This window comes from Eurosta solidaginis, chromosome 5 (genome assembly GCF_040869045.1).
Source record: "Eurosta solidaginis isolate ZX-2024a chromosome 5, ASM4086904v1, whole genome shotgun sequence".
Taxonomy (NCBI): domain Eukaryota; kingdom Metazoa; phylum Arthropoda; class Insecta; order Diptera; family Tephritidae; genus Eurosta; species Eurosta solidaginis.
The window spans coordinates 213,890,383-213,962,471 of NC_090323.1; positions in this window are offsets into that span (position 1 = coordinate 213,890,383).

Sequence of the window (72,089 nt, forward strand, 5' to 3'; positions counted from 1 at the left end):
AATAAAATTGGGCAGGTACGCAAATTTTTGCTGTAGTAGAAAATATTTCTAGTAAAAATGGACGGGATCTGTTAAAGACCACGGCAACTTAGATATAAAACAAATTTAAAAGGGTCGTAGACTAGAATAATTAGCTATAACTTAGCAAAAAATAGTTTTGAATCAATGATATTTCATTTATCGAATTTTACTGTAAGAGGAAATGGGGAGAAATTTTTCTTTTAAACAGGCGGTGCCACGTGTTATGTAGAAAAGTAATTTATCTGAAATTAAATGTACAATTGAAGTTCACGCTGAGTTTAAAATGTTCGGTTACACCCGAACTAAGACACCTTTACTTGTTTTATTCTCATCCATTCCCTAATACAGATGCACAGTTTTCCCTATCCCGCTTCTTTCTAGGCATTGCTTATACTCTAACAGAATTTCTGGATATTGTGCTGTGCGGGATTTTTGTCGTAATTGCTGCTTGTATTTTTTATTCTGCTTTGCTTACGGCTACTGCTTTTCATTGAAGATTACTACAGTAGTCTGTCAGCTTAAAAGATATGTTAATTTCAGCACACTTTACCACAGATCCTACTCCTTCGTAGATCTTCTACGAGAACTTGCTCTCTAGAGTGTTTCCAAATTTTTTTTTGCTAAGGATTTCGCTTGTGGGATCACCCCTCCTAGCGTAGACCGATTCTTGACTTATACCTCCTTGTAAACTAGACCATATCTTTATACAGTGTCTACCTACTTGTGTTTGGTGTACGCATGTTGCATGCACAGGCTTCGAGCTGAAATTGTGCTAGGCTCATGCGCCTATAGTTTTTGGGATACATATTGTTACGAGTTTTTTGCATTTAGTTATTATTTTGCAGCTTCTTTAACATTATAATCAAGTATTAATTATGGAAAAATGTTCGTTATTTACAGCTCTACGGCTGTGGCAGCCTACTTCACAATAACAACACACTCGTACTTCACTAACAGCGTGTTAAAATCAAACTGATTTATTTTTCCTTAGTTTGCGCTGCTTTTATGCTCTCGGTTACCTCCTTTCGGTCACTGGCGAGTATAATAAAGCCCAGGTAGAAGTGATACGTGACGTAGTTATTGGAAAGGTCATTGTTTCATACAAAAGTGTTTTGGAACGTTGATGTAAGCATAACGGGAATATACTTCTTAGTTGACCAAGACCGACATGCAAAGAAAGTATGCGATATAAGTATAATATAACTTTGGACAAGATAATAGGCTCAGCAATAGAAGAGGGCAAGTGAAAGAGAGTCAACAGATACATCCAAGATCCGAGGCCAGTAAATCGGCCAAAGTGTTATGGAAAGTTTTATAGAAGCAAACCAAAGTCGAATATACATAACTGCAAGGAAAACACTGGCATTTATAAAAGCATCTCAAATAACGAAAGAACTTTTCCGAAAGAGTACAAGGATAATTCCGAGCCAGGATTCACTACTGTTGTGAAACATTAAATCGACTCTGATGACAAAGATCAAGCGTTGTAAGATGAGAAGCAGGTACGAAAAGGACGCAAATTTGGAAGGTTTTCTCGAGGAGATTTGATATTACTATACAACGCATAACCGAACTACAATTATTTATTTAAGAGAATGCTTTACTTATAGATCGTCAACAGATCTATATTTGTTAGTTTAGCTATAAAGAAACGCTTCGAAGGTTTTGGGGAGTAATTACGATTTGAAGTTCCTTTGCCGAATATAGATCCTGAACATTCGGGTAAGAAGCACTATTATGGTTTAAGCCAGACAATATCGGATTTATTTTGACCACATTGGACCTTTTAACCCATCCCGCATCAACTTTCTAGTTTAGGAATTAAGTGATTACGATATTGTGGTAGACAATACCTCGGCTGCTAAAGAAACATAATTCGCCACTGGTAGGAGAAGTATACAAATGGCTTGGAGAAGTCATAAATTGCGCGGGATACTCTTGAAAGGGTTGCTATACACAACTCCTAGAATCATTTGTATATTTTAGTCGCCTCTCATGCCAGGATGTATACTTTAAGCGTTTTGTTTTGTCTATTTTCCGACAGTGTGGATAACTGATTTATATTGGAACGATTTTCCGTCATGCCTTGTCAAATTTGGTTCGAATACACTGATGATGGCACAACGCGGAAACCAGTTTGGCTCGAAACCCAATTTGATAAGGAATGACAGAAAATCGTTCCAGTATAAATCAATGGCATAGTCTTCTAGCCCACTTGATCCCTAGAGTCATCCCTGTACGCTTTGCTTTCCGCAACCTTTGCCAGCTTAAATATTTCTTTTAACTCTCTTTTAAGAATACTCAGATAGAGCCGCAAGTAGCAAGGCTTTGCTTTTCCGCTGAATCTTCATAAAGGGTAGGTTCTATTATACTCAATTTTGAGCTTCTTCCATAGGAAGTCATTCTCCAGTTCGTCAACATTTTGTTTGTACATGTTAAACTACGCCTCATTTCATATACAAAAGAGGTCGGAAATTTTAAATTCATTTACAAATAAAATATTTTTTTCCCTTTATGCAGTTTACGCTACAACATTATACTCATTTGCTTAGTTTTGCCTCATTTAAAATTTTCAGCAAAACGTTAAGTCCTTGCTTTGGCGGACTCTTTTTGCCACCCACAACACACTCTAAAAACTGTTATAATGCAGTGGCACTTAAGTGCAACGATTAAGATTAAAATGCAAACCAGCGGAGACGATCTGCTGTTTCTGCGGGGAATAAGAAAATGTCAAGTTATACCGTCACATAAAAAATAAAATAAATGTAAGGCGCGAAAACCTTCGAAGATATCTAGGGCCGAGCTTCTCTTCCAATTTGCGTCGTACTCCTCTTGATTTTCCCTACAAATTGGCCGAACGGGACCTACATGTTTTATGCTGACTCCGAGCGGCATCTGCAAGGTAGATGTGTTTTCACTGAGCAGAAATACACCCGGAGCGCTTGCCAAACACTGCCGAAGGGCGAGCCCGCTTAGATAAATTGTCTTTTTTAATTGAAAAACATTATTTCTAAAATTTTGATGTTGCTTTGCCCGGGGTGTGAACCCAGGGCATACGGTGTGGTAGGCGGAGCACGCTACCATCACACCAGGGTGGCCGCAAATAGCTAGATATTTAAAAGTCCTTTCAGTGAACATTAAAATGTAAACGTGCACGCCCAGCTAGATTTACGCGCAACTACAAAATATTCAAAAAAATAATATATATATATATATATAATAAAATAAAAAGCAAAGATCGCAAAAATATTTAGTTCTGACTATAATAAGTAGATGTCTGATAGAGATGAAGAGCATGGAAACTATACGAATCTGTAGCAGGTCAGTTGTTTTGTGCGTATGTCGGCGTAGTTCGTTCGCTTGTAGTACCGTTATTGCTTGTTCCTGTTGTTTTGCCTTTGATGCTTTTTCCTGCCAAGATTTGCCATTTAGATTTGTTTGACAGAAAGTGAACGTGATGGCTTAAAACATTGTGCAAGCTGCTTATGTAAATGAGATGGAAAGCAATGGCGACGCTCTTTACGTGAAATCTAGTGTAGTCTGAAATGAGCTAAACTTTAAGCTGCAAAGAAGTTAAGTGAAATGAGAGTAGTTAAAAACAAAGTATTTTGCATAAAATATTAAATCCAACAAAAAAGTGTGTATTAGGTGTTTTAAGAGCTTTAAGACACTCTAAGAAAAATTGATGCTATGAGATATTTCAGTCCTTTGAATGGATTTCGGTTAGTTTTGTAGTATAGAGGGTGGTGCCACGTCGACTTAACAAAATTTTACCACATTTCTGTTTCCACACTTCTGAATTTTAATTTCCTGAACTTGAATTCTAATTTTCCGAACTTTAATTGTAATTTTTTGAACTTCAATTGGAATTTCTGAACTTGAATTGTAACATTCTGAATTTGAATTGTAAACTTCTAAACTTGAATTAGAAAATATGAACTTGAATTGTAAATTTCCGAACTTGAATTGTAAATTTCCGAACTTGAATTGTGAATTTCTGAATTTAAATTGGAAATTCTGAACTAGGATTTTAATTTTCTGAACTTAAACTGGAAAGGTGTAGTCAAAATCAACCAACAGCTCCAGCAATTTGTCTATCCTCAGTAATAAATTGCCGTATTTTCTCCATATTTCGAAATTTTGATATCGATTTTTTTTTTAATTGATTTTTAGTAGGAGAGCTGGTAAGCATTTTTGAGCAGGTATTTGAGGCACAAAGAAAATTATGTACAACGCTTTTTAATGGTATCGAAGTATAGAAATGCAGAACTGGCTAAGGGGTGGCGGGGCTGAGACTGCCCTTGAATTTAAAAAATAAATTTATTTTTGTATGCTAAAAATGTTTTTGAGGCACTTTGAAAATTAAATATTAAAACATAATATTTGAAAAATTTAAAAAGAAATAAGCCAGATTATTAGGTAGGGTCTGAAACTTTGCCAGGTCATTGCAAAATATTTTGTTCAATTGAAAACATTTTTTGAGGCACTTTGAACATTATAAAAAGAAATAAGCCAGATTATTAGGTTGGGTCTAAAACTTTGCTAGGTCAGTGCAAAATAATTTTTTTTTTTAATTGAAACAAGTATGGATGGGACTGTATTCGGCTGTCCCGAAAACTTCATACCCTTCATGATAATGAAATGGTATATTAATTTGGTCACGAATTCCACAATGGTAAGTCCTTAAAGGAAAAAAGGTAGAAGTACCATTAAGTATACCGAAATAATCAGGATGAAGAGCTGAGTTGATTTAGCCATGTCCGTCTGTTCGTCTGTCTGTTTGTATGCAAACTAATCCCTCAGTTTTTGAGGTATCTTGATGAAATTTAGTGAGCGGGTGTATTCAGGTGTACGATTAGACATTTGTCGGAACCGGCCGGATCGGACCACTATAGCATATATCCTCCATACAACCGATTTTTCAGAAAAAGATATTTTTTGTCATATCTTCCTCAGTTTATCAGATTGAAACTTTAAACTTCACCATAATTACGTATATAGCATATACTGTTTTCTGAAAAATCATAGAAATCGGTGGTATATATAATATATATCTCATACAACAGATTTTTCAGATAAAAAACTTTTCTCAATTTCTGCACCATTTTAACAGATAGAGCCTCAAATTTCACCAAATGCTTACGTATATAGCACATATTTTTGTCTGAAAAATCATAGAGATCGATAGTATATATATTATATACCCCATATAAACTGTCATTTTTGCCCCTTTTTTCGGCTAGAAGCATCAAATTTTATCAAAAACTTACGCTTACCTCACATATTGTTGAAATAAGTGGTTCGCTGTCATAGCTTTTACATGCAGACCACAAAAAACGTGAAACTTTGCATCCTCACACAAACTACCTACCTATTTTTTTATTTTATATTTATCTTAAAAATCGCTGAAGTATGTACAACTGTTCACTATATATTTCTTATCTCATATACCCGATTATTTGGATATTACGAATGGGATATTAGTATTGTTCAGCCCCATTCATAAAAGGTATGAATTTTTCAGCACAGCCGAGGACAGTCCCGTCCATACTTGTTTCAATTAAATAAAAATATTTTGCACTGACCTGGCAAAGTTTTAGACCCAATCTAATAATGTGGCTTATTTGTTTTTATAATGTTCAAATACTAAATTTTAACATATCTAGTTTTCAAAGTGCCTTAAAAACATTTTTTCAATTAAAGAAAATATTTTGCAATGACCTGGCAAAATTTTAGATCCACCTAATAATCTGGCTTATTTCTTTTTATATTTTTCAAATATTATATTTTAACATATTTAATTTTCAAAGTGATTCAAAAACATTTCTCGCATACAAAAATAAATTTTTTTGTTAAATTCAAGGGCAGTCTCAGCACCGCCACCCCTTAGCCAGTACTGCATTTCTATACTTAGATACCATTAAAAAGCGTTGAACATAATTTTCATTGTACCTCAAATACCTGCTCAAAAATGCTTACCAGCTCTTAGACTATTTGTTTTTCCCATAAAATGAATGAGTAATACAAACGAAAACTTCATGCCAAATTTCACAGTCATATCTTAAACGACCTAGAATATATAGCCTGGAGACTTTCTAATTTCCTTCTTCCTAGTGTAGGCAGTGCCGCGTCCATTTTCCAAAATTGTACAGTTTATATTCTTAATATAAATTCAATCCACTTGTCAAGTTGCATCATACTATTCACCAAAAAATGCTACAACTGACGGGAAATTTAAAATCTGTAGTAAACTCTAAACAAAAACCGCGTCCATGAACTGATATCCAGATGCTTAGATTATGGCGGGAACACCTCTAAATGATCTTAATTGGAGAGAGGGTTTAAATGCCGGAACTATTCAAATTCAAATTAGAGGAGTTGGTAAGTTGTATGCATCAACTTCTTTTAAAGATAGGGTCGAACGTTTGCATGCTCGACGATTGGAATCCAGTAGCGTTTCTTTTCTTAAAAAAAAAGTTACCCTCTTGTTGCATATGAATTTCTTACTTCTGAACTATGCTACCAGAAGCCCTGCAAAGGCAAATCTTTGTAATATAAAGGTTTCTCCTTTTATATTCAGTGGTAAATATTTTGTGAAAATATCACACAAATTAACGAGATATATAAAGAAGAACCAAGAGGCAAAAATTATTTTCAGAAAAAAAAAAACCGCTAACACGCTAAACGATATCTTCACCCAGTTTACAAGAAATAAAATAAAAATAAAAAATAAATGAAAGGCGCGATAACCTCCGAAGAGATCTAAGGCCGAGCTTCTCTTCCAATTTGCGTCGTGCTGCTCTTGATTTTTCCCTACAAATTGGCCGGACGGGACCTACATGTTTTATGCCGACTCCGAACGGCATCTGCAAGCCAGATGAGTTTTCACTGAGAGCTTTTCATGGCAGAAATACAATCGGAGCGCTTGCCAGACACTGCCGAGGGGCGACCCCGCTTAGAAAAATTTTCTTCTAATAGAAAAATCTTATTTCTAAAATTTTGATGTTGCTTTGCCCGGGAGTTGAACCCGGGGCATACGGTGTGATAGGCGGAGCACGCTACCATCACACCACGGTGGCCGCCAAGAAATAGGATTCTACAAACTGCGCCAACTGTCGCGCAATATGCATCAGTATCGCATAGAAGATCCTTTCAAAGGTATTGTGCGAAATATTGAATCGCGGAGTGAATCGGATCGTTGAACACTACCAGTATGGCTTCATACCTGGTAAATCTACCATAGATTAGATTTTCAGAATTGGAAAACAAAATAGGCGAACACACATCACTCCTTTGTGGATTGTGAAGCCGACTTCGGCAGCACGAAAAGAAACTGCCTATAATTCGCTATGCTTGGTTTCCCTGCAAAGCTTATACGGCTGTGTAAAGTGACGTTGAAGAACATCATCAGCTCAGTCAGAATTAAAAAATACCTCTGCAAGCCGTTCGGAATTAAACGAGTTTTCAGATAATGTGCTTCCCAATTGAGCGACTTCTCCAATTTGGTGCTGGAGAAAATGAAATAAGATGCAGAATTTAATCGCTCTGGAACAATATTCTATAAAAGCGTGCAACTAATGGCGTTTGTTGACGACGTTGATATCATCGGCCTGAATACCTGCGCCGTAAGTTTCGCTTACTGCGAACCAAAAATAAAAAAAAATTAATCGGAAAAGATGGGTGTGATGGTTAAAGAGGACAAAGAGTACCTGCTGTCATCAAGCAAAGAGTCAGCTCATCAGCTTTAAAATCCGGCGAAGAATCATTCATGCCAATAAATGCTACTTTGGAATAGGTAGGAAATTGAAAAGTAAAGTCTTCTCTCGGCAAATGAAAAATAGTAAGGAAGGCTAAGTTTCGGGTGTAACCGAACATTACATACTCAGCTGAGAGCTTTGGAGACAAAATAAGGGAAAATCACCATGTTGATAAATTAACCTAGCGTAACCCTGCAATGTGTTTGTATGACATGGGAATCAAATCGAAGGTATTAAAGAGTACTTTAAAAGGGAGTGGGCCATAGTTCTATAGGTGGACGCCATTTCGGGATATAGCCATAAAGGTGGGCCAGATGTGACTCTAGAAAGCGTTTGTACGATATGGGTATCAAATGAAAGATGTTAATGAGTATTTTAAAAGGGAGTCGGCCTTAGTTCAATAAGTGGACGCTTTTTCCAGACAAGGCCATAAAGGTGGACCAGGGATGAGTCTAGAATGCGTTTGTACGATATGGTTTTTAAATTAAAGGTATTAATGAAGGTTTTAAATGGGAGTGGCCCTTAGTTGTATATGTGAAGGCGTTTTCGAGATATCGATGAAAATGTGGACCAGTGTGACCCAGAATATCATCTGTCGGGTACCCCTAATTTATTTATAAATGTAATACCACGAACAGTATTCCTGCCGAAATGCCAAGGGCTTTTGATTTTGCCATGCAAAACTTTTTTCATTTTGTTCTACTTATTATGGCAGTTGTCACACCTATTTTACAAAGTTTTTTCTAAACTTAAATTTTGTGTCAAGAAACCAATGCAATTATCATGTTTCATCTATTTTTTCCTATTTGGTATAGAATTATAGCATTTTTTTAATTTTTCGTAATTTTCGATATCGAAAAAGTGGACGTGGTCATAGTCGAATTTCGACTATTTTTTATACCAATACAAAGTGAGTTCAGATAAGTACGTGAACTAAGTTTAATAAAGATATATCGTTTTTGCTCAAGTTATCGTGTTAACGGCCGAGCGGAAGGACAGACGGTTGACTGTGTATAAAAACTGGGCGGGGCTTCAACCGATTTCTCCCATTTTCACAGAAAACACTTATCGTCGTAGGGTTTATTACCATACTAAATTTCACAAGGAATGGTAAATTTTTGTTCGAATTATGGCTTTAAAAGTATTCTAGACAAATTAAATGAAAGAGGCGGCAGCCACGCCCATTTTGAAATTTTCGTGTATTTTTGTATTTGATATGATCATAACTGGAGTTGAATGTTGACATAACTTACTTATATACTGTAAAGATATTAAATTTTTTGTTAAAATTTTACTTAAAAAAAATTTTTGTAAAAGTGTTCGTTATCCGATTTTGCTAATTTTTATTTAGCTCACATATAGAAATAAGTGTAACTTTTCTGCCAATTTTCATCGTGATATCTTCAATGACTGCCAAATCACAGCTTGCAAAACTTTTAAATTACCTTCTTTTAAAAGTGGGCGGCGCCACGCCCATTGTCCAAACTTTTAATAATCTTCTATTTTCATCAAAATTGAACCCACTTACCAAGTTTTATCGCTTTATCTATCTTTGGTAATGAATTATCACACTTTTTGATTTTTCGAAATTTTCGATATCGAAAAAGTGGGCGTGGTTCTAGCCCGATTTCGATCATTTTAAATAGCGATCTGAGACGGGTGCCCAGGAACCTCCATACTAAATTTCATCAAGATACCTAAAAATTTACTTAAGTTATCGTGTTAACGGGCAGACGGACGGACATGGCTCAATCAAATTTTTTTTCGATATTGATTATTTTGATATATGGAAGTCCATATCTATCTCGATTCCTTTATACCTGTACAACCAATCGTTATCCAATCAAAGTTAATATACTCTGTGTGCAAAGCACGCTGAGTATAAAAATACCTCACCATTGACTTATCGTTCCGTCCTGCTGTACCGAAGAAGGGTTATTGGTTTGCTGTACGAGCTTAAGGCAGATATCAACATAGACGCGCGAATTAAAATACAGCAGCTACGCTTCAAGGTCATGTTATAAGAATGAAATATGATACTTCGGCCAAAAAGTTTCTTATAGTAACCCGAGCATGGAATTTGAGGAAGAGTATGGCTCCCAATCCGCTGGAAAGGAAAGGTGGTGATCGATTTAAATTATTTTGGTGCGATCAATTAGCTACTGTTAATCCAACTAATAAGCGCCTTGTTGGTCGGCCATAATGATTTGAACGGTTAAGTGCTTATTCGGTATGTAAGTAAGAAATATGATACTCCCCGGAATTCCGTAAACTCGTCAGCTATAAGTTTTGCTTATAATTTTTGTGCTGCAGGGTATGGAAACGTGACATGACTTTAAAACCAGTTATTGGAATTCTTACTAGTTTTTTTTATTTTTTATATAATATAACTCCATACTGGTTAGTTTTCAACACCAATCTAATTTTTTTGCCTACATACATAAAATACTTAAATAAATAATATTAATTTAAATAATTTTTTTTATGTAAATACCGTGCAATTGTAAATACATAGAGATGGGAAAGGGGTAAATACGCAAATCATAAATACCTGATAAATGGGCAAATACCCAAATATTTACCCAAAAGAAGGGTAAACATAATCTTGTGCCAAATATGGGAAACAAACACACAAATTCAATCCAAAATGTACCCGATTTCTAATATATTGGTGGGTAGTTATCCATTGCGCTATCTGTTGAATTTGTTTTAATCTGTAATCCAGCGTTTTTAATAAATATTTACCCGATTATGCATACCGTTGCCCAAATTTTAGTTAACCCAGAAAAAAATTTTAGGTCAAAAAAGAGTCAGAAAAAATATCTAAATTGGAGCGTTTGCAGTCGCTATGAGCTCATTTGGGAGGCCGAAACCAATGTATGTATTTCCCTCTTGCTATGTCGTCCTATATGATCCTATTAACGTATATCATTGGAGCCTAAGTAACAGTCCGACGTGAGTCTTAAAAGCGCTTTAAAACAGCTATTTATTAGGCATCATTAGCGCTTATTGGGGCATATATCGTTCAACACACTAGGACAGAGCGCGGCAGTTTTCCCGTCACATTAAAAATGTCGAGAAGCGTCGTTGACCTGAAAAATGTCGATGATTATATAGAGAAAAAGAATAGTAAAGGTAACAATAATGTACATTTGTAATTCAGTTTGTATGAAAATGAAAAATTTTCTTAACAAAATATCAATATTTGTTCCAAACTCGCTTTGAAAAACATAAATATTTGATAAATGATAATTCTTATACCCAGCTGTACTTGTACACGGGCTGCTATAACTTTGATTGCATAACGGCTTATCTGGACCCAGAATATATTGGTATTGAAAATGAGCGAAATCAGATGATAACCACGCCAACTTTTTATATATATAACATTTTGGAAAACACAAATAACCTGATTATTTAGTAAATAATACACCTAGAATATTGAAAATCGACGTGTGTGCTGATATAGAAACTCTTGATAAAAATTTGAAAACATTTTTTAGAATGGGCGTGGCACCGCCCACTTGCGATAAAATAAATTTTACAAATATTTTTAATCATAAATCAAAAATCGTTAAACCTATCGTAACAAAATTCGGCAGAGATATTGCTTTGCTATAAGGAATGCTTTGAAGAAAAATTAACGAAATCGGTTAAGGACCACGCCCACTTTTATACAAAAAATTTTTTAAAAGGGTCGTGGATGAATAAAATAAGCTATATATTTGCGAAAAAGAGCTTTATATCAATGGTATTTCATTTCCCAAGTTGATTTATAGCAATAAATAGGAAAAACTTCAAATTTAAAAAAACGGGCGTGGCACCGCCCCTTTTTTGACTAAGCAATACTCTATGTTTCGGGAGCTATAATTCGAAGAAAAAAATAGTTCAGAATAGAACCACATGTATATGTATTATTGCGCAGCCCTGAAGCCCTATTAAGCACACAAAACAAACAACAACAGCATTTCAAGTATACAGCTGGGTATGAATGTTCGTTTTCACCCGAACTTAGACTTCCTTACTTGTTTCATGCTAGGTTAGGAGCTTTTAGGCCGTTAGATAAAAGACAAAAATAAAATTCCTTTTATCCTCCTACGCATTTCGACGTTTTTCTGATTTCTAACTTTCCCACTTATTTTGGACTCGTTTCGTATACTTAAATTATAAGCGTCATGAGCATGTTCGAGGGATAGCTTTGTTTGCGTAAACATGTGTACCCTGTAAACATTCTCTAGGCGCTTACAGTTCTGGAGTTCAATATGGCACCGAAGTATGTGAAAAATATCAGCCTGCTGAAAAATATTGTCACTGAAGAGTCTTTTATGTCTCCATTTTGATGAGATTATGAAAAAATGAAAAATATTAAAATTAGTAAATTAGGCAGCTGCGGAATTAAAACTCAGACATTTTTCTGCGACAATTTATTCTTAAAAAAATTTAATTCAACTAATACTAATTTCATTTCCATCTTATCCCAATGGGAGTTTTATCAAAAAAACTTTCTTCCCTACGTTTTCTGCTACGGAGATATATGTATGTCTAAAATTCTTCCTAAAAGCCCGGAAGTAGTGCCAATAAAGCAGCATATGAGTCAAAATTAGCAGTATATGAGCCTAATAAGGCTCATAAATGATATTAAAAGGAGGTCTGTATAAGATTTATGTTAGATTCAAAATATGAGCGTGCTAGAAGTCATATAGCAATCACTTCAGGCTCCTAAATGAGTTCATAAATGAAAATTTTTTAATTTCAAATGACGTATAAATATAATTTCTGAATTGTAATTCCAAGCAGCCTCGATTCAAACGTTTTTTTTTAAATATCCAAAATAAGATAAATAAAATGAATATTCCGGGTATTTACCATTTTTATGGGTAAATACCCGGAATACTCATTTTATTTATCTTTGAAATTAAAAAATTTTCATTTTGATTTTAAACAAAGAACCCAGCAAACACTTGGAATGAAAAATCAGTCTGAAAGGAGTTCAAACTTTGAATCGTTTGCACTCGTTATGAACTCATTTAGGAGCCTGAAGTGATTGCTATATGACTTCTAGCACAAAATGGTAAATACCCGGTACAATCCCATCTCTATATATACATGTATATACATTTTCACTAAAGCAAGTGCATATATTAAAAATATGAAACCGTCATTCATGCATTTATTGGCATCTGATAGGAAATACAACAAACACCAAGGCATCTGGCGTGTAAAGTCAGGAAGCGGCGGTTGAGCCAAATGTGCTATTGCATGGTTTGTTACACATTTCGGAAATAGTCGGAAAATACGAAAATTTGCAACCATATGTCAGTACAGGTGCATCGTGCAGATTCATAACAACCAGACCTTCCATGTTTACTGTATATATGTACGTATGAATATGTTTGTGTTTATATGAATATTTTTACAATTTCCATAATGCCCTTTCGCTGCCAAGTGCAGGCATGCAACAATTATGGTCAGTTGTTGTTATTTTTGTAATCCTATCTGCATATATTTGTAAATTTTTTCTAGTTTTATGTAAATTTTACGTAGTAATTTTCAGGCATTTTGCCAGGTTTTTTGCATACTTACATTTTAATCGGAATATTGCGCTATTTCTCTTCTTCTTACGGTACAATACTCTCTATAGTGCTAGTCAAGCTCGAGAATTATTTTTTTAGATAATAAAATATTTACAAATATCATTGGGTTTATTTTTAATTAGACGAGAGGTTATGTTTGTCGCGACTTATTTGAACCGGCGGCAGCTTTATTTATTGTATTTATTTCAATATATATCAGTAGAACAAGATTCTTTAATCGTTTATAGTACAACAGCATTCATAAAAAAATTCACATTGAAATAAAGCTTGTGATTAATAAAAATTAAAAAGAGATATTAAGAGTTAGCGTTAAAATAATGAATAGTAATAAAATAAAATTTTAAACTACAAGTGCGGGTTTCAACAAAAAGAGAGAGCTGGCCATTACTCTATGTTCCTGGAGTAAGGCTACTGAAATACGTGAAAAGCGTTTGTTTAAAGTTGCTTTTGTTTAACTTATTCCTTACACTTGACGGAATGGAGTTCCAAAGGCGAATAGTGTTGACTCAAAAACGTCTTGGTGATGTTACCGAGTTAAATTGTGGAACAATTAAGTCACTTAGACGAGCTAAGCTACACTGAAAGGAATGGTGCTAGTAAAATCAACAAATCGGTTCTGTTGTTCTTGGCTTAACGGAAATTCGGTGAAATTGATCGAATTATGGTTAATTCGACCGAGTTCTTTGTCAAGCGAACAAATTAGTTTAGTAATTTCAACAGAAGAGAAATTGTCGCTCTTAAGTTACAAAATTTGGTAAAATTTACACATTCCTAATCAATCTAACTGATTTTTCTGTTAACACAACTGATCTTAAAGGTCATTTCAAAGGCGATCAACTGTCAATACATGAGCAAATGAGCAAAACAGAGAATTTTACGCTCACTGCGCTCTCTACTTTCTGCTTATGACGATGGTGCCACTTGTTAAAAAAAAACATCAAAATAAGAAAACAATCAAATCGAAAAACACACAAAATGGGAAAACAATAAAAGCTAGTTTTTCAGTTATCAATATAAAATGCAAAAACCCTTTTTTGAATTCACTGTGCAAAAAATTATGAGATACCGGGACACCTATTTATCGGGTATAGCCTTGCAACTTCTCGTCCAAGCAAAATGCAAAATTGCGCCCTCTTTTTGCCAAAGTTTTGCTTGTACGAACAGGATTTTTCCAAAGAAAATAACATTTTCAAGTTTTTATGAATTTTTACTCACGCGAACGAATCTAATAAAAAAATAACCTTTAATGTTGATATTTTCGACAAAATAAAAGTTTGAGTTGTTTTAGGATGGTTTCAGCTTATAGTGTTACGAAAATTAAACTTGCCGAATTACATGTAAAGTTACTTCAGTCGTGAGTTACCTTCCTACGATTTGAATCTTTACTTTTCTATAACTTACAAGTTCTCTTTTTAAAATGTTACGTCAAACATTCATACTACAAGTTTTGTTCGATACAATCAAGTGTGGCAACTACATGCAAGGGAATAAATTGGGAATGAGATGAGCTGCAACAGTTTTGTGACTACTATTTTCATTTCTATATTTATATGTATGTATATGTAAGAAGCATGTGTATTTAGGTATTCACATATTTATATGGCGGCCGCCGTGGTGTGATGGTATCGTGCTCCGCCCACCATACCGAAGACCCTGGGTTCACAACCCCGGGAAAAGCCACATCAAAATTTTAAAACCAAGCTTTTTCAATTAGAAGACAAACTTTCTAACCGGAGTCGCCCCTCAACAGTGTTCGGCAAGCACTGCGAGTGTATTTCTGCCATGAAATGCTCTTAGTGAAAACTCATATGCCTTGCAGATGCATTTCGGAGTGAGCATAAAATAAGTAAGTTGCGTCCCGCCAATTTGTAAGAAAAATTAAATAGGAGCACGATGCAAATTGAAAGAGAAGTTCGGCCTAAAATCTCTTCGGAGTTTATCGTGCCTTACATTTATTTATTTGTATGGCAACATAGGTACTTTCATACAAAGCTGTCGCAAAAACTTTATTCTTCATTCGACTACTAAAACGGTCAATTACGAATCAACGATTTGTGCGCAGTTAATACAACATCTTGTTGTGATGAATAAAATTTGACAGAAAATTCGGTTGAATTGACCCGTATTTCGGTTGATTTTATCAGTCTTTTTCTTTCAGTGTAGTAAAACTTAATTTTGTATGTAAATAGTTCGGCGTAGCCGACATCATGAGTTTAAATAAAAATATGCAATTTCTTGCCTTGAAATAATCTAAGATGCCACAACGAAGGAGACGGTGTCTCCAGGGGAAATATGACCAAACCTGGGCAGACCATATACATAATGCGTGATGTTTTTAAAGAGAACTTCAACCTTATGCGTGGAGTTAGAATCCAGCTTACTATATATCAGCTCAGAATACGTTATTATAGACAGAATTAGTTGCAAAGCAAGTTGATACTTTGTGCTAGTAGGGGTACATAAGATAGACTGCCGTCGATTGCGTAGGGTTTGATACACCTTGCTGACAACCGAATTTACATAATCTTTCCACGAAAGCTTAGAATAAAAAAATTAAATCCTTGGTTCTTGATTTTCATCAAAAACTTGGAGGTTCACATTATTTATTTGTGCTTATCACCATTTAGTAACAAACCGTTTTCAGTCGCCCATTTGTATATCATTGACAAGTCATCATTGATGTGACAGCAAGAGCGGTCAATTTGCTTAAACGAGTCATATGAATAGAGTTGGATATCATCCGCATACGCATGAAGTCTCGCATGTTGATATACTCCAAAAATAGCACTAAGAAAGAGGCTGAAAATCAGAGGGCCAAGAATGGTTCCTTGGGATACTTCCGTAGTCAGCTCTTTCAGTTGTGACATCTCGGAACCAATTCGAACACGATGATATCTAAATGCTAAGTAGCTATTCATTAAGCTCAGAGCATGGTTACCATATCCAAAGTGAAATTTCAGCTTGTTGTATAATAATGACTGACCGAATCAAATGCCTTGGAAAAATCAAGCAGACAACAACGTCAAATGATTATCGTCAAAAGGATTTCTCAGAACGTCCAAAATCTTACGCATTACAGTTGCACAGCTATGATTTTTTCTAAAGCCTGACTGGAAGGGACAAGCAGATTATTCTATTAATATGTCTAGACATTTGATCTTGCCCTATTGTTTCAAAAACTTTCGATAGGGTTGGCAGGACATTAATCGGACGAAAATCCGACGAAGAACTGGCACCATTTGTTTTAGCTACAGGTAAAATAGTTGCCACTTTCCACAGAATAGGAAAGCAAGAGGTGATACTGGCATTATTGATGATGTGGGTATGTACGATGTTTTTTTTGTTTTTGACGATAAAGAATTCCGACTTGCAATCGTGAAAAAGGAAGGGAAACTCGGCGACAGGCAGAAAGGTTCAAGCCCGGGCCAAAAACCTGTAAATCGAAAACGGAAACGTGTTAAACAATGTCGAGGGCGCTTAGATTTCGTTAATTTTTCTTCAAAGCATTCCTTATAGTAAAGGCAGCCTCTCCGCCGAATTTTGTTACGATTGGTTTAACGATTTCTCATTTATGATTGATAATATTTGTAAAATTGATTTTATCACAAGTGGGCAGCGCCACGCCCATTTTAAAATATTTTTTAAAAATTTTTATCAAGAATATCAATGTTCACACCTCAAATTTCAACATTCAAGGTGCATTATTTACTAAATAATCAGTTTTTTTGAGTTTTCCAAAATGTTATATATATAAAAAGTGGGTGTGATTATCATCTGATGTTGCTCATTTTCAATATCAATATATTATGGGTCCAGATAAGCTCGTTTACCATATTTGGTGAAGCTATCTCAATATTTACTCAAGTTATCGAGTTATGGGACAGACGGACGGACAGAAAAATCTCCATAAAATTTTTTTCGATACAGATGATTTTGATATATGGAAGTCTATCTTCCTTTATACCTGTACAACCAATTGTTATCCAATCAAAGTGCAAGTACAGCTGGGTACAAAAACAATTATATAAAGCAATATGAGCATGTCTCGCTACTTAAATGCAGTAAAATATTTCGTTTGGTTGGGAGACAGGATTAATACAAACCACATTTTCTTGTTTTAAATGCTTTGGATACGCTCGAAATTGAAAAAGCCAGTCCCCTCTTGGCAAACGAAATTCGTGCTCTAGAATTGACCTGTCGCAAATATCCCCCTATATGGCGCGCATCAGATGAGGCGATTCTGGAAGTGTTCGAGAGAAAAGTTCTTCGAAAATTTGATGGATCTCCATACCTTGGAAATGGTGAGTTGCAAAAAAGATTTTATTATGAGCTTTACATAGACTAGAAATCATCCCAGACTGTAAGCTATTATGGAAGCTCAACGTGGAGGGAGGGTGAAGAATGCCTCGACGGCACTTTATGCATCTAAAATAATACGTGGGATTTACCGCTTTCTCATTGTAAACCCTATTATGTACTATGGTATTTTTGTTTGGTGGAAAGCCACGCAAAATAGAACATACCTAAAAAAATTAGAGGGGCATGCAGGCTATCAATGACACCAACCCCGACGGCTGCACGGGCGTTAACAACTGTAATGAGGTTCAGTGCCTCGGGGCAGCTTGAGCCCAGACCATAAGCCACAGTGCCATGAATTACATTAGGAACAGATTACCTGATTCCCTATCTGCGTTTCGAGGGAGACTTTAAAAGCTACAATAGATGTGGATGATTAGCGCAAGGGTGCTCAAGTAGCGGACGGGGCGATACATGTGTACACAGATGGCTTCAAAGCAATGGAAATAGTAAGGTCTACGGTATATTGTGCTGATCTGGACATAAACAGATCCTACGAGCTGCAAGATCACTGTAGCGTTTTTCAAGGGAAAGTATAAGCCACAACCAAAGCAAAAGAAATATTGGAAGATAATAGCATAAACGGCAGTCGTGTTTCCTTTTATATTGACAGCCAACCAGCAATTGGGCAACCATCTCGCATAGCACAGCATCTAAAAGTGTGTTGGAGAGTAAGCAATCCTTGCAAAGAATCAGGGAGGAGAAAAGTGTACATCTTATTGGGTCCCAGAGTATATGGGAATAGATGCGAATGAAAAAGCAAATGAGCTTGCTTAAATTGGGCATTCCTTGAAGCTTGCGCCGTAGGCGTCCTAAATTTATTGGGCGAGATTATGAGAAGAAGAATCAGCAAGTGGCATAACTCCTGGAAAGCTTCTAATATTTTCCAAGAGTACGGAGTTATTTTATATCATAGGTCCTGGTTTTTGATAGGGTTTTCAGTTTGGTCGTTAAATAAACTTCTGGCACTGGTCCTCTTGAACTGGCCAGTTCAACGTAAACTTTACGCAATCAACAACATGGAAGCTGTCTTCAATTCGCTAGATGGATCAAGTGAGAAATTGCTTAAATTTCCTTGGTGTTACCAATTGACGTCAATTAAGCTAGCGCAGAAACGAATGGCGTGCCTCATTGGACGGCCATAACCATTTCAACTGTGAAGCATCAATTAAGTAAATAGGTAAGTAACCAATGACCCTAATCAGGCATATTTTGGCAGGAAACAAATAATAAAGTCTCTTGCTGTTTTTATCTTTTCGGTTGTAATCGGATGTTTTTCATCTAACGAAGAGCTCTGAAAGATCCATTGTTGATAACGCTTGCAATGTTCTGGCTTTAGTTTTCTTGGAAGGCTTGTATGAGAAGTGCGTACATAAACTTTGTCAAATATGTATATACACATGTATGCATATTAAGCTGGGTTGATTTGCATAGACGAAAGTTAACCCATATAGCGCCATCGATTTTTGGATTGGTTTTGGGCTCAGGAAAAAAAGTTCAACTAAGCATACCCAAAAAAATAATTTTCGAGCCTGCAAAATTTGAGTTTTTTGACTTTTTTTCTTTCATTTTTAAGATTTTTTTTCATGACCTACTTAAAAAAATTTCATTTGATTTTAAAATTTTCATGTATAACCTGTCCGACTCAAAATTGTCCGCTAAAAACTTTGGCGATAACAGTTTTTTCAAAAAAAAAAATATTTTTTGGGTTTTGAGGAGTGATTTTTTTAAGCATTTCTTCAGAAACGTGCAAAAGCGGTGCCTATGAAAACGAATTTGTCTCATAGTTCCTTTCCCACTTAAAATTATGCGATAAAAACGTTGGCATTAACAGTCTTTAAAAAAATTTTTTTTTTTTGTTTTTTGGGACTTGTTTTGGTCGAAATCGATTTCTTTCATTTTCAAGATTCCAAATCATTTTGTATGTATATGTTTCCGTTAGACCCACCAATAAGTATACCAAAATGATCAGGAGACGAGCTGAGTTGATTTAACCATGTCCGTCTGTTCGTGTTTTAAAAAAAATTTTTTTTGCGATCTTGACGATTTTTTCAGACAACTATGCCCAATACGTAAAAAAAATAAATTTGATGTTGCTAACTGTTAAAATGAGGCAGAAATGAGTATACATGAAAATTCTAACATCAAATGAAAATTTTTTAAGTAGGTCATGAAAAAAACCTTAAAAGTCAAAGAAAAAAAGTCAAAAAACTCAAATTTTGCAGGCTCGAAAATTATTTTTTTGGGTATGCTTAGTGGAACTTTTTTTCCTGAGCCCAAAACCTATCGAAAAGTCAATGGCGCGATATAGGTTAATAAATCGGCCAAGCTTAATGCATATAAACCTGTTCTTAAATATTTCTACCTACTGCTCTGAAGAAGATATAATTGTCGAGGGTCATCATATTTTTATAAAATGCCAAAAACAAACTTCCAGAGTATTTTCTTTGCATTCTTTATCTAAAAAAATTGGCATTGGTTATTCAGATATAAATTGAGTTTCTCATAATTTCATAAGTTTTTGTTATTTAAATTGAGGATTTAATAAGTAAGGAGATCTAAGTTCCGGTAAAACTGCACATAAAATAAAAGTTTTGCGTCTGGGTAAAATACTGTGACCCTAATTTCAATTTTTGCCAGTAATTTTGTCAACATGATTAATCTTATTACTTTAAACTTGCATTTCTTGTATATTTGTATAGCCGAAACATCTCGGGAACGGCTCAACCGATTTAAATTAAATTTGACATAGAGATAATTTATCACCTTCTAAGACTTTCTACCTAGGTGTTTCCACTGATAATGTTTCACAAGGTTGCCACCTATTCGAAATTAAAATAAAAAAAACTAAACGTATTTCACTCCGCATTACAATAGCGAAATTTTTGAGTAGGGTTGCCATTTAGGGTTGCCACCTATTCGAAATTTAACAAAAATTGCATAAGATATGACGATATGGGTATCAAACGAGAAGTATTTCACTCCGCATTACAATAGGGACATTTTTTAGTAGGGTTTAGATTTAGGGTAGCCACCTATTCGAAATTAAAAAAAATTACATGATATATGCCGATATGGGTATCAAACGAAAGGTATTTCACTCCGCATTACAATAGGGACATTTTTGAGTAGGGCTGCCATTTAGTGTTGGGGTAGTTAGACGAATAAGTACTCTACTTACTCATAATCTATTAAAGCTTTAAAGGAAAACATTAAAGTTAAAAATCTTTGTAAAAAAATCTTACACATGATTCGGCTTAATTTCACACACGCTAATAAAATTGAAATGCAAGATCAATGCAAATTCTAGCAAAATATATTTAAATGCATATTTTTGGCAAATATGAAATGAATAATTGCAATTTCTCACAGATTACTATTAGAAAGACTTGTCACCATAGCAAAAAGATATCTCACCATGGTAATTTGCTACCGTTGAACACTAGAGGCATATGCTCAATTTGAAAACGACATCTAACCATTTAAGTATTTACCAGCATATGGCGCTTAGGGAAGTAAGTTGACATTTAATTAAACTAACTGATAGTTGTCATAACTGATAGTTGTCATTCGTGAAATTTACAAGTTTTTTGAATGTAATAAAATTGTGTGACTTTCATAGTGCATAACAAAAAAAAATTTTAAATTAATAATTCGGCGCATGACGATACTCGACCAAAATAACTCTGTTCTCGATTTCACTAGTTGTCGTAACAATCCCTTATACTATAGGCTGGAATCACCTATTTAAAATTTTTCGTTCCAGTTCATTTTGTGGTTAGTGTTTGATATGTTTCTGAAATCTGTTTTTAAGGAAATCAAATATTGGTAAGTAAAAATATATAATATATTTACATATTAAAAAGCAGAGTTTGATTAATAATGACATGTAGAACAAAGTATGTTATGCGGAATAGGCGAAGATTGCCGAGCAAAGCTCGTTCGGCCCAAGTACTGAATACTTAATGTTAGACACCAATATAGCCTAAGAAAAATATTTTCTAGAACAACAGGTTAAACATGGATGGCTTAGTTGAAATACGTGAACTCTAGAAGAAAGAGGGGCACAGGAGACTCCAACTCACTACAAACTTTCCTCCTTTTATATCTGCTGGACACTGCAAGAAAACTGATGGAGAGCATCCTAAAGCAAGGCTCAGGAGAGCAAGAGCGGATGAGAGAGGACTGCCTCATCCACAGAATGGCTTCTGAAGAGGTCACCCAGACAGTAAGCTCAGTTTATCTTCTCTTGTAGGATGCAAAACTCTGGACGAATGCAATGAAACAATGAAATACTGGAAGAATCGGGTCGCCCTTATCTCAATTCAGTGTAGAGGGGCGCTGGTATAGCTTCGCTTACCGCACGGTCTCGGCTGAACATGTCCTGGTTGTGTGGGAACCATAACAATATATGCAGAGTAAGCAAAACAGTAATCGATAGCTGATCTGGACCCAGTAGAGCTGCTGTTAAAGGCGAGAGAAAACTTGATTCGACGCTATCAAGAACAATGAAGCAACAGCACCATAGGCAAGTGACCAGGGAAATAATTTCTAAGCTGAATCCATGGTTGAAACGGTATTAGGGAAAGTTCGAATTTTACCTGACCTAATTTTACGCCGGACGTGGTTACTTCTGCAAACACCTCCTCGAAATGGGTGAGGTTGCAAACCAGAACTGCCTGTATTTACTGGTATAAATTGGACGATGTACGCCACGCCTTCTTCGAATGCGAGTACTTCGCCGAAAAGCGAAGGAGAGTAGAACGGATTTATGGCGAACTATCCCTGGGCGGCCACCGTGGTGTGATGGTAGCGTGCTCCGCCTATCATACCGTGTACCTTGGGTTCGCACCCCGGGCAAAGCAACATCAAAATTTTAGAAATAAGGTTTTCAATTAGAAGAAAATTTTCTAAGCGGGGTCGCGACTCGGCAGTGTTTGGCAAGCGCTCCGTGAGTATTTCTGCATTGAAAAGCTGTCAGTGAAAACTCATCTGCTTTGCAGATGCCGTTCGGAATCGGCATAAAACATGTAGGTCCCGTCCGGCCAATTTGGCAAATTGGAAGAGAAGCTCAGCCTTAGACCTCTTCGGAGGTTATCGCGCCTTACATTTTTTTTTATCCCTGGGAAATGCTATCAATAACAAGACCAGCCGAAGCAAAAATCCCATCTATCGTTCAGCACATATGTAAGGCATATAATTATATATAACAAACGAGAAAATATGTATATGACTAGCCCAGAAGCGTGAGAGTGGCCACAGAGCTAACGTAACTCGCACCGGTACCCGATAAATGCGATCCCAGGTACTTGGAATTGCGCGGGCCGTGGAAAATAAGTTTAAGTGGGTAGTCGTTCATGTAAGAAGGGAGTCCAAGACTCGGAGTGTCTTGCAGCGAGGCTTAAATAACACGGTCAGTGCATAAAGCAATTCTTCCTTCCATGAAACTAGAAAAAATTAGTATTTTGTTATGGTTTGTAATTTTAAGTTACGTAATATATTAAGTTATAATATGTTGTGTTTTGTCATGGTGTGGTAAGTTATGTTACGTTATGTTACTTTATGTTATGCTAAGTTATGTAATGTATGTTATGTTACTTTACGTTATGTAATATATGTTATGTTACTGCATGTTATGCTATGTTGTGTTATGTAATGTAAATATTTTTAGTTAACCGTATCGATCCCAGGTTTATTCTCTTATGAAAGCTATTCACTGCATGCTTAGCGCAACTGAGTATAAAATAAAGATGGAAGTATATATGTTCTTGTTGGCTCATAAATTTAAGTGTTGAAGAATTGTTTTCACTCACAGATCAGACACTTTTGGATACTGTTATCGTTATTTAAGCTTTAAAAAAGTTAGTACTGGACTTTTCTTTAATAATAATTTTGTAAAGATTTTTTTTTATTATATGCAGTTGCCGTTGTTGTCCACTAAGAATGTGAAACTTTTTGATTGCTTGACCCATTAGCATAAACAGTGAACATATTTGTAGATAGGCAAGAAAACAAATTTAAAATTTTCTTCAGCAGTCAACAAACAAAAACGATGGATTCATGCGTTTATTAACCCAACCTATGGATGAGGGTAGATTGTAAAATTGTTAGGGAGCTGAAGCGGAGTATAAGAAAGTGAAAACTTATTTGCATGAAATTACCAGTCTAATTTGTTGCAAAGTTTCTTGTCACGAAAGGCGGCGGTTGGGAAAGGAATTTGTTTTAAGTAAACAAAATATTTAAAATGGCCAATAAAACAAATATATTTAAAGTCTAATATAAACATTTATTATATCGAAGGGCAGAAAGTTGTTTCCGCCATCAAAAATCAATACCAAGTTGTTTAAATTTTGATGACCTGTTGAACCTTAAACAACGAGTATATTTTCCATTGAATGAATATTGTAATAAATGTTAAAAATTAGTTATTAACTTGCGTCTTCGGGTTCATTCAAAAGCGTTTCAACGAAGCTTTATGTTCTATAAAAAAAGTAAATAACTTTTAATTTTTTTTACTATTTAAGCTTTCAAGCGAATTTTGTTGCGTATAGCAAATTTAGCAAGTGCTGATTCTACCTAAAAATTGACAAGCAGCTACAAATGCAAAGGATATGCAACTACTTTTCAAATCGATGCACCTAACACATCGGGGCGCTTTGTGGGCAAGAGCGTTATCATTAACATGGCCGAGAGAACAAGAAATAGGCGTCTTGTTCGCTGAACCATATCGTCCTCCCCGGACTGTATTAAGTGCTTTGTATGTGACAGCTCTTTCCCGCATATGAGTCCGGTCTCCGTAGCGTGTGTTAAAATATAGGCACGTCTAGGAAAATAATGTTTTTAAGTTAACTAGATGTTACTTTACAAGCTTTTGTTTTACTATCGGTTTATTACTTCCAGACTTCGATTTGTTATGGCTTGTCGTTGTTTTCTTACTAGCATATTAACGGCTTGATATAGAAGAATGTGTTATCAAATGCATATTGAAATTTTAAATATATTCTTGTCATACCAAACCCATGAGTCGTCGTTAACAAATCGATAACATTCCGATAAAAATTGATAATACTCCCGTATGAATTCGATTACTTTTCGGTAAAAAATCAATACAATTTTCATAACAAAATCGATAAATTTTCAATAACTCTCCGATAACAAATTGGTAACGCTACAATAACAAACCTATGAGATCCCGAAAACTAAATATATCCTCTTGATAACATATCGAAAGTCTTTGGGTAAACAACCGATCATTTTTTATAACAAAACGAAAATATATTATTAGCGAAATCGATTACTTTTCGATAAGATCCCAATAAAAATTAAAAAAAAAATCTCCGATGAAAAATCTAAAAGGTCCAATAACAAATTAATATTCTTTTAACAAAATGTCAATAATTAATTATATATATAATAATTTAATTTTTTTAATTGGTTTTATTTTATTTATTTTTATTTATTTATTGAATAACTATTACTATTTGCCGGTGTTCAGCTCATTAATTCTTAAAAAATCTGAAGTAAAATTGAACACACCATAGACATACAAACATATAAAAAAAATTCTAATAAAAATTATTGTTATAGGCCTTGGGCTCTAATTCGAACATGGAATCCTTTACCAATAGCCAGCTGTAAACAAAAACAATAATTTTATTTTTATTTATTAAATTTGTCTGATTTTATTATATTTTATTTTAATTACATTTATTTTATAATATTTTATTTTAATAAATTTTTTCATTCTATTCTATTTTATTTCATTTCATTTTGTTTGATTTTATTTTATTTTACTTTATTTTACTCTTTTTTATTATAATATATTTTATTTCATTTTATTTAACTTTCTTTATTTTATTTATTTTATTTTATTTTATTTTATTTTATTTTATTTTATTTTATTTTTATTATACTCAGTTGAGCAGAGCTCACAGAGTATATTAAGTTTGATGGGATAACGGTTGGTTGTACAGGTATAAAGGAATCGAGATAGATATAGACTTCCATATTTCAAAATCATCAGGATCGAAAAAAAATTTGATTGGACCATGTCCGTCCGACGTCCGCCCGTTAACACGATAACTTGAGTAAATTTTGACGTATCTTGATGAAATTTGGTATGTAGGTTCCAGAGCACTCATCTTCGATCGCTATTCAAAATGAAAGATATACTATAACCACGCGCACTTTTTCGATATCGAAAATTTCGAAAAACCGAAAAAGTGCAATAATTCATTACCAAAGAGAGATAAAGCGATGAAACTAGGTAGGTGAGTTGAGCTTATGACGAAGAGTAGAAAATTAGTAAAATTTTGGACAATGGGCGTGGCACCGCCTACTTTTAAAAGAAGGTAATTTAAAATTTTGCAAGCTGTAATTTGGCAGTCTTTGAAGATATCATGATGAAATTATCAGGAACGTTACTGCCATTACTACGTGTAAGCTTAATAAAAATTAGCAAAATCGGAGAAGGACCACGCAAACTTAAAAAAAAAATTTGTTTTAAAGTAAAATTTTAACAAAAAATTTAATATCTTTACAGTATATAAGTAAACTATATCAACATTCAACTCCAGTAATGATATGGTGCAACAAAATACAAAAATAAAAGAAAATTTCAAAATGGGCGTGGCTCCGCCCTTTTTCATTAAATTTGTCTAGGATACTTTTAATGCCATAAGTCGAACAAAAATTTAGCAATCCTTTTGAACTTTGGTAGGGGCATAGATTTTATGACGCTAACAGTTTTCTGTGAAAATTGGCGAAATCGGTTGAAGCCACTCCCAGTTTTTATACACAGTCGTCCCTCTGTCCTTCCGCATGGCCGTTAACATGATAATTTGAGCAAAAATCGATATATCTTTACTGGACTTAGTTCGCGAACTTATCTGAATTCACTTTATCTTGGTATAAAAAATGAACGAAATCCGACTATGACCACGCCCACTTTTTCGATATCGAAAATTAAGAAAAATGAAAAAATGCCATAATTCTATACCAAATACGAAAAAAGGGATGAAACATTGTAAGATAATTGGATTGATTTATTGACGTGAAATATAACTTTAGAAAAAACTTTGTAAAATGGTTGTGACACCTATCATATTAAGTAGAAGAAAATGAAAATATTCTGCAGGGCGATATAAAAAACCCTTGAAATCTTGGCAGGTATTACATATATAAATAAATTAGCGGTATCCAACAGACGATGTTCTGGGTCACCCTGGTCCATATTTTGGTCGATATCTGGAAAACGCCTTCACATATACAACTACCAACACTCCCTTTTAAAACTCTCATTATTACATTTAGTTTGATACCAATATCGTACAAACACATTCTAGATTCACCCCGGGTCCACCTTTATGGTGATATCTCGAAAAGGCGTCCATCTATAGAACTAAGCCCCACGCCCTTTTAAAATACTCATTAGCACCATACATTTGATACCCATATCGTACAAACAAAGTCTAGAGTCACCCTTAGTCCACCTTTATGGCGATATCTCGAAACGGCGTCCACCTATGGAACTAAGGATTACTGCCTTTTAAAATGCTCATTAGCACCTTTTATTTGATACCCATATTGGGCAAACAAATTCTGGAGTCAATCCTGATCCACCTTTATGGCGATATCCCTAAATGGCGTGCACCTATAGAACTATAGCCCACTCCCTCATAAAATACTTTTTAATGCCTTTCATTTGATACACATGTCATACAAACACATTCCAGGGTTTCTCCCGGTTCATTTTCCTACATGGTTTCTTTTCCCTTATGTTGTCGCCATAGCTCTCTACTGGGTATGTAATGTTCAGTTACACCCGAACTTAACATTCCTTTCTTATTTTTATTTTTATTTTATTTTTTTATTCTTTATTACTTCTTTATATTTTTATTTTGCTCTTTTTTATTTAATTTAATTTATTTTATCTTTTTTTTATTCTATTCTATTTTATTTCATTTCAATTTATTTTGCTTTATTTTATTTCGTTTTACTTTATTTTACTCATTTTTATTTTATTTTATTTTATTTTAGATTATTTCATTTTATTTTATTTAAATCATTTCATGTTATTTTATTTTATTTTATTTTATTTTATTATATTTTATTATATTTTATTATATTTTATTCTATTTTATTTCATTTTATTTTATTTTACTTTATTTCATTTTATTTTAGTTTATTTTATGTATTTTTATTTTATTTTGTTTTATTTTAGTTTATTTCATTTTATTTTATTTCACTTTATATTGATGTATTTTAATAATAAACACATTCAGTCTTCATATGTAAGGTCTTTATTGACCAGCCAGTTAAAATTTACGTTGTATGTATATTCAAGGGTATTACAACCAGCAAAAAATCCTTAAAAACTCAACATAAACCTGAATACTCAACTACGTGCCTTGCGTTTGTAAACGGTATTTATATTGCTTATGCTTACTTATGTTTGCCATAACATCTGTTGCTCTTTATTTCAAATAAAATAGCAATGAATACATCCCTTCGTGTACTTGCATGTATGCAAATTGTGTATATGCTTAGAGATTTGAATTTATATGTAGTTGATATGTTAACCTTGAATTGCTGTGTGATTTCGCTGATGTATATTGTTCCCACATTACGCTACAGTATAGTGACTACATTTACGCTCACAGCCTTTATTGCTCCATATGGCATATCAAGACCACACACTTAGCCTACGCTCTCATATTCTCTAGTACTCTATACAATATACAAATACCCTATATTATGCCTGGTATTTAATTCTACACATATCCCCTATATACTTATAACAAAGATATGCTTATGTTTACGCTTCCTCTCAACGCTAACGATGACGCTTCCACTCAGCGCTTACGTTTTACGCTTTCAATCAAGAGAACCCATACCGTGAGCAAAGATATTTACACATCAAAGGTATTACAAAATTCAAAACGGTAACTAAAGAGCTATCAAATTAAAGGTATTAATGAGTATTTTAAAAGGGAGTAATCCTTAGTTCCATAGGTGGACGCCGTTTCAAGATATCGCCACAAAGGTGGACCAGGGGTGACCCTAGAATTTGTTTGTACAATATGGGCATCAAACGAATGGTGTTAATGAGTATTTTAAAAGGGAGTGGGCCTTAGTTCTATAGGTGGATGCCGTTTCGAAATATCGCCATAAAGGTGGACCAGGGGTGACTCTAGAATGTGTTTGTACGAAATGGGTATCAAATTAAAGGTATTAATGAGGGTTTTAAAAGGGAGTGGTGGTTGTTGTATAGGTGGTCGCATTTTCGAGATATCGCCATAGTGGTGAACCAGGGGTGACCCTAGAATTTGTTTGTACAATATGGGTATCAAAAGAAAGGTGTTAATGAGTCTTTTAAAAGGGAGTAATCCTTAGTTCCATAGGTGGACGTCGTTTCGAGATATCGCCATAAAGGTGGACCAGGGGTGACCCTAGAATTTGTTTGTACAATATGGGTATCAAAAGAAAGGTGTTAATGATTATTTTAAAAGGGAGTAATCCTTAGTTCCATTGGTGGACGCCTTTTCGAGATATCGCCATAAAGGTGGACCAGGGGTGACTCTAGAATGTGTTTGTACGTTATTGGTATCAAATTAAAGGTATTAATGAGAGTTTTAAAAGGTAGTGGTGGTAGTTGTATATGTGAAGTCATTTTCCAGATATCGACCAAAATGTGGACCAGGGTGACCCAGAACATCATCTGTTGGATAACGCTAATTTATTTATATATGTAATACCTGCCAAGATTTTAAGGGTTTTTTATTTCGCCCTGCAGAACTTTTTCATTTTCTTCTACTTAATATGGTAGGTGTCACAACCATTTTATAAAGTTTTTTCTAAAATTATATTTCGCGTCAATAAAACAATCCAATTACCTTACCATGTTTCAGCCCTTTATTCGCATTTGGTATAGAATTATGGCATTTTTTCATTTTTCGTAATTTTCGATATCGAAAAAGTGGGCGTGGTCATAGTCGGATTTCGTTCATTTTTCATACAAAGATAAAGTGAGTTCAAGTAAGCACGTGAACTAAGTTCATTAAAGATATGTCGATTTTTGCTCAAGTTATCGTGTTAACGGCCATGCGGAAGGACAGACGGACGACTGTGTATAAAAACTGGGCGTGGCATAAACCGATTTTGCCCATTTTCACAGAAAATAGTTAGTGTCATAAAATCTATGCCCTTACCAAATTTCAAAAGGATTGGTTAATTTTTGTTCGACCAATGGCGTTAAAAGTATCCTAGACAAATTAAATGAAAAAGGGCAGAGACACGCCCGTTTTGAAATTTTCTTTTATTTTTGTATTTTGTTGCACCATATTATTACTGGAGATGAATGTTGACATAATTTACTTATATACTGTAAAGATATTAATTTTTTTGTTAAAATTTTACTTTAAAAAATTTTTTTTTTAAAAGTGGGCGTGGTCCTTCTCCGATTTTGCTAATTTTTATTAAGCGTACATACAGTAATAGGAGTAACGTTTCTGCCAAATTCCATCATGATATCTTCAACGACTGCCAAATTACAGCTTGCAAAAATTTTAAATTACCTTCTTTTAAAAGTGGGCGGTGCCACGCCCATTGTCCAAAATTTTACTAATTTTCTATTCCGCGTCATAAGTTCAACTCATCTACCAAGTTTCGTCGCTTTAGCTGTCTTTTGTAATGAAATATCGCACTTTTTCGGTTTTTCGAAATTTTCGATATCGAAAAAGTGGGCGTGGTTATAGTCCGATATCGTTCATTTTAAATAGCGATCTGGGATGAGTGCTCAGGAACCTACATACCAAATTTCATCAAGATACCTCAAAATTTACTCAAGTTATCGTGTTAGCGGACGGACGGACGGACGGACGGACATGGCTCAATCAAATTTTTTTTCGATCCTGATTATTTTGATATATGGACGTCTATATCTATCTCGATTCCTTTATATATGTACAACCAACCGTTATGCAATCAAACTTAAGATCGGTAATCGTCGCACAAGGTTTCACGTTTCTTGTTGTCTACATAAAAAATAGCTATGACCATGACTCACTTATCTGAGCATTATATGACGTAGACGTAAGTATTCGATGATATTTGAAGCTTCTATTTGATAAATTGAAAAAGATATGACAAAAAACCTCTTTTCGCTTGTTGGGGGATATACGAAATTATAGTCCGATCCAATCGGTTCCGCCAAATGTCTAATCGGAGGTCAAAAATACCAGCTCACCATATTTCATCAAGATATCTCAAAAATAGAGGGACTCGTTTGCGTTCAGACAATCGGAATAGTTATTGGTGAGTCAATCTCTTCTCCTTTAAGGTCTTTCGAGATTTGTGACAAACTTAATATACCATTTCATAAATTTTGTCATTAGAATGGGAAACTAGTATCAAAAGCAGAAAGAAACAATAAAGGGAGAAGACAACGAAGTGGAAAAACGTAGTCGCAAGGCTAATTTTGTAAAAGATGAAGACAAAAAATAAGAACTAAAATTGTTGGGAAATGCTGTAGTTTGTACTTTGTAAAAATTGGAAAGTTAGCGTTTAAGAACTGTGAAGGATCTCTTTATAACATTCGGGACCATACGAGTTTTCAGGGAAGATCAATTAACTTTAATTGCTGTTTAAGACTACTAAAAAAGATCTAATGATATACGAGCTGTATCTTGTCATAAATACAACGAGCTTTGGCAGACCTTTGTTTTTTTTTTTTAATTTTTTGCCTTTAGAATTGTAATGACTAGTTTTGATGATAACTTAAATTTATCCGCATGACCTTGCAATTTGTGATCATTATTTTCGTTATAAGGACTTGATGCAATGAAACATTTTTTTAGATCTTTTGTGCTTGAACTTTCAGTCTTCTATTTTTTTTTATTTATTTAAATACATCTGCAAGCTTTTTACTCCATAGCACGATTGGAAATTTATCTGCCTTGCTATAGCGACACATTTGCCGAAATAAAGCGACACATTGGTGTATCCAAAATATCTAACACACTATGATGATATGGTAGAATAAAGAGTCCCAGATAGTCCCCCCCAGTCACAATTCGTTGGTCCTTTTATACTAATGAATTTGGCTTATATTCTCGTTGCTTTGAGTATAAATAATTTGTCCTGCCTTTGCCCTAGGCTGTCAACCCCGAGTTTTCTGTATAGTTTTGCTTCCAGTTGACTAATGGTTTCGCTAGTTTGCATGAAGTATTATCTCATTTGTAGCGATTTCTTAGTTCGGCCCATAAATATTAGCTCCTGCTTTTAAGGAAGCGTATGTGTTTATTGGCTTCATAACAGTATTATTTGCCCAGTATACCATTTTGAGAGATAGCCCACATGTCTTTCCAAAGTGTTGAGTGCAGTGGAGAAGGCTTTAGGTGCTTTGTTCACAATAGCATCTAGATTAGCATTCCGCGTGAGGGTTCTGTCCGGTGTAGTTCCTTGGTATTTTACTTTCAATGAAAATCTGATTTTGCTGCCACCTAAGGATGGTTCTGGCAAGGTTAGTACTCTTCTTCTGGTAAAAGGCACTAAGACAATTTTGTTAGGATTGATAGACCACGCTTTGGTATCACATTAATTTTCTATGATGCGCAGGGTTTGTTGCATATAATTATATATTGTTTACTCGTACATCGCTAGGTGCAGATTACTAAGCCATCCGAATACATTTTTGTATTAAATTTATTGGATTAAAGTAACTGAAGAGGGTCGTCAATGACTACTTAGGGTCCACAAGAGAGAATAGAATAAACCCCTATAAGGGCTACCCTTATTGGCTACAATTGACGCGGTTGTCTTTCCCAGCCCAAGCCACAGTGAATGATCATTGGGCTTGTATCATTGCCAATCATAGCTGGTCTCGAGCTTGTTGGTTCTAAAGTTTTTAGCATCAAATTATAATTCTTACTAAAGATTTATCGAGCAACTCTTATATTCAACAAAGCTCAGTGATACAAATTTAGCAACGCAAACGCACCCACACGTTGACATGCCCGACAACCACAATATGTTTGTTGTTATAGTCGATATTCAGCAACTGTAAGCTACACAAGTTCCCTTCCTGCTTGCAGAAAATTTCCAAAAGTAGCAAATTTTAGAAAATGTTTACAAAACTTCGTCAAGTGTATCTTACGTGCCCTTATGCTATAATAACTAAGTCTGTGTTACACAAACGTGTGTATATGGATATGTGCACGTATTAACATAATCATGTGGCAAATATATATATAGTTGCGTTGCAACAAAGTTAAGCAGCAACGAGAACAACAATTGTAGGTATGATCTGCGCTTTGGGCTGATTGCTCTTATAACAAACCTCATCTCCCCATTTGCTTTTAGTTACGATTTAATTATAAACATTTATTCCTAAACAGTGGCAACAGTTACCAGGTTTTTAGTTGTTTACTGTCAGCCTTCTGTGACTCGCAATCAAATTTTGTTTGGTTTGTAAATCATTTTGTTTTTACTTTCTTATGGGGTGCAATTTAGTTTTGATTTGATGCTATCTTACATTCATATGAAATCTTGAACTCTTGTGCGTGTGTGCGTGCGAGTTTCTGTGTGTGGTTTTAGTTAAAAAATACGTGTTATTTGTATGTATGCGTGCTTTTCCATGGATTAATTTCTTAGGAGTATTAGTTGAATGAACTGTGATAAAAACAAAAAAAAAAAAAAAACACATGCATGCAAATGAGAAACAAATATTTCACTAGTGATAGTTTTAGTTATTCTAGTTGTGTATTTGAGATAAAAAATGGATATTGGGTTCTATGAAAAAAAAAGTCCACCGCGAAAAAGCTTTAAAATAAATATATAAATCGATCTTCCTGAAATTTTTTAGACAAAGGTTTGTAAAAGTAGAAATCGAAGTCAATGTTGGAGTTTGGAGTTGAGTCTCTGGGCCCTCTGACCCTCAACTCTTGTAACTGCTGGAATATATTTATTAATTCGGTTTAATGATTAAAGTAAATTTCTAAGCTGGCAAAAGTTGCGGCATACCAAGTGTGCTTGAAAGAATAAAGAGATCTGTTGGGGCTACATAAACGTGAAATCATTATTTTAAAGAGTATTTCATGGAAAAATTTCTATGCGGAGTATTATATGCGTGCCATTGGAACGAAAAGACTGAGGAAAGTCCCATCTAAGTGATAAAAGGGACGAGGGGGAAGTGTTACACAGTTCACTAATGTCCCTTGGGGCGCAACTTAGAACAAGTTTCGAATCTGGAGATGATGCGGAAGAATTGTATAACAATGTCTACACTCCAAATACGGAGCGAGTAGTACCAGGATTCGTGTCGAATACAAAAATAAATCGCTGGCTCCCGACGGCATGATCACTACTATGTGGCAGATGGTAGGTTGAATGAGAGCAAATAGTTTAAAATAATCTTTGAGGGTTACATAAGACTGAACCACATCCCGCATTCTAGGAGAACGGCTAGAGAAATATTCATTCCCAAAGCAGGAAGAACCAGTCATTTTAACCCGAAAGACTACAGGCCTACGCATTTTCATTACGTGAGGTCGTCATTAATAAAGAGGACGCACTGGAATAGCAGCAGTATGCTCTAAGTGTTTTCTGAACATTGCAAGGACTTTCAGCAATGTCTTGAGACAAGAAATCATCGAAAGTCTCAACTCCATTGAAAAACCGACCTTAATAAATTGGATCGACTCTATGTTAAGCTGCACTAAGGCTCACCTATCAATGGTCATTGGAGGCTTGACAGGGCACTATCTCAACGGTATCCATGCGGTACGTCTCAATATACTGGAAACTCCATCCTGACGCAGCTGTATGGTGATGATGGATGATGAGGTGGAATCATCAAATCACTTTATGCTTGATTTCCAAGCTTTTGCCAGAATTAGGCGATTGTACTTCGGTCGCGACTCACTTGGATCTCCAGAGGATTTATTCAATGCTGAGATCTGTATAATTCGGAACTTTATTGTTGCTACCCAACGATTCTCTATGTAGCTATATCTACGTCACCGTTATTTTATTGTATGTGGTATCACAACGGAACTTCATGTTGTCCAAGTGAGCATCTCTTATCAGGGTAGCTACAACCTGACCTAACCTAATCTATGTTAAGTTGCAGAATGGGGTCTAGGCCACAAAATCTGGCCACCAACTAATCGCTTAGGTGGTTCGACAGAGATCGAGTCAAATTCAAGGCGAACGTAGATAAGTTTCAGTTATCATAAGCACGATATGTTCATTAAAAACTAGCTCTCTGATGGCGCAAGTACTTCGGGATGTACATACATGCTTGGGCAACTTGAGGCAGGTTAACCGCCAAAGACGAAAAAACCGCTCTAATATTAGACATAAATATAATGTTCCTTAATGGACTAAGGCTAGATTAAGAGGGGTTACCCCACAATTATATATGAAATTACCTCATCGTAAAAATTCCATGTGAAAGAGAGAGGTACAACAAGTCTCCGTTGCACTACATAGGTTTACTGGGATGCACGGGGGACCTATCACCCAAATATTATCATTCGGCAATAACTGTCAAGCATAAACATTTACAATGGGGTCCAGGTTTGGTAGAAAGTCACACAAAAAAGGACGTTTACCAAAAACCTTGCGTGGGTATGCAAATTATGAATGATTAACAGGGCATTCTGCACATGTCACCAGCTGAACTAATGATCGACAAATAGCGCTTGCAACAGGCACAGAGTTAAAGGCTACGGGGCAGCTTGATTGCATTAAGTAAAGGGCGCATGGACTACATGGTCCTCTGTCTGAGTTTCGAAAAACATCTTGCTCAATAGAGCCGCAGATTTTACGCAATTGTGCAAAACCAGCATATTTTCACGTCTACTATTCATGTCAGTATTGGTGGTTCACAATTAACGGAAGGGGTCGTATCTGCTGTTTACTGTTTTAATTCAGAAAAAAGTAGACCCCACAAGCTGGCAGAGCAATGCAAGGACTTTGAGGCGGAAATTTAAACCGTGAAAAAGCTGCAAAAATCATTGAGGAAACGTGTTTACGTTGCAGTCGGGACTGTTTACATATTGATAGTCAGGCCAAGTTCAAAGCAATAACCTCACACAGGATTTCAGCAATCCTGGAATGCAAAGAAGCATTGGAGGGTTTTCGCTCAGGCCTGACCACATCTATTCTGCATTTTCACTTGTCCGGTAAGATGTAGGATAACGTGTTACTTAATGTGAAACGATTACCATGAATAAATATTGTCATTAAATCTTAAATGACTTAAACTGGAAAAACGAAGAAAAGATAAAAAGGTTAAGAGGAAAGGACAGAAAGAGAGAATGTTTGAAATCAACAGTGGTATTAACCCTTAGATAATGCAACGGGGGTATAGTTGACACTAGTAATATTTTAAAATCATATCAGAAACTTTCAAGTGTAATTTACTTAATTCTTTTTTTAGTCAAGTTATAAACTGCTTGTCAAAAAGGAAGTAAGAAATAAGCGGAGATTGCCCTAATTGGTTTTAAGTGTATGAAGCTGTTCGGAGTCTGCATAAAATATGTAGGTCCCGTCCGGCCAATTTGTAAGGAAAATCAAGAGGAGCACGAAGCAAATTGGAAGATAAGCTCGGCCTTCGATCTCTTCGGAGGTTATCGCGCCTTACATCTATTTTTTTTTTACGTAAGCATTTGGTGAAATTTGATACTTCTAGCTGTTAAAACGGCGCAGAAATTGCGCAAAGTTTCTTATCTGAACAATCGGTTGTATGAGATATATACTATATATTCCACCGCTCTCTATGATTTTTTCAGACAACGTTATATGTTGCATTCGTTAGCATTTGGTGAAATTTGAAGCTTCTAGCTGTTTCTTATCTGAACAATCGGTTGATCTCATCTATTTTTTCAGACAGCAATATGTACAATATATGAAAACATACTGTGAAGATTGAAGCCTTCAATATGCTATAGTGGCCCGATTCGGCCAGTTCCGGCAAATGTCTAATCGGACACCAAAATATACCCGCTCGCCAAATTTTATCACGATATCTCAAAAACTGAGGGACTAGTTTGCATACAAACTGTCAGACAGACAGACGGACATGGCTAAATCAACTCAGCTCTTCATTCTGATCATTTCGGTATACTTATTTGTGGTTATATCTCTGCTCCTTTAAGGACTAACAATTTTGAGATTCATGACAAAATTAATACAACATCTGATTTTTATAAAAGGTATAAGAAATGAAGTACCAAAGTTTACGTATGTTTGATGCCATGGCGTATGACTAATATTGTACAATTTTTAGGTAGAGGCCACAGTGATTGCTAAAAGCTTTGCTAGCGGCGTGAAGAAATACGCAAATAGTGGCAAATTGTGATATTGCAGTGGTAGTAGTGGCCAAGAAACTGGTCCTGCTTCAAGCATTATGTAATGACGACGTAGGAAGTATAAAGAAATGGCTGACCAATAAGGGACTGGAGTTGGCTAGGGCTGGAGTTGGCTAGCCAAAAGAAGGAAGTGGTATTAGTAAGCTCCAAACGATCGGCGAACGAGTTAGTCTTAACTGTCGGGGATCATCAAATCACTTCAAAGTATTCTCTAAAATACTTAGGAGTGCACGTTGACTCTAAGTTAACTTTCAAAGAGCACTTCGGGACGGTGGGAGAGAAAGTTACCAAAGTTAATGGAGCACTTATGCGAATAATGCCTAACATTGGTGGTCTGAGCGAAGCTATACGTCAGCTATTGTCCACAGTAACCAGCTCAATAATACTATACGCAGCATTAGTGTGGTACGGATTTAAACGGACCCATCCAAAAGATATATTAGCAGCGTACCGACTTGCAGCTTCAAGAATAGCAAGTGCTTATCGGATGGTGTCCGACGACGCGATCCTGGTTCTAACCCGGAAAATCCCAGTGGACTTACTGGCAAGCGAAATGGCTGATCTGTATAACACTAATATCGAGCGACCATCTGAAGAAGCCAAGAAAAGAGCAAGGACACAACAATAGCTAAGTGGCAAGAACGGTTGGACGCCTCGAGTAAAGGGCGTTGGACATTCACGCTAGGTTGAAACATAGCTCAATGGAATGAACGGATGCACGGCGAACTGAGCTACCATCTCACGGAGACACTGAGTGGACATGGCTGTTTCAAAGAGTATTTATGGAAGCGTAGGATAGAGGAAGACCCTGTTTGTCTAATGTGTACCAGGGATTTAGAAAACGCAGAACACGTCATGTTCGGTTGCCCCCGTTTCCACGAGGAAAGACTCGCCTTGCATAGAGTTTTTGGGGTGGAACCTACCATGAGAAATTTAATATCACAAATGTGCAACAGGAAAGAATGCTGGACTACAGTGAGCATTTATAGTCATGACACGCCTGACGGATGCTGAGAGGGAGCGCAGAGAATTGCGCAGGCGAAGCAGTGGGGATTAAATCGACACTCAGAGCAAATAGCGGAAACCTGGACGCAGGGACAATAGTAGGATCTTGAAAAATGAGATATATGGAACGCTGCCCTGAAGTAATGCGAAAGTGGTACCTGGGTGGGCGACGGTTCCAATAGTGGGGCTCTTCTTTAGCCTACGGACACACGGTTGTTGCGACGGCAGCAATTATGGTACATTAGGCATTTATCAGTCCTCCCGCAAAAAAAAAAGAAAATAGAGGCGTGAAGAGATAGTAGCTTTTATATATACTTCAAGCTTGAACCTTTGATGTATTTTTGTGCAGTTTTATACACCGTATTTAGAGTTAGAATTAAAAAGATTTAGTTCATTTTGAATAGTTACTCAATTGAGTATGCGGTTTTGTTAAAAACAAAGGAAAGATTATTATTCCATTTCACATTGAATTTTGTATAAAATACGAACCGTAAAAAAAATATTCCAAATCACGTAAGTGTTAAAGTAGATAAGAAGCTACTATAGAAGAAATTATAGTTTATTGTTGTTGTAATTGATAGTCAATTAATCATTGACAACTGCTACTAAAATGTGAACATGAACCAACTGTTTGAATTACTGAAAGCTCAGAGGACCATTGTATAGGCAAGTAAAATAAAAATGTCTTGCACGTTTGGTGAAGGAATTGATGGAGTAGAAGAAATCATTTGTTTTTAGAGAGCAAAAAAAATAAATAAAACAATTGATCAGAGACACAACATGCTGCCGTATGTGTCTGCAAAATCAATTTGAAAATACCTTAAAAAAAGATATGAAGAGCTGAAACTGGAATACAAGTACAATATGCTGGCAAAGTTTGGTAACATTAATTTTAGCGATTGATATAATGAAACAAAAAGACTTTGTAGATGAGTGGGAGGAAGTCACCACAAATATACCCATTCGCTTTGGAAACAAATTTTTTCATCAGTCGAAAAGCATCGGCTATTTTGAGAAATAAGAGAAAGGTATAATTTCAAATTCTTCATGTTGGGATTATCAGTGTGCTCCATTTAATTTATTTTTATATTTTTTATACCTTTCATGAAAATGAAATAGTATTAAGTTTGTCACGAATCTCAAAATTTCAAGTCCTTAAGGGAGAAGAGATAGACCCACTAATAAGTATACCGAAATGCTCAAGAAATAAAGAGTATTGCAGCTCAAAGTAACTAGTGTAGTTAAAATTGTTAAAATTGTTATATGTTAACTGCACGAAAAACTAAATCACAGAGTATTCGACATATTTCCATCAAGTAAGGCCGACGTACCGCCTATGCGCTCTCCAGGTTTAACCCGGTAGTTTCCATAACTTTTTTGTCATGTATTTAGTTGGAAAGAAGTCTTCTTATAGATTTTGACATCCTTAACACGAAAATGATGTCCATTTTTTAATTCACTGTTACACTTTTCCGGAAAATCCGGAAAACTAGCGTTACCATACGGTAATCCTGCGTCGCCTAGGGCACAGGTTTTTGATGAAAGAAAAAACTATTTTGGACATGGTTTTTTAAATTTTAGCTCACAAATAATAGACGCTTTTGAATATTTTTATTAAACCTTAAATAAGCAAAGAATAAGTTTATAAAAATATAATAGAAAAACGTTTTCTGAACTAAAATATAGATGGTTAATATCATGGTTTGGTATCGTAACTTGCAAAACATTTCACACATGCATTTCAAACATGCAGTTTGTCCGTTCACTTTGGATCTTTCACCGGAACAACGGCTATAATTCGATGGTACTACAATATGTCCGCTCTGATCAAAACGAAGAATGTGTTCCACTCGTCCTGGTTGTAGGGCATATCTGTGGGATGACATCGGATCATCTAATTGAGACATTGTCGGTTGCTCTTTCCGATAAAGCTGCCAAACATTTTTAATACATGCATCTAACAGCCAGGTAAAAATGCTTGACCATGACTTCTTTGCGGTGCCATATTGACCAAGATTTGATCGAATCCGTCTACTCCCCACATTATTTGTTGACGTTACATTTATTTGGCTCCACTTACCTTCGAATAACGATGTGCCGTTGATTTCGGATTTTCACCGAAGCTGGTAGATAACATGCACAGAACATTGTTATCTTTCAATTTCACCAAACATGTGTCAGTGCTTTTCATCTCTATTGATTGCGAGTAACCTCATTCCATTGACTTGAAATTTTTTTATGCACCAGTGAACAGCTCCCTGAAATTCTATTTTCACGAACTGTTCCCATTGAATCCACATGAATTGAGATAAGCCAAGGGCAGACAAGCGAAACGCTGTCCATTCGCCATTACTACTACACAGCCGCCTTTTAGCTGAGTGGGGCATACGTTATCACGGATTCCAGCAGGATCATCTTCAGCATCATCTTCGCATCTGATCTAGTATTTGTTGCAACGATAAACCTCTGAAAGTTGTAGTATTTAAAAAATTCTGCAGATTGTATCAGATGAACTTACAAAAAGGCACAGAAAAAGCCATTGAAACGCTTAGAAAACTGTACACTACCAATGGAAATACCATGAGATACGAAAAAAAACCTGTACCCTAGCCGACCCACGGTTACCATATGGTAACGTCTTAACTAAAATGTAAAAAAGAACTAGAAATTAAATAATTTCAGCAAAAATTTACTTAAATTAAATAACTTATTTCTTTAGTTACCTACTTTTATAGTTTTTATTTAAATGTTCTTAAACATTATTACGATTATCGCGTACTTACAGACGTGCTATATTGAAAAACGGGAATTTTCAACTTTTCTTTCCATCATTTAAATTTGACGTACGATAGCTTCACTATATGAACCCAGACTAACCAGAACTTTGTTTTTAGGAAATTCACGGATATTCTGTGTATAATACCGTTATTTATTTGTAGTTTTGTTGTGCAGCGCAGCGCTAGTAATGGAAGAAATGTTTCCAATATGCATATTGGCAAATGAAGCAGCAATTATTTCTTAGAAGGAAAATAAACCCGCCCGTGTACGAGCACACAAAATCGGTAACTGAGATGAAACAACTCGACGAAAAGTCGTATAACACGTCTTTTTTTAAAGTCCAAGGACTAATAACTTCAGTTGCAGATTGCAAAGCATATTTCGAAAAAATTACACTCCCGAAAGAATTGTGGGTTATATGCTCTCAAGTAAAGGTAAATGGGCGGAAGCGTGCGATGTTATCGCAGATATATTGAAGAGGTTAAGGAATCTGGTCGCAGAAGCAGATAGCATACAATTATAACAATAAAAAAAAAATAAAAAAGGGGGAGGGGGCGGTGTAAATAAATAATCAAGACATCAAAACATAGGTACGCATTGGGGACAAAGCTTCTCCCAACGTCCAAAAAATAACAACATGGAAGTCAACAGAAGCTAACCAAGTATTGCAGGCACGTTGTTTTCGACAGAATAATATATAAGCATAATTATTTATTTTTATTTCACGAAAAATATGACGACTAATTCATATCTTCCACTTGTGTTTAGCGAGGGCGGAAAAAAACATTCAAACACGAAAGTGGGTTCTATCCACAGCTTATTTTATACCAAGCGACTTTCCAAAAATTGCAACGTGACACAGACTGATGTAGAGCCTAGTGCTCAACCCACCTTCTGACGGAATATTTGACGGCAATTCCGGGAAAAATTGTACTAACACGCTGTAAGGTTTAGGCTATGTTGAACTGGTCGGTCCATGAGGAAGATACTCATATAACCTGAACGAGATATTTTATGTTACAAAAAGTTTGTTTAATGAACAAACTTAAAAACCTTATGAAAAACAAAAACCTATTTAACAAAATAGCTCCGTCCACTTGGCAAATACAAGAAGCTTTCAAAGACATATGCTGCTTGCTGCTTCTAGATCTGACAGTTGCATCACTCCTTATAGATGTAGTCTTAGCCTGGCAAGCGCAGGGCATGCACAAGCAAAAAATGTGCTCGATCGTTTCCTCTTCCAACCCGCACTTTCTACATCTGCTATTACCGAGTAAGCCTAATTTAAAGGCACGTGAATCCAGTAGAGAGTGTCCAGTCAGAATACTCGTCATGCGTCTACAATCCTCTATTTTTAATGATAGTGGTAGCCTTGTTAATCTAAAGTTGACCTATGATCTTCGATACTTTGCACCCCGCGCTTGGATCTACGCTTTTCCCACGTATGCGAACATGTGCATCTTTCGCCTCCTCTTAATCTCGCTCATTATAATCGGGATGTCTACGGAGAAAACTTGCAGGGATTTGCCCTTTTTATAGTTCATCCGCTTTTGCATTCCCATCTATTCCTTTATGCTCTGTGACCTAATATAAATGTATGCTTCTGTCTGTCCCGATTCAGGGGATTGCTTACACTCTAACGCAGTTTTGTGCGAGATTGTTGATTTAATTTCCGCTTGGCTGTCAATATAAAAATTGACACGGCTGCAATTTAAGCTATTTTATCCCATTGTTCCTGCTTCTTCGGTTACGGCTACTAATTGCGCCTGAAAAAATATTCAGTGATTTCACAGCTTGTAGGATCTGTTTATTTAATGATTAGCCCAGTATACCGCAAAATCTGCTCCTTCCACTACTTTGGAACAATCGGTGTACACATGTATCGCCTCCCCCGCCATTTGGGCTCCCTTTCCCCAAACAACAACCTCTATTGTGACTCTAATAGCCCCTTCGAAGATACGGAATTAGGTAGTCTGATTAACCTGTAATTGATGACGCTATACTTCTATGGCCATATGGTCTGCTTTCAAGCTTCTCCGAGGCATTGAGCCTCGTTGCAGTTGTTGTAGGAAGTTTAGTGCGGTTAAAGTCCCACACTCACTTTGAGGCTTTCGATAATTTCTACTCTGAAAAAACCTGTAGGTTGTGTGATTTAATATCGTAAAACACTCTAAACTGGTTTCAACTTAGTCAAATCACTTAACGTTTTAATAATTTTTATAGTTAAAGTAAAAAAAGCATTTATATAACATAAGTTGTTTTATTTGATTTTCATTTTTGGCGCACAGGTGCATTGAATTCTATTTACTCTAAACTTTATTTGTGCCATTTCCGATTCAATTAAATACATTTTTTTCTACTTTTTTGCCAGCACTAAAAACCTTCACATTTTTCCATGCAACCATTGGACAATCTGCAAATAGACATTTTTTTGTCTATGCTCTCAATCAATGCTCGTTCTGTTGATTCAATAATAAATAAAAAAGAATCAAGTCAATTTATTACGAATGACCTACAATTTATTTTTCGTTGTTTGTGAATCGTTTTATTTTATATGTGTATATGGGTATGTGTGTGTGTTTGGTTATTGCATTATTTGGGACAAACTCATGCCATTAAAAAAACTTACTTACAACTACAATTACGTTATGCATGCTAGGGTATTTTTTATCTTATACAACAGGCCGCCGTAGTTTAGAAGTAGTGTTCCGGCCTACGATACTGCAAATCTCAGGGACAAAACACATTTTGAAAACTTTTCATAATAAGTTATTATTTTCTGAGTTCAAACCGAAAGAGGAAAGAAACAGTAATCGCACCCGAAAGATTACAGGCACAAAATTCCACAAAATATATACACCACTGCGGCCGTTAGTCAAGAAGCAATTGTTAGCCAGCTTGAAAGAGGATCATGCAAACTCACCGTGCACGCAGATGAAGTTAGAGTAATCATAAGCGGAAGATGTCTACTACCAATCAGCGCTCTGATGAATAAGATCCAAATGCCTGGGAATCTGCAGTGGAGTAAGCCGACACCGCAGCTTAAAATATAAGCTGTCTTATTGAACTAGACCTAAGCTTCGAACAGTAACGCCACAAGAAAAGTAAAGCACAAAACCTCTAGTAAGTTTTCATAAAATTTCCATGTAGAATAGAGAGCGTAGAAGGCTCCGTGGCACTGTGTACAACCAAGAGGATGCTAAGATGTACGCAAAGCCTATAGCCAAACTCTCTCATTGGGTATTTACGGCAATTTTCGAGCACAAACTTTACTACGGAGTCCTAAATTGGTGGTCAGCCACACAAAAAAGCTTGAGAGAGATGCAGATTATCAATGGTTAGCATAATCGGAGCATTGAAAACTACCCCGGCAGCAGCACTGACTGACTCTATGCACACATCGCACATTAACAACAAAAGAGTCATAACTTAAAATTTTTCAAACTCGGTTTTTTTCATAAAACAATTCAAATTATACCCAAAATGTTTCAAATTATACCCTCAGTCCCTTCTAAAATTGCATATTGCATTCCTGCGCACAAGTATTAGTTCACGGTAAATATAAAGGCATAAGGTTTAATGTAAGTTTTCATATTTATTTCAAATCAAACTCCAACACAGTTATGAAAGTACAGCTAACTCAACAAAATAATAAGGTATAAGAGAAGTATGTATGTAAATAATACTGATTTTGCAGTTGATTTAATATTTTTTAATAACAAAAATACGTTCTTTTAAAAAAGCACCAAAAAAGTAAGACTGGAGCATTCACAAAGTAATGTCTAGTCGCCTTTTTTTTCCAAAAATATTTAGTACTTGGTCACTAGTCACTGAAATATTGCAATGAATGTTATGTAACGGCAGCCCATTGAGTCGTTCTTATCCACTTCAATCTGCGTAAGGTTGAAAATGACCGTTCACTTGAAGCTACTGTGACTGGAAGTGTAGCACTAATTTGAAGGAGCCGGTAAATTTCTTTGTAGAACTGCACATCACACACATCGAGAGTTTCTAGAAATGTTTTTGGTCGCTCCCTGAGAGGAATTTTCGTGAAGAAGCTGTAAAACTGCATATATAATTTTATAATTTTGAACTACCAAATGGAAGTTGCATAGATTCTAGAACTACTACTTACCGTTTCCACATTTTAAAATCAGATTTTATTTCTTCAGTAATTTCAGTAAATTCACTCGGCCATACTTCCTTGAATGCAAAGATGGTCCTGTCTATTTCAGTTTCATCGATCTCTGCATATTTTGCTGGAATAACATTTTGTATCTTGGAAATCGGATCTCGATTCCAGCTACTCAGAGTACTTGTCAAATAATGGGATGTAGATTGATCGCATATAGTACTCTTCAGCATCTCCACCATAATTGTCTCGATTTTTTTTGACGTCCTGCTCGTCGAGGAACAGTCAGTATGGTGCCAATCGATTTAGCAATGTGTGTCGCTGATTAGAGGAAATCTTCCCGAAAGACGTGTTTTGCTGCACCTTTTTGGCCATACCGAACTCCAATATATTATATACCACTTATGTCAGTCGTTTCGTCAGCTGTGACTGCAAAACACCTTGCCTCGTTTATACGATTCACCATTACATTTTAAATTATATCCCGCCCAGCATCAACAATTGCATTTTGTGTTTTTTAGCTTAAGTAGGTTGCATTAGTTCCAGCTGTCAATAAGTGGTTCCGTAAAAAATCATCCCCGCACTCTACTGCATAACGTAGGAGAGCTCTAAAATTTCCATCGTTTTCTTCCGGCATCTCCATGGACATAGGACTATCATCTCGATGACCTCGAAGGGCTATTCTTTGTCGACAACAAAATAAAACTGCACGAATAATCGAAACCAATTGTTTTCTGTTTTCGATCTGCAACTTCTTTCGGCTTAAATCAATGTCACTAATGACGTCGTTCTTTTTTTTTTCATAGATAAGATGAAAGTTGCTCGCACCGATATGGGCTTGGTCGTGATACTTAGTTTCCGCGTGGTCTCTGAACTTTTCTAGCGCTTTCTTCCAATTTTTAAAACCGGTTTTAATCAACACGTTTGAATTTTGATGACTACCTTTCCCAACTTCCTCTTTTGCAAATATGATGCACCATTTGCAATACGCTGCATCTTCGACTACTGAGTATGACAACCACGGATATGTTTGTAGCCAGGACAGCTAAAACTTCCGATTACAACCGCCGACCTTCGATTCTGGAAACGCTAAAGAGGCATCAGGTGTACATACATTTGCAAGCATTTGATACTTTTTTCATCATCCAATATTTTGGACAAAAGCGCTCAACGTCATTTTCTGTATTAAGCAACTTTTGCCTCTTCTGCAAATTAGAAAAAAATAAATAAATTTCAGACATTTAGCTTATATAAGTTAACATTTGAATTACTAAAACGTCACTGAATTGATGTCATTAGAACTGACTAATTCAAACACTGCAAACTTATCAGTGTGAATCACGATAATGTTTAAAGTATAAGTATCGATACTTTTAATGAGTACCCGTATCGATCCTTTTTTTAATGAGTACTTTTAAGAAGTACTCGATACAGATACTTTTTCCAAAAGTTCTATCACTATACTTACATCGAACTCTACTTTCTCTATCTCGTTTGGATTGTTTTGCTGGCGTTGCTTCATCGGGTTGTTCAACAGGCTGCTCCAAGGTACCCCCGAGCCCCTCCCTGGATCCGTCCCTGTCAGCCACAAAGGGATAGAAGGCAATGAAAGAGACGAAGGGCTGGCAAAGAAGGTTGCAACATTCGATGAATCGACGGTTGCGTCCCAATCCGTATGGGATCAAGAGGAGACAGGAGTTCTATATGATCCACCTATAAGGGTTATTTTTTTTAAGTGCCGCAGAAAGGTTTTCTGCGCAGAAGTGTTGGATCGGGAACGTGTTGTTGTTTAGGGGTGTCTAAAATAGTAGAAAAATACCGAGGATGTGTATTTTATATGACATCATTCTGATTTCCCAACTTACATGTGGTTGGGACTTAAGGGCGGGATTTGGTAGGATCGGGATTATGAATTGTCGAAATTTGGTCATGTCGGGTTTATGAGCTTTCAGTGTTTTGGTCGAGTCGGGATCATATATTTCGAGACTTTGAATATCATGGTATTGGATTTTGGGAATTCATATGTCGGAATTGTGCTATTCAGCCACCTTAGAACCCTCCATAAACAATGACTTATATGATGAAACAAGTAAGCAATCTTGGAAAATATTGGAGTTTAGATATGGCTTACGCAATTAGCAGTTTCTAAGAGGGATGGGAGGTTCCACCGTACTTACATATTCCTTTGTGCGTTTGTTTTTTCCATTTTTTTTTATTGCATTCCTACTTAGATTTTTTTAATTTTTTCACCACAAATGCCAAGTATAATCTAATATATCGTTTTTTATATATTCGTTTTGGTCACTTACGTGGTATTTAACACACATATTTAAGTGCCGCAGCCGCACTTGTAAGTACTTTCTAAACTAAATTTTTTCCCTTAACATACACAAGTCAGCCTTTGTAAAAAAAATTTCCTTCATAAAAAGTTTGAGCTCGCCCAATTAGTCTTGATTACATTAAAGTGTTTGCTCTTTTCTAGTTTGACATTCTTTTGCTTTTACATACATTTGTACACATACGCATGTCTACATATGTATATATGTATCACTTAACTGTCATACAATTTTCGTTTGAAGTGACTCCCAAGGGACTGTGTCTAATTCGCTTTCAAACATGCTTTATGAACTTTTTTTTATGATATGAGATGGCTTAACACTCAAAATTGTTTTATCATACTCAGCCGATCAGAGCTCACAGAGTATATTAATTTTGTGGACATAACGGTACCCCGTAACGGCATAAACTAATTCAAATAGATATAGACTTCCATATACCAAAATGATCTGGGCGAAAAAAGATATGTCATGTCCGTCTGTCCGTCCGCCCGTCTGCCCGTAAACACGATAACTTGAGTAAATTTTGAGATATCTTAATGAAATTTGGTATGCAAATTCCTGGGCAATGAACGAAATCGGACTATAACCACGCCCACTTTTTCCATATCGAAAATTTCGAAAAACAGAAAAAGTACGATAATTCATTATCAAAGACGGATAAAGCGATGAAACTTGGTAGATGGGTTGACCTTATAACGCAGAATAGAAAATTAGTAAAATTTTGAACATTCGGCATGGCACCGCCCACTTTTAAAAGAAGGTAATTTAAAAGTTTTGCAAGCTGTAATTTGGCAGATGAGTATATAATGTTCGGCTACACTGGAACTTAGCCTTCCTTACTTGTATTTTTATTTTATTTTTTTTTTCTTTGTGATAATGATAAAGTTTAACATTAGCAATTTATGCCTTAATATGACGTAAATTGTTTTAAAGTGTACGACATGTATTCTTGAGAAAAAAATTATAATAAAATACAAATATGTAGTCCTTGAAAAAGTTTTGCAATTGCTCTCTTCCCATATTAATTCCTGTTTTCTTAGTTTTAGGCGAAATAAAAACTTACAAATAGCTAAATTAAACATAAGATTATTGGTGCGATAAGCGGATAAGTTGTCATGAAAATTTTATCAAAATCAGTTGCATGAAATAGGAAAATAAATTTGAGGAAAATTGCTTTGATCAGGAGATAAAAAGAATATTGAGGCCGAGCGTTCTTGAAAGTTCCCTGCAAAATCTGCGTTTAGTTTAGGATGAATCCGCGATGAGTCGCAAAGGAGTATGCGACTAATGTCAGTTTTGATCTCTTTGTATGAGTTGAACTGTTTCCTTTTGTGTGAGCATGTCCTATGAAGAGACAAATTGTACATATTTATGCCCGAAAGGGATCGATAGGACCAATTCCCTTTGTACCCATATGGGAACATATGAAGACTAGTCCTTTTTCGGTTCAATAAGGAGTCAAAAAAATGAAGTACGTTGAGTTAGTAGTAGTAGAGGGAGGTGTTTGATTTCTTTAACACAATGTTCTTTAATAAAACAAAACTAGTTTATTTTCCTCAATGGAAAAATTTGTCCAGACCAAAAATTATGTACAAATTTATAAGAACATGAAATATATGTATATGTTAAACCGCAAGCAGACAAGTTGACAGTTGTATATGATCCTGTATATCATTCCAAAATAATAATAATATTGTTTTTCTTACTTGGTGTGCTGTTTTTAAATGTTCCCATTGGTTGGTCATCCTTAACGTTTTTGGCCAAATCCGAATGCATCTGCTAAGGCAAATGGCTTTTTTGCAGGGAAGATTTTCATGGCAGAAACACAATCGAAGGGTTTGACAAACCACCAAATCTATTTGATATAAATTGTTCGTCCGCTTTTCAAAAAGAAATAAAAATATTCTCCGAAAATTTAACCTTAACTCCGGCGTAGTCGATAAGTCCTAGTAATTTAGATTTCGAATAGAGCTCCGCATTTTTCTTAAATAATTCGATTCAGTCACCTGTAGTCTTTTTTATTTTACTAATTTCGTTGCCGTTTTTTTTTTAAATATTTATTAAACATAGATTACAAACTGGCTAAATCCAACTGTACCCAAAATGTACTAAAGGCGATCAAGTATGGCCAAATGCAGACAAAAGAGATCAATCGCGATTTTTCCGTAGGTCGCTTTCTATTCACGTATGTATTATGTGTTCCAAATATGCGTCAAATTACAAGAACAATATTACACAAGAGGAAGCGACACCAATATTCTCCCAAAATGTATGTTATTGTTTGCATTTAGAATTTTATTTGTCATACATTTTTTTTCACAATAGAATGTTATCTTTATTAATGACGTACGTCATTGTTTCAGTTATGCTGAATTCTTATTGTTTGCTGATGACTTGAAAATTTTTGCATCAATAACGACTCAATCTGAGTCCACCCAAGCTCCAAGCTGATCTTGATAATATAATGGACTGGTGTAGACCGAATCGTCTGCTTTTAAATATAAGTAAATGTGTTAGTATTACCTTTGCTAAAACTCGAAATGTTCTTCCTGTTTCTTATCATATTGGGGACTCTACGCTGAGGGTTGTTGATGAAATATCACATATTGGTGTAGTCTTTGATGCGAAATTTCTATTTAACAGTCAGATTGATTATTGCCATTGCGAAGTCTTATTCCGCACTCGTGTTAATGCGCCGTTTCAGTATGAATTTTAGTGATCTTTATACTTTAAAACTTTTAATTACAACCATAGTGCGGTCTAAACTAGAATATGCTGTTTTCATTTGGAGGCCGTACCATGCCTGCCATACAGACCGACTTGAGCGTATTCAAAAAATATTTTTGCGAGTTGCCCTCCGATCTTTGCGTTTTCACGATCCTGTTCCAACATACAGTTCTAGGTGTATTTTAATTAAACTTAAATCTTTAGTGAGTAGAAGATCAATGTTTTCGTTGACATTTTTATATGATATATGGGACGGTTGACTCGCCCTATCTTTTAGAATGTATAGGGTTCAATGTACCATCGCGAACCCTTCGATGTCACGATTTTTTCTGGTTAGATAGATTTAGAAGGACTTATGCTTCCAATTCTCCAATTGCTAGGGCAATGAGGGAGTTTAATTTGCTGTATTCTATAGGTATTGATTTTGCATTAAATAAATTTAGGTTTAAACTGCTATTGAATGAAATAATTTGAATATTTAATATTTATTAGTTAAGATATATTAGTAAATAGTCTGTAAGGAGGTTCTGATTATCCTAGACTATAATATGAATAAATAAATAAATAGATAACAAAGGAGCATTATATTGCGCTCTGCTAGTTCACATATTTAACAAAAATGTTGATTTCATTTGTGTATTTGTGCACAAAATTCTCAAACTAAAAACAAAGAAAAAATTAAAAAAAAAAAATGTCAAAAAAACCTATCGAAATACAAACTGGCTCATTTGTTTTTAATGAATTAGGTGGTATTTTTCTTGTATTTCGTTGCTTTTTTGAAATATAGTTTACATCTTTACACTAGTACAGGAGCCGTATTACGAGTAGAGCTTACGATTTCTCGAACATGTTCGAGAAGAGATTTCTTGCGAGTTTCGCCTTCTCGTGAGATTCTCGAATTACTCGTAAGGCTCGCGATATTCTTGAATCTCGAATTACTCGATTCATTGGCTGTTTTACATACAGCTTACAATTTCCGCAAAACCACAAGTAAAAAACCCCGAAATGTATAGAATATTGCCAATGCAGCGACTGAATTGAAAGTCGAGAAGATCGCGAGTATTACGAGTAATTCGGGATTCGAGGATGTCGCGAGCCTTACGAGTAATTAGAGTCTGGAAATTCCAACGAGAAGCCGTGTTCTTGATATCTCGTTGAAAAATGAAATATTGCGAACAAAAATTATATGTATAATAAATATATTTTGAGTTAAATGTCATTGAAACAATATAATCAACAAAAAATTCACAAGAAAAAAAAGCAGGTGTATGAATACTGTTCATACAACGATTAAGTAAGAATGTCGAGAAGCTCGCGAGATATAGGAGTAATTCGAGACACGAGAATCGCGCGAGAAGTCGAGTTCTCGATTTATCGGGTCTCAAAAATCCCGCCTGTGTTCGAGAAGAAATCGTAAGCTCTAATTAGGAAGGAGTGCGACAAAAAATTAAAGCAAAAAAAAAAAAAAAAAATACACGAAAAAAAATTTAATTGAAAAATATACATATACTTTTAGCTCTTTTTGCAACGGGTTTTGGATTTTCTTGAAGAAATTTAGCTCTTTCTAGCCCTTTTTTTAGATTCTAGCCCCAAAGAAACTTTTTTTCTGGCAACACTGGATGTTACCATAATAGTTAAAGTGACTATAGCCTTCGCATTTATCTTAACACAAACTTGACCACAAAAGTAATCGATATCGGATTTAGAGCATAAGTTTAACCAAAACTTTAACCATATCGGGAAAATATTAACAATAATTGTTACAGTAGCTAAAAACTTATGAGTTAACATTGAGTAAATTTTTATCATTACTCGTAAACTAAAATTTCCAACTCAAGAAAACAGAAAGTTGCAACCAGGTAAACCTGGCGAAAGAAAAAATTTAAAAATTTTTGTGAGTTACGTGATTCTGTTGAAAATGTTTACTTACTGTCTTGTGCCGCTGTGAAGTCGATGAAGTTGTGATACATGCTGAGTCAGTTCTCGTGAATGTTATCTGGGTTTTATATTTTTAATAAAAATATGGTTAATAGCAGATTTAGCAGCGCTAAAGTCACACTGATAAGAACCCATCAGTGTCTGTTCATAAAGCTATTTAAAATAACGTTTGCATATAAATTTTTCAATTATAAGAACTTTATAAGCCAATTACATTACTTACGAATAAGGGGGTTAGTCATTTAAAGTACACCAACACATGAGTAATTAAAGATATAAAAGAACACTAACACTTTTATTTTAATCATATTCTGTTTCATAATAATTTTGCAAATTATTAAATATACAAATGTACATGTTAACTTTTACTATAATTTCATAAAGAAGTTTCCTTGTAAATTTTCCTAACAACCATCTACGTACATATCAGAGAATAGCAAAAATTGGACACAACAACGTTCGATTACATTCGGCATCATGATCGTGTTCAATGATCCAACTTGCTTAAACGAACATAATCGACATTGGTTTAAAATCAACCAACTTATTGCATGCGTGAATATAAACAATTCAGGCGTTTGCTCGTTTAAGCGCCAAATACACGACACGAACATTTCCGCGAACATTCCGTAATCTTGTTCGCAGCTTTGGCCATACACCATACGAACTTTTGGCCGAACATCAGTTCTCTTTTAGACAGCGATGAATACGGACAACAATTGTGCTGCAGCAATATTGCTCGCTGTGGCAATTAAGCGTAAAATGTGTTTGTATTTTCATCCTGCATTGTGGTAACGCCTGCCAAAGGTTCTTCTTGATCTTTCAAAAAGCATAGCAAATCATAGCACCAAAGAGTAGGAACATATTCATCCTAAGCACCAGCACCAGACTTCAAACTATCTCTCTTTTTTTTTTGATTCATGCCGGTACTGCGCCCGCAAACTACTTATTTTTTTACAACTGTATCCTTTGTGGCATCAGGATCTACTTCTTTTAATTTTTCGATTAAAGTCGCATAATCATTATTCTTTTTAATTCTATTACAATAATCTTTGTTTTTACTTGCCACAATGATGGCAAAGATTTATACATTTCAATAAATTCACTCAGAAATTTTTTATTGTCCATTTTACTTTTCCGCGCACGTCTGTTCCGTTCAGAAATTACTACGATTATGAGCCATTTCGCCATACACGCACGGACAGTTCGCGCAAATGTTGTAGAGCCACCCCTGGCCCACCCTAATGGCGATATCTCGAAAAGGCGTCCACCTATAGACCTAATGCCCACTCCCTCTTAAAATGCTCAGTAGCACCTTTCGTTTGATATCCATATCGTACAAACATTCTAGAGTCACCCTTGGTCCACCTTTATGGCGATATCTCGAAAAGGCGTCCACATATAGAACTAAGGATTACTCCCTTTTAAAATACTCATGACCACCTTTCATTTGATACCCATATCGTACAAACACATTCTAGAGTCACCCCTGGCCCACCCTAATGGCGATATCTCTAAAAGGCGTCCACCTATAGACCTAATGCCCACTCCCTCTTAAAATGCTCAGTAACACCTTTCGTTTGATACCCATATCGTACAAACATTCTAGAGTCACCCTTGGTCCACCTTTATGGCGATATCTCGAAAAGGCGTCCACATATAGAACTAAGGATTACTCCCTTTTAAAATACTCATGACCACCTTTCATTTGATACCCATATCGTACAAACACATTCTAGAGTCACCCCTGGCCCACACTAATGGCGATATCTCGAAAAGACGTCCACCAATGGATCTAATGCCCACTCCCTCTTAAAATGCTCAGTAACACCTTTCGTTTGATACCCATATTGTACAAACACATTCTAGAGTCACCCCTGGCCCACCCTTATGACGATATCTCGAAAAGGCGTCCACTTATAGACCTAATGCCCACTCCCTCTTAAAATGCTCAGTAACACCTTTCGTTTGATACCCATATCGTACAAACATTCTAGAGTCACCCTTGGTCCACCTTTATGGCGATATCTCGAAAAGGCGTCCACATATAGAACTAAGGATTACTCCCTTTTAAAATACTCATGACCACCTTTCATTTGATACCCATATCGTACAAACACATTCTAGAGTCACCCCTGGCCCACACTAATGGCGATATCTCGAAAAGACGTCCACCAATGGATCTAATGCCCACTCCCTCTTAAAATGCTCAGTAACACCTTTCGTTTGATACCCATATCGTACAAACCTTCTAGAGTCACCCTTGGTCCACCTTTATGGCGATATCTCGAAAAGGCGTCCACATATAGAACTAAGGATTACTCCCTTTTAAAATACTCATGACCACCTTTCATTTGATACCCATATCGTACAAACACATTCTAGAGTCACCCTGGCCCACCCTAATGGCGATATCTCTAAAAGGCGTCCACCTATAGACCTAATGCCCACTCCCTCTTAAAATACTCAGTAACACCTTTCGTTTGATAACCATATCGTACAAACATTCTAGAGTCACCCTTGGTCCACCTTTATGGCGATATCCCGAAAAGGCGTCCACATATAGAACTAAGGATTACTCCCTTTTAAAATACTCATGACCACCTTTCATTTGATACCCATATCGTACAAACACATTCTAGAGTCACCCCTGGCCCACACTAATGGCGATATCTCGAAAAGACGTCCACCAATGGATCTAATGCCCACTCCCTCTTAAAATGCTCAGTAACACCTTTCGTTTGATACCCATATCGTACAAACATTCTAGAGTCACCCTTGGTCCACCTTTATGGCGATATCTCGAAAAGGCGTCCACATATAGAACTAAGGATTACTCCCTTTTAAAATACTCATGACCACCTTTCATTTGATACCCATATCGTACAAACACATTCTAGAGTCAGCCCTGGCCCACACTAATGGCGATATCTCGAAAAGACGTCCACCTATAGACCTAATGCCCACTCCCTCTTAAAATGCTCAGTAACACCTTTCGTTTGATACCCATATCGTACAAACACATTCTAGAGTCACCCCTGGCCCACCCTTATGACGATATCTCGAAAAGGCGTCCACTTATAGACCTAATGCCCACTCCCTCTTAAAATGCTCAGTAACACCTTTCGTTTGATACCCATATCGTACAAACATTCTAGAGTCACCCCTTGCCCACCCTTATGACGATATCTCGAAAAGGCGTCCACTTATAGACCTAATGCCCACTCCCTCTTAAAATGCTCAGTAACACCTTTCGTTTGATACCCATATCGTACAAACACATTCTAGAGTCACCCCTGGCACACACTAATGGCGATATCTCGAAAAGACGTCCACCAATGGATCTAATGCCCACTCCCTCTTAAAATGCTCAGTAACACCTTTCCTTTGATACCCATATCGTACAAACATTCTAGAGTCACCCTTGGTCCACCCTTATGACGATATCTCGAAAAGGCGTCCACTTATAGACCTAATGCCCACTCCCTCTTAAAATGCTCAGTAACAACTTTCGTTTGATACCCATATCGTACAAACACATTCTAGAGTCACCCCTGGCCCACCCTTATGACGATATCTCGAAAAGGCGTCCACTTATAGACCTAATGCCCACTCCCTCTTAAAATGCTCAGTAACACCTTTCGTTTGATACCCATATCGTATAAACATTCTAGAGTCACCCCTGGCCCACCCTTATGACGATATCTCGAAAAGGCGTCCACTTATAGACCTAATGCCCACTCCCTCTTAAAATGCTCAGTAACACCTTTCGTTTGATACCCATATCGTACAAACATTCTAGAGTCACCCTTGGTCCACCTTTATGGCGATATCTCGAAAAGGCGTCCACATATAGAACTAAGGATTACTCCCTTTTAAAATACTCATGACCACCTTTCATTTGATACCCATATCGTACAAACACATTCTAGAGTCACCCCTGGCTCACACTAATGGCGATATCTCGAAAAGACGTCCACCAATGGATCTAATGCCCACTCCCTCTTAAAATGCTCAGTAACACCTTTCGTTTGATACCCATATCGTACAAACATTATAGAGTCACCCCTGGCCCACACTAATGGCGATATCTCGAAAAGACGTCCACCAATGGATCTAATGCCCACTCCCTCTTAAAATGCTCAGTAACACCTTTCGTTTGATACCCATATCGTACAAACACATTCTAGAGTCACCCCTGGCCCACCCTTAAGACGATATCTCGAAAAGGCGTCCACTTATAGACCTAATGCCCACTCCCTCTTAAAATGCTCAGTAACACCTTTCGTTTGATACCCATATCGTACAAACACATTCTAGAGTCACCCCTGGCCCACCCTTATGACGATATCTCGCAAAGGCGTCCACTTATAGACCTAATGCCCACTCCCTCTTAAAATGCTCAGTAACACCTTTCGTTTGATACCCATATCGTACAAACATTCTAGAGTCACCCCAGGCCCACCCTTATGACGATATCTCGGAAAGGCGTCCACTTATAGACCTAATGCCCACTCCCTCTTAAAATGCTCAGTAACACCTTTCGTTTGATACCCATATCGTACAAACAAATTCTAGAGTCAGCCCTGGTCCACCTTTATGGCGATATCTCGAAAAGGCGTCCACCTATAGAACTAAGGATTACTCCCTTTTAAAATACTCATTACCATCTTTCATTTGATACCCATATCATACAAACACATTCTAGAGTCACCCCTGGCCCACCCTAATGGCGACATTTCGAAAAGGCGTCCACCTATAGACCTATTGTCCACTCCCTCTTAAAATGCTCAGTAACACCTTTCGTTTGATACCCATATCGTACAAACAAATTCTAGAGTCAGCCCTGGTCCACCTTTATGGCGATATCCCTAACTGGCGTCCATCCATAGAACTATGGCCTACTCTCTCTTAAAATGCTCTTTAATACCTTCCATTTGATACACATGTCATACAACCACATTCCAGGGTTCCCTAGGTTCATTTTCCTACATGGTGATTTTCCTTATTTTGTCTCCATAGCTCTCAACTGAGTATGTAATGTTCGGTTGCACCCGAACTTAGCCTTCCCTACTTGTTTTTTATCAATTTATCTATGATTAATATTACAGGAATGCGATTCTGTAGCTTTTCATAATGTTCACATGTTGTTGAAAATCTTGTGTACGCTTCCAGTAACAACGGCAACGAACGAGAGATCTTTTTCAACTCTTAGGATGATTAAAAACTATTTGAGAAACACGATGAGTGAAAATCGATTTAATGGCTGTTCATCACTAAGCATCCACCGTGATCAAGTTGTGATCGTTGATGAAGTTTTAGATGAAATTGCAAAGAAAAGCCGATGCATGAGCTTGAGTTTTCAATCATATTTCATATCATATTCTAAATACATGTACTTTAATGCTAAAGCTATAAACACTATTTTTTTTATTTATTTAATGAAATCTGGTATTTTAGTCGCCTCTCACGACAGGCATACTTACGGGGGGTATATTCTGACCCCCTAACCCGCTGTGGAATCAAACAACTGCTCCGGAGGTTCAATGGGAATCCTACAAATTACAGGCGCACGCAGTTGATGTTGCAGTTGTCATAAGTCATAACAATCATCCTGAGAAGTAAGTTGTCGTGGAAGCTCAACGTGGACGAGAGACTGAAGAAGTCCTCAATGGAACTTTATGCCCGACTGCAATGTATGCCATTCTGCACATTCCACCTTAAGACTTGGTGGTAGAGAACATAGCTTTAACAAGTGCAAGGTGACTCAGTGTCACGGTGCAACTTGAGCTCTAATTATAAGTATGGCCGTATGACCGTGGGGCATAATCAATTAATGGAAGGACAGACTACCAAATTCCTTGCCTTCGCCTGGAGGAGGTTCTTAGAGCCACTTAAGACGTAGATGGTTTTCTCAAGGGTGCTCAAATGATAGATGAGGCGAAATATGTGCACAGCAATGGTTCCAATATAATGGAGAGAGTAGAGACGGCGGCATACTCTACTCATCCAGAAATAAACAGATCGTACTGGTTGCTAGATCACTGTAGTGTTATTCAGGCAAAAGTAGTAGCCGTAACCAAAGAATTAGGAACATTGGAGGAAAATAACTCAACTGCAGCCGCGTCAATTTTATGTTGACAGCCAAGCGGCGATTTGGGTACTAATCATAGCACAACATTGTAAACTGTGTGGAGAAAAGCATGATGGAGAGAAAAATATACCTTTATTGGATGCCAGGACAAATGGGAAGAGCTAAAAATGAAGAAGCGGATGAGCTAGCAATAAATTATCCTTCGAAATTCCGTAGACGTCCTTATCACCCGTGCGGCTGCAAAGTGTCGAAGATCATGTGTAGGTCTTACAACCTTAGACTAATAAAGTTGTTTTTATCTTTAAAAAGAGAGGACGCATACTCATAATGGGTGTTCTGACTGGACACTGCCTTCTCGCGGCACATGCTTTTAAATGAGGCTTTGTCAGTCAAATCAGATGTTTGAAGTGCGGGTTGACGAAGAAAACGATCGAGTACGTTTTGTGCTCTGCGCTGGCCAGGCTACCATTTCAGCTATAAGGAGTGGTGCAGTTGCCAAACCAAGAAGCAGCAAGTGGCATAGGATCTAGCAAGCTTTAAGTATTTTTCAAGAGATCGGAATTATTTTATAACTTATGTGAGGTTATCACAGACCAGACAGCTCAACCTTACCCAACCTCTTTTAAAAATTGGTATTGATTGAAAAATTTAACAGGGAAAATAGCATCATCACACTTCTAAAAAGTCCATGTTTGAAGCATGCCATATTGCTCGTCATACGACTTAGAGCCTCAGTATATCTCTGCATCAGAATAGGTCATAGGACGTATAACCCTTTCATACTAATTTAATATACCTCCATGAAAAATTTAATAACAAAAGGTGTAGCATAATGGAAAAATCTAAAAATTTATGTGAGTAGATATGTTAATATATATTTATGTGTGCAAAGGTTTACTTTTTTGTACGGTCCTAGGGCTTTAACGTTTTAAAGTGCCACTTAAGTAAGACACCAAAAAAGGGATTTTTAAATATATATAAAGAAACAAAATAAATAAATTTGCAAAACAAAGTTTGTTTAACAATTGAAATGTAAGGATATATTGATTTGAAAAGGTTAAGAGAGTAAATATATTTGGGATAATTTTATATTACAGATTATGAAGGTAGCTTTATTGAGAAAGTTGAAATTTTTAATTCTTTTCATTGCTCGAATGTAGAAGTGTGATAACTGTTGAAGTGACATTTTATTGTGTGTGTTTTTATTTAAATGAAAAGGAGAATTTTGTTAAAACATATCAGCATACAAACAAATATATCTTATTTTGTGGTAAATAAATAAACATATAGTATGTACCTAAATAAGGTTTCTAGATATATATAGCACACGAAACCTATTTTACCGTTTCTAATAAGTTTTGCCTTTTTTGTTTAAATAAATTTTTTTTTGTAGAAACACGTCGAATATATGTATGTATATATACATATATATACTTACGTTTCTGGATAATGTTCCTGCAAAAAATCGTGCGATAGGTCCGTATAGCGAGCGGACTGCGATTGATCTCTTTTGTCCACAATTTGGTATATTTCATTCCCTATAGTCCCTTTTGGATATATTTGGCATCAGTCAGTTTGGAATTTATGTAGCCAATTGAAAAGGAAAATAAAAACAAACCGCAACGAAATGAATAAAATAAAAAGATTAAATGTGTATTCAATCACATTATTACATTATTTAAGAACCTAAAATATTCTAACCATATGTTCCATTAACGTAATATTTGTTTTGTTATATATTTTACAACACCAAAAGAAAAAATGAAGAATATTGTATTATATAGTGAGTTTAAAAAATTATAAATCCGTAAGAAATTCCACACGGGTTAACAGATGGGCACGAAGTGAATATGTCCGCCACTACTCGTATAGAAACAAAAAGGGCCTGTCGGACACTTCCCATAGGAGTACAAAGAGGAAGTGTCGAACAGTACCCGTAGGGGTATAAAGAGGACCAGTCCGACACTACTCATTCAAGCATAAACAGGCACAACTAGTCTCTCCATAGGACATGCTCAAACAAAAGGGAACACTCCAACCCATATAAGGATATCATAACTAGCTATAGTCGCATATTCGTTTGCGACTCGTTCCGGATTCATCTTAGACTAGTCGCTTTATTTTAGGGATATTACTTGAGTGTATGTAATAGTGTTAGTTACACACCTAAAAAACTAATGCGATTAATCCAATAAAGAGTGGTCTGCAATTAATCTTTTTTGTCTACATTAGGGTGTAATTGATACCGTCTACTTCATTTTTGGTACAGTTGAGGCTAGGTTGAAACTTATGTAGCTTATTTAAAGAAACAATAACAAAATGGTTAAAATAAATTGAAAGCAGTTAGTGAAGTAAAAAACAAAGTCCCTTACCGAGCCTAAAATACTTGTACCCTATATTCCACTATCGCAGGTTTAATTTTTCTACAATACCAGCTCGAGAAAAAAAAAGAATAATTAAAAATGTTTTAACTCTTCTGTTACGTTAAGGTCATTTGATGACCTTTTGTGCATTTTTTTTCTGATACTTCTTGATAGCATAGACATTTTGGAATTTCTTTTCATTACTTTGTGTATTAAGCAAAACTCCGTCCAAAAAATTATAAAAAGCAGGATTTAACCTAATTCAATAACTGCTAATAAACAAGTTTACGTGGTGGCACCATAAGGTCATTCCGTGACCGGAGCTATTGTTCTTAAAAGAAGTCAAATAATAAAAATTATGATAATTGAATACCATTGATCTTTAAAGAAAATTAGGCGAAGTTTTTTTCCAATTAGTGATACGTACGTAGTTTTATACTCAGCTTGCTTTGCGCACAGAGTATATTAACTTTGGTAACATAACGGTTGGTTGTACAGGTATAAAACAATCGAGATAGATATAGTGTTCCATAAATGAAAATCACCAGTAAAGCAATTTCTGCTTTTTACGCTAAGGCAATTAATGAGGGATTCCTCAAGAATATTTCCTGCCTACTCCTACCTTTTAGAGCTTATTAAACTTCCTGCGGAACAAAGCCATAGAGAGTTGGTAGGTGTATTATTTTTAGTGAAAGTTATTAGAGGAATGGTAAATGGACCGTTTTCGCTTGGTGCCAATTTATTTAATTTTCTCTTTATATATGCACATGCATGTCGTATTCCGCTATGGATGAAATTCTTCGTTTTCTGTGTACTGATTTCAATCAGAGCTGCAGATAAACTGACACGTGCGACTCACTCCTCGTAATAATATATAGTCTACTAACTACTTTTAATACGCAATCACGTCCTTTTCAACTTCCCACCTATATCCCCAGCTCTTATAATTTGGATTAATGGCTTGATATCACTTCCTTTGCGACCTCCCAGACAATGCAGACCTAATCATTGTCATCGAAGTCAAGTTTACTCCGACCGAGCTAAAAATCAATACCATTTTGCTCGGCACATAGTCTATCCCGACAAGTTATTTAATGAAAATTTGGAGGATAGACGCAACAAATGAAATGTGGTTAGATTCCTACAACAACAACACACAGTTATTTAATAATATACATATATACTATAGTGCAGATTTCATTCACTTTCTATACTTCTATACAGTCAATCTGTAATTATATTAAATAATAAAAAGTCAATTCTTAAATAAAGAGGATTTGTGTGAAAGTACCTATAGGTGAAGAAAGAAGACTTGTCCCCCAGTACCCGTAGGGATACGAAGAGGATCCCTCCGGCAGTACTCGAAAAGATACAAAGATGAAATGTTGTACAGTACCCGTAAGGACATGAAGGAGAGTAGAAAAGAGGCCTGTCCACAATATCTGTAAAAGTATTTAAAAGACCAGTCCGACATTATTCGTTCAGGTATAAAAATATACGACATGCTCAAACAAAAGGGATCGAATCAATCTAAATAGAGTTATAAAAACTGGCTTAAGTCGCATGCTCCTTTGCTGCTCATCTTGAAACTATACTAGACTAAACGCATTTTTTGCAGGTACATATGTATATGTATGCTAATACATACATACATATGTACGTATGATTAAAAGATGGTAGGCATGTTCATCATACGCTTTGTAGTATCTAGTAATGGAAGTTTATTTGATATACAAATTTTAAATAGGTTGAAAGTTCTATTTGGGCATTACTTTTTGGGCAGCAATGCTTTTATTTCAAATTGAATTACTTAGGATTTTTATATTTATTCCTTAGGTACCGTATTATGTTTCTAAATTTCAAAGAAAACGACTCAAATCTTAATGCAGTCAATAGTAAATAAATTGCGGATTTAAGTTAAACTGATATACGAATAGGTTAAACTAGAAAAATTGATATCCACCTGTATATCTTAACTATTTTTGTGAGTCGTGCTTCTTTTTATTATTTTTATGTGCTTTAATCATTTCACCCTCCATTTGGGTATAAGACACCTAGTTGAATTTTTACTATTAATATTTGTTATGCGGTTTTAGACCAAAGCAAAAAGATATTGAATACAATTATAATCAACAATTTGTAGGTCGTAATAATTGGGTAGTTTTTGCTTTCTATTTCAATAAAATTTTATTTTCTTTTTAAGGCAGTAAGCTGATATTTCTACTGCGACCTTAACTGTGATAATTTAGAGTTATACATAACTCGTTATTTTTGATATAGGAGCGAGTTTTAGTATATACAGCTATCTAAAGAAACAGACTTGTCTAACTATCACAAAAACGGCTCAAATCGTGCTTATTCAAACTAAACCTTAAAAGTAACAATCATATATGGAAACAGGGTACTGATGCGTACACATAATATATATATTGTTACGAATATTAGTAACACTAAGGGGTACTGTCATCTCTAAACTATGCTAAGTAGTGACTTGCATGCACATCAATAATTCAATCATTATGTCTACACATATGTACATACACGCAGCGAAGAAGCAACGCACAACCACATGCATAAATCCGAGATACTCCGGAAAGTATGCAATGGTTGTGCAAGTGTCGCTCACACATACAAACACATGCAGATATCTTATCTGAAATGCTCTCAAAAGTATTGTTTTCACACATACACGCGCATATTAGAAGCTAAAAATGTAGTAAATTTATAGCTGATGCAACTAGAAGATTCTGAAAATGGAAGCGCCTAGAAGATGCGAGAACGAGAAATCACAGAGTATTAAAAGGCAGCAACATTGGAGTCGCGACATTCAGTTTCATTTAAGCAAGCTATTGGTTATGAAGTATCAGTGGTATTGTGAAGTATTTTAATAAAGGCCATTTTGCATTATTGAACGTTAGAGTTATTTATTCAAAAGTTTAGCGATACGAACGTTAGTAGAAAGTTGCGAATAAGAGGATTTGCAGTAAATTCGTTACAATATATTGTGACGAATATCAGTGACACTAAGTGATACTCACATCACTAGTCTGATGCTAATTAAATGAAGCCACAACAACAATAAAGAAGACAGTCACTTGTATCTACATAAAAGAGTCAATGATTATATCTACACATATATACGTACACGCAGCGGAGAGCGACGCACAAACAAATGCATATATATTATCTGAGATGCTCCCAGAAGTAGGCAATTATTTGTGCAAGTATCACTCACATATACACGCACATATGAGAAGCTACACACGTGCATCTGTAGTTATAATTTTATAGCTAGTAAGTAAATAACGTATAGAAGCACCTAGAAGTATGGAACGGGGAAACCGAAGAGTATAAAAGAGCGCAATCTGAGCAGTCATGGAATCAGTTTGGTTTAAGCAAGCTATTAGCTGCGAAGTATAAGTGTTTTTATGAAGTACTTTAATAAAGGCTATTTTTTATTCAATATTGGAGTTATTTAGTTAACAGTTTAATGATTCGAACGTCAGCAGGAGATTTGGAATAAGCGGAATTTCAGTAAATTCGTTACAATATATTTTTTGGTATAATTTTATACAAACATATACACATACAAATAAAGATAGTATAAGCGAGCTAACAACACACTATTACCACCCTTCCCATCACTATTAAACTTCTACTCGCACGCTTACTATTTTCTATTACTCCTACTGTCATCTTCTTTTGTTTAAAACTTTCCACCTCATTCCCTGACAATCGCTTAATCCTAAATTTTTCCTAATAGCTCTACAGCTTTCTCTTTCTAATTTCGTCTTATTCATATTACTTTTCTGCAGCTTCTCATATTCATCTCCTTCGTATCATATTTCTTTCCTTATTCTCCCTCCATTTACTTCTTCCTCTCATTTGCACTTTTCCCCCGTCCTTTTTATTCTCTCCCTCACGTTTTTTTTAGTGTCATTTGACTCACTCTACAACTCTTCACAATACAACGTGCATACAACAAGGGCAAGTCGGTAGACATGAAATTGCATAAGGTAATTATGAACATATATTCTGAGACATTTACGGGGCTTTCAACACTGTCTCTAAATGGACGATCATAAAGGTGTTAAACACATTGAACTACATCTAGTCATACCCACATGAATCCGCTGTATTTTGAATTGGAAAAAGGATAATTCACAATGGGGGTTGTTTCGGAGTGGAAAGGGGCACACAGCAAAGCTTTGGACGCTAATAATCTACCACCAACGGCTCAGGCGGGTCGATGGGAAACCCATAAAATTTACGGCATACGCAAATGACGTTGCAATTGTCAGAAGTGGAGAGTGCCTTTAAACAATAAGCTCCTTGGTGCATCGATTTAGTATATACAGATCTGGGGGCGGGTCTTGTTTAATAAATAGGAGTAGGTTCCCAAATACAATGAGACCTGGGCTGGCAGGGATAACTTTACAAGGGAGAAATTGCCGAAAATAACTAGGAATCATTCTAGATAATAAGTTGTCATGGAAGCTAGACTTGGAGGATAAAGGGAAGAAGGCATAAACTTATGCATGTAACGCTTTATTTATCTTGGCATAAATCTCATCCTAATTTATGAAGACTTTGTTTGGTGAACAGACACACCCTGCATCAAAAATGTATTAAGGGTATGTAGGCTATCAATATTTAGCATTATGGGAGCTGTTAATCAAAACCCGACTGTCTTTTATTCAAAAATCTAGGTGTTACGTTTTTTTTTTTTTTTTAGGTGTTACGTTCCATCAGAACCTATATTTTGGCAAGCGTGCAACCAAAATTGTACCAAAAATCCAGGCCCGTAACAAAGTTTTCAAGTCTCTAGCCGGCAGCACTTGGGACAAATATAAAGAAACGTTGATAACCACATATAAATCATTTAGTGGCCCACTTGTATGCTATGTGTTTCAAGAATGGTCGCCGAGCTTTAAAGAAACACATTTGAGGCAACTGAAAGTCTGTCGAAACATCGTGCTCAGAACTGCCTGGTGATGCCGTCTTATATCTCAAGAATATCACCTATACATTGAGGCAAGAGTACTTGCCATAGAAAAGATAAATGAAATACTACTATTTATTATACATCAAAAAATTTTCTGAAGGTCGCGGGAAAAAATTTTTTTTATTTTTTTTTTGTAACCACACGGAGAATTTATTTTACAAATTGCTTACTAATAAGTACATAATTACCATAAATCCGTCACATATGTATTTGTGGGTGTTTATTTGCTCGTACGCATAGCAACAAGTGTGGATGTGAAAGCAGTTTGTATTCAAGAAAAAATTGAGATTACTGAAACTGCACATACAGATATTTAGCACAGGTTTCGCTCATCATATGATGTATTTTTATTGTGGTAGATATGTAGCACAGAGGGGGAAGCACTTCGTGTGTAATGATTAAATAAAAAAACTGAGCAAAACAAGGATTGTTAGACAAAAACGGTACGTATATATTGGTGAATAAGTCAGCTGATATAACCCAAAGAATCTGTACTAAAGAGTTAAAAAGAAATAGGGTAAATGTGCTGAATCTGCAAGAGAGCGACATGCAAAGATGATAAATGCATTTTGCGCTAAATAAAAATAGGTTCCACATTTGTTCTAAATCTCTTAAAAGAAGTATCGTTTTGCATAGTGTGCTTAGGAAGAGAAAATGAGAGAGCTAGCGAAAAGAGAGTTATCACCCTAAATAGCGAGTGAGAAAATAAAACTTTGTGGTAGAAAAAACACCGTTGTAACCACCGAAAAGCGGTAACTCGGTTAATAATATCTGCACAATTTTACAAGTTACTTCAGTAAACAGAAAAGCCGAAACATAATAGCTCTCTTTTGCAAAAGTATCCCAGCGTTATGTAGTGCTAAAGTCGCTTCTACCTGTCGTTCAAAACCCCGTTGTAAGCTCTCGCCTTGACCTTTTCATTAGCATCTCTTGAATCGCATATGCGTGAATGCGTTACTTGAATGACGTTAAATATGAGCTGTAAGATTATCGTTGCCGACTCTATTGAGCTGCTGTTAAAAAAAAAAATAAAAATTTTAAAACCAGGGTATACGGCCATCATACTTTTTTTTATTTGGAGTTGATTGTGATTTCATTGTTTTGATTTCTTATACTTGGAAAAGCGCCACAGCATTATGTACGCAGGTATAAGGGTAGACAAAAGAGCTCGCTTATCTGCGTTTACTATTTATGAGATGAAACATATTTACAAATGAAAAACTAAAGTGTTTGTTATATTTTTAATAAAGTCGACACAATGAAAAGTGGCGTAGCAATAAAGAAACTACATACAATGTAAGAAAAATTAATGCTGCAACTGGTTATTTTCATCCTGTTCATTCGTTAGCCACGTATTTACAATTAAAAACAAATCCGGGAAAGCAAAGAAAACTATCTGAACAACTTGCGTATTGCCTACCAAAGCTGTATAAATTATTTATGTTAGATAAGGTTGGAATAGGTGGTTCGGGCGGAGCTCACATATATTGAATGGATACATAGTGTCACCAGAAGCTTGTTAAATGAACAACGTGAAAGCCCCATCAGAAACCAAAACCTATATTAAAAAGTAGATCCATCCTCTTGGAAATTACTAGAAGCTTTCAAGGACCTATGCTAATTTCAGCTTCTAGATCTGAGAACTGTGCGACTCCTTATAGCTGAAGTCATATCCTTGCGAGCGCAGGCCACGATCACAATGCGCCCGATCGATTTCTCCTCCAATCCGCACATCCTACATCTGCTATCACTGACAAGGCCTTTTATTCGGGATATGACGCAGAGATCTAGTAGAGTTTTGATTTAAGACGTGCATACCGAAGGCTGAGTAAAAGGCCAAATATCACGGATTCTGTTGCGGAAATCACATTTTCGACAAAATTTTCGAAGACGCCTTTTAGTGTAATTTTTTGAAGAACATACTAGCCTAAGGGTTTTTCGCCAGCTCCCTGCCTGCGGATTTATTCCATTACAGCCTATCTAATTCTACACAAGAACAATACTTATCAGCATTTATTCCAAAAATCCGTTATCTCAGCAGGGCGGTTAGTAAAGAATGTTGAGTTAGAGAGGAAGGACAGAGAGGAAGAGAGAAGAAGCAGGGGAGCAGAGGTAGGGGTTAAACAGGTATGAGAGAAGAAGTATGATGTGACGGAAGAGGAACATTTTGGGCAAGAAAAGAAGGTCATAAAGAAAAAGGAGGCTGAGGTGGGATATAGAAATAAAGAAGGAAAGAGTAAGTTACCTAACGTCTGTTTTCAATTTGTCGTTAAAGTCCCTTGTCATTCCCCAGCAGTGGAAAATGGCAAGGATTGTTCCAAAAATAAAGCCTGGAAAACCAGCATAAAAAGGTTAGCCACATCGACCGACATAATCTCACCAGTAACGAATTCCTTGGAAACCGTCCTTCAACTTCCGCAAAATGCATGGCACTACCGGGCTTGATGCTATAAAACGCAAAAAAATTATAAACTGAACTAGAAAAAATGCCATCACAGCGCCCTCCTCGCCGTCAAATCTTATGACAAAGTCAACCACGGCACACCAGTCCAAGACCACTTTTCTCTTGTCTAAAATGGTGGGTTGTAAATTATCTGAATGGTTGCCAAAGGTCGGGAAAATTAAGGAACAAAACATCAAAACCTAGTACACTTAAAGAGTGGGTGTGACCGTGTGATGTCCTATCCCTCTTCCCACCTTCGAGGCGCTTACCACCGAAATTGCAATATCCTCAAGTCGCTTTCTAGCATAAGCTAGGGAAAATATGAAAAAAATCTTGCGCTCAACTTACAAAACAATTGGTCGCTCATGTGCTATGCGTCGTTAGTCTGGATACAGGCCTGCCAAATTTGGTTTTACCGGCTGTGGTAAGGGGCCTTACATCCAGTGAGACGGTAACGTTGCGCTTTGACAAAAAGTCCATACCCAGGATAACACTCTCGGCCAAATTAGGGATAACAGATACCAACGTACTGGCTGTTTGACCATTGTATTTAACCTTGACCGGGTAGGAGTGGGAGCTCTCAATGCATGATTGGTCGGCGAGTTGCACGTTGCGACGATTGGATAATGGTGGAATTTTTCGTCGTTCCAGATGCCTTCTTTCGGCTTCATTGATGTATGTCATGGTGGCCCCCGTGTCGATCAGAGCGCGGCATATCAATCCTTCGATGGACACCTGTATGTAAAAACGTCCGTCGTTCCCCTTGCCTTTTGTTAAGGATGATAATAGTGCGGGTGTTATCGGATTATATCGGTTCAGTCCGTAGCACGCACAATACCTGGAGAGCGTTCCGTCTCGGCCGCATCTAGAACAAAAAAGTCGTCTTTTGTTGGTGCATTGGAAGCGGCAGTGGCCGCGTTTCTTGCATCGCCAGCAGGTGTTTTTTGCATCGTAACGGTTAGTGATTGTGGACAGGGAGTGCGTTATTTGATTATTCTGCTCCTCCAGCTCCTCGATTACTACTGTTCTTAAGCTATGTGTAACAGTCGGCTCTGTTTGACTTCTTCGCTTCGCAGCAGTTCGTACTCGTTGGTGAGCTCCCTAAGCTGCTCTATCGTTTGGAACTCGTCTCGCTTCACAAAAAGTCGATACTCCACCCGTAGTCCGTCGAATATGCGTTCTAGATGATCTTCTTTGCACAAAGTCGGGTGGCGGCGAATCATCGTCTGGAGGGCGAGGATATAGTCTTTGGCCTATTCTCTGCTCGTCTGTTTTCTTTGGCGGATAGCGTCCTATAGCTGGCTAATGTGTCGCTTCGGCAAAAAAATTTTCCGGCTTCGGAGCGGAAGTCAGCCCATGTGTGTAGTTGTTGTTTTCGCAGGCGGAACCATTGAAGGGCTTTGCCACGCAGTATCTCTGGAAGGGTTGGGAGGAGTTGATCTGGCTTAATCAGATAGCATTCTGTAAGTTCCTCAATTCTTTCCAGGAAGTCGTATAATGTGTCGCCTCCAGCGTAATGTACATCCCAGCGGCGTACTGTATTCGTGACCTCCGTGTTACTTATGCCACTCTGCTCGCGCTGGCGGGATATTGCTTTAATTGTGACGGCCGGCGTGGTGTTTTGCGTAGATGTGACTGGCCGGGCGTCTTCGGCGGCGATCTCCATCTCTACCTCTCTCAAAAGATTTTCTGTTGACTTACGCTTTCGTTGCTCTCGGACGTATGCGCTGAGTGCGCTGCGCAATTCGGCGACAGTATGCCATTAGGTGTAGATTCGGTAGCGTTTGCATTCTTCGATTAGCCTCTCTTTCTTCAGCAGAAAATCTAGCCTAGAGAGTTGACGTTGAGCGTGGTGGTGGTGTTTTCGCTTATCTTTGTGTCAATTGTTGGTTGTGTGTTCGGTGAACCCGTTCCTACAGTGTTGGTGCTCTCGCTTGTTTTGGCACAGTCGCCTGAGGAGACGGGTCCCTGCTCGGGCACCATTTATGAGGTAGGTTTGGTCAAAGGCTGAGGTATGCTCAAGTCAATCCAGAGTCAGATGGAGGTCCCACTTCCCCCACCTAAATAAATACACAGTAAATTAGTGTTTTTATTTCGAACACACACACACACACGCGGCTCTCAGGCTAAAATATCCAAAACTTTTAATCCAGGAGAGAGAGAGAGAGATGTTCACTAGGTAGTGTCGCTGACAATATAGTGTAACCCAAGGACGACGGATCTCCACAGAGAGAGGGATATAGAATGCTAGCTAAGCGGTGCTAGGATGGTGAAGACGACGGTCGCTCTCGCTAAGGGGTGCTAACGGCGGTAGTTAGTATCACGCCCGAAGAGAGAGTACTGAGTGACGGTGGCTCTAACCAAATAGCTATGACGACGGTGGTGGCTAGACTTCGGGATGGGATGTCCGAGGATCGGGATCGTGGTGATGTTGTACCTACGGCGAAGTTTGTCTATTAGTACGAGGCTAGTTTAACTAACTTAAATATATTGGCTCGGGTATTCGGCTAGGGTAGTAGGGGAGTTTGTCCCGCCGCAGGCGTTGGGACGAGTTCCCCTCTTGCCTGAGCCGTATATTCGTGCATTACCCTTCCTCTGAGTAATAGGGGGGTGAGCCTCGTCTTACTCAGAGGAGATGGTTACAAAATATTAGGATTGCCCAATAGGGCGGGGGGGGGGGGGGGGGGGGGGACGTACCATCGGCAGAACCGACCTTGTAACTTTACCACCCGTCGACCCAAAGGGAGTCCCTGGAATGTATTTATATTGGCTCGGGCAGTCTGCCAGGGTAGTGGGGAAATCCACCCCGCCATTGGCGTTGGGACGGGTTTCTTTCCTACCCGAGAAGGCTGCTCGTGCATTATCTTTCCAGTGAATAATAGGGGGTATAATTTCCTTCTTACGTGCCGGAAATGTGTGTAAACCGGCAGGGCGCCCGATAAGCAGGGGGGCGTACCATCGGTGGAACCGACATTGTAACCCACCCTCCTAACCCAAAGGGTTTGCGGCCGATACGCACTTCACTTACCTACGGCGAGGTGTGCCTGGTGTATTCCGGCCAATCATTATATTCATATGTAACTATGAACACATTTAGAATTATGCTCGCATTGTCGCGCACAGCGCGCCACGAACGAAAATTCCCAAGCATTGTGCGTTCACCATTGCTGGCTGGCCTAGTGCTTGCGCGATGGTTGTTGGGCCAGTATGTATGTATATATATGTCGGTACATACAATACTAGGGGTGGGCAGTAAATGGAAAATATAATGTTAAGGGTGGGCGCTAAATAGGAAATAGATATTGTGACGTAGCATTTGCTACGTTACAATCTTTACAAAATTTATATTTTTAAATTAGTTTTCTCCACGTTACTTTTATATGTTGCGCGCATTTTTATTAAGTAAATTTAAAATAAAGACTAGGACAAAAACAAAATATTTCAATCAAATTTACGTCATCTTATTTGTATTAAACCCACGTCAGTGAGGATGCTCATAATAACGCACACGCGTACCCGTAAGGCAAATATTATGAATGTGAATAATGACTTACAAATGTCACACACATACCAACACATCTTTCATAGTTACATCTTCATATTACCCAAAGAAATATAAAAATGGCGTGTGAAAAAAAGAGGAAAGAATATGTGAAAATGTGTACAAAATGAATCACCAAAGCAAAAGATATAGGAATTTCAAAGCGTAATTTAACACAGCTACCTTTCTGATTCTGGAACGCGATGTCAGCTATGAAAACAAATTACATATTGTGCTATTGGCTAAGTTTTTTGCTATGCTTCCACCTCCGCCGACACTTACTCCCTTAACACACTTTAAAAAAATGTATTTTCTTAGCTTCAACCACCTGCGAACTAATTTCATTCAATTCAGCTTCAATATGATGAGATTCTTAGATTTTTATACATTTTGGGCTTTTCATCTTATGATGCCTCACATTGGCGGGTCTCGCATGAGGGAAAAGGGTAACTAATTATCTTCTTGAACAAAATAAAAAAGGCGTGAATACTAAGTACTTATATATGAAGCTCGATGTGTTGACAAAACGCAGCATAGGCTATTACACCATAAACAAATAATTTCGGAATTTTTGAGGAGAGCATCATCAGATTCTCATCTGTATAAAAGATTCCACCAAGTTA